This window comes from Apaloderma vittatum, unplaced genomic scaffold (genome assembly GCF_000703405.1).
Source record: "Apaloderma vittatum isolate BGI_N311 unplaced genomic scaffold, ASM70340v1 scaffold3218, whole genome shotgun sequence".
In the NCBI taxonomy this organism is placed as follows: Eukaryota; Metazoa; Chordata; class Aves; order Trogoniformes; family Trogonidae; genus Apaloderma; species Apaloderma vittatum.
The window spans coordinates 1-54515 of record NW_009730054.1 but is presented as its reverse complement, the minus strand read 5'-3'; the positions used below and the strand labels follow the sequence as shown (position 1 = coordinate 54515).

At 41.2% G+C, this 54515-nt stretch overlaps 2 protein-coding genes across 2 annotated transcripts in view; both read left to right on the top strand.

Moving 5' to 3' along the window:
- DYRK4 (dual-specificity tyrosine-(Y)-phosphorylation regulated kinase 4) overlaps window positions 1–10210 on the top strand; it is a 23461-nt gene extending 13251 nt beyond the window's left edge. The window contains exons 9-14 of the mRNA XM_009874629.1: window positions 1538–1619; window positions 3378–3550; window positions 4665–4725; window positions 5282–5411; window positions 9153–9307; window positions 9719–10210. Of these exons, the coding sequence (XP_009872931.1) occupies window positions 1538–1619; window positions 3378–3550; window positions 4665–4725; window positions 5282–5411; window positions 9153–9307; window positions 9719–9954 (837 nt within the window). The 3' untranslated portion in view covers window positions 9955–10210. The remainder of the gene's footprint in view (window positions 1–1537; window positions 1620–3377; window positions 3551–4664; window positions 4726–5281; window positions 5412–9152; window positions 9308–9718) is intronic.
- A 6252-nt stretch (window positions 10211–16462) lies between these two features.
- Window positions 16463–52793, top strand: LOC104277854 (DBH-like monooxygenase protein 2; the record flags this gene model as incomplete). Its single annotated transcript, XM_009874630.1, has 10 exons — window positions 16463–16550; window positions 20294–20469; window positions 27104–27187; window positions 30303–30461; window positions 32414–32505; window positions 33726–33822; window positions 34043–34105; window positions 35137–35267; window positions 35528–35642; window positions 52614–52793. Coding segments are annotated over exons 1-10 (1185 nt in total), but the record flags the coding sequence as incomplete, so codon positions are not given.
- Between the last annotated feature and the right edge of the window lie 1722 nt (window positions 52794–54515).

The following is a 54515-nucleotide window of genomic DNA, read 5'->3' as shown; positions in this document are numbered from 1 at the left end:
ACTGGTCTGACCAATTCCCGCCTGCCATATTTGATAAGCATCATGCTATGTGAGACATTTCCATTCTCTTTAAGCCCTGATCTTAAATCTTTTCAATTTTCTGACATTTCTGAGTTATTTTAATTCTATTTTCATTTCAGATGAACATTTCTCTTGATTTCTTTCTCAAAACAGCAAATGAACCAGCAAATCAATCAATCAATCAATCAGCTCTCATGTAAAAATACTTTCGTTTTGCTGAATGTACCTTGACTCAGAAGTCTGAAGAGTCACATACCCATTGTATTGCCAACACCTTTGCTAGACCAATTTGCAGTGAGAAGTGGGGCTTGCAAGATAACCAAAATGTCTTAATCAGAAACAATTAGCCCAATGGAAGACCTGTTTCCAGGCAGCCACTGATGAGGAATGAGGTTGGCAAGATCAATGAGTGTGATCTGTCTTTAAATAGAGTAATGTATTAGTGAACATTTAGTGACTTAACGGAAAAAGAATTCTGTTCTCATTCTACAATGCACAGTTTCACTAATTTAAGTTATGTTGCCTGAAACTCACATCTGTTATTCTATCTGCCTTCTATGATATTTCTCAACACAAGGTAGAATATGGAGTTTCTTTGGACTTAGTGCTAGCACAATATTTCCTTATGAGTCCAGTAATTACCCAAGAAATTACTTTGCCGTTATTTGGCATCAACGTGGGAACTACTCAGTCCTTCAAAGTGTCTGCTGAGAAGTGGAGAAGACTCTATGATCAGAAAGGAAATCAAAGGAAATCCTTGATTTAGATAGATTTTTAATGAGGATGAAATTCAACTCTGCAGAAGAGAGCTAATAGGCTGTGCTTTACTCATCAGTGCAAATATTCCTGAGCTAGCTGTTTAAGAATTGCTTCTCAAACTGGAATTGTGAGCACACAGCTAATAATCACACAGCTGCACCCAGCTAATAATCTAACAATTCTGTTCATCACTGCCTTGGGGTCTCTGCACCACACTGCTGTGAGGTGGAGGGAGGGCTGCTTGCAGAGAGCCTGGGCAAAGTTGGAAGCTGCAGAGGGAAGAACTGTGACGTAGAACTCATTCGTGGGGCAGGGACTTTCTGTGGTTACAAAAAGACAGTTCTGGTTAATTCAGCACAGTGTGCAATGAGATGCGGTTTGCCTTTTACTACATTAAAAATTATGCCTTTTGGGGAACTCACTCTGCTCACATGACATTCTCACTGGCTGAGGTCCTCAGCAGCACCATGCACTGCGCGGTGCTGTGGCTTGGACTGCATGTGAAGTATTAGTGTCCCTGTCCAGCTAACCTTCAAAATGGGCACCTTTATAAATCTCCCCTCTGCTTTGGTTAATTGCACATAACTGGATGCCTACGTATGTCAGCAAATGCGTTCCCAAGGAAGTTGTAGTTGAAATATTTATTATACAGATAAGCATAAAACCAATGAGTTATGCATTGTTTATTTTCCAAAGTGTTCATTAACCTAATGTGGTCTTAAAACCCTTTTTTCCTTGTGATTTTTTTTCTCTTTAGGAGAACATATTATTATACCACAAAGGCCAAGGTTCAGTTAAAGTTATTGATTTTGGATCAAGCTGCTATGAACACCAAAGAGGTTTGCAGAAAAGTCAAGTTGATGTAATTTTCTTAATAAGTTTTCTTAATTTTGAGTAATGTGGAAGAAATGCTTCTTTGATTGAGCTAATACAGTGACTTATGCCCCTAATTAGAACTATTGAGCCACTAGTTGTGGAACAAATCCAGTTGGAGACAAGTAAGCTGTTACCATGCTTTTTCTTTGTCCCCAGCCTGATCAGCACCTCTGCTCCTGTTAAAATCCGAACTGCATTTGAAAGAGTGATTAGCTGAAATAGGCCTATAAGAATAATCCAAATACTTCACTTAACAAGGATTTTCTCAGGTCCAGAAAATCTTTCTTAGTGGGATGGTTAAATTATAATTTGCACTTTTTGAATCAATACAACTAGGGGAATGGGAACTATGCTTTTAATTTAGAAAGTTTCAGTGTATTTTTTTTCTATGAAAGATTTAAGTAGAATGTGCAGGAAATAAGAAGAAAATTCATAAAAGAGAAATAAATGTATAAAAATTCACCTAATAAATCTTAACATTAATAGACATATTGTAAAGCAAGAATGATATTATCAGGAATGAAAATATCATCTGTTAAAAAAACCAAACACAACAAGAAACAAAACTCAAGAAACAAATTTGAACTGCATTTTATTAACTTAGAAAAACAAAACTGATGTGGAATGGCTCATATTTTTCCTATGAAAGGCTGGTACTTAAGCTGAGCCAAACCTGTCCGTCTGTGATTTGAGATTCAGACCATTAGTTTTACATCACAGTTTTGCAGGAGTGCATAATCATTTTAGGTTTGCCCATGTTTGAGTAGAACGTAGTCTGAGATGCAGCCTGAAATATTTGCAGAGAGTGACAAATTGAAAGAGAAAATTGAAAAGAAGGATGGAGTGTGAGTGAGGAACCCGGTCAGTCGAAATGAAAATTGGTACAACCCTCAGAGTAGTACAGGATTAGAAAGTAGATAACAAAAGTTCAGCTATTTATTTATGGCGAGAATGACAAAAAGTAGACAACAGTTATGCAGTTGGTCAAATGCACCAGGGCCCAGATCACCACCACGGTACTCTAACTGTTCAACCTTGGTGAAATCACATGTTGTGCAGTGCTTACTTTTCAGGGTGCTTTCCTTCCAGAAGAATGTTGAATATGTGGGGATACAAAAAAAGTGCAGAAATATAAACAAAATGAGCATCAGAAAGATAAGCGTAAGAAAATAACAGAGCTTGCATGCCGTAATCGTGTTCAGTTGCCTGAATGACAAGAGGTAAAAGGTTGGATCTCCTCACTGTGAGTCCTAGTCTTGGAATACAGTCTTTTGACATTTGCTGTGGGGCTATAATGTGTTAATATGGAAATCAGAAGGCACTATGAGATGTTCCCTAGGTGTCAGTGAAACCAGTATTTCCTACAGTGCAAGCCTGTGATAATTAAGAACTGTTGATTGATGCAAGGGGAAGACCTCCAAATGGGAAAGTAAGCATGGAGTAAACTGAATCATGGCATCAGCAGGGTAATTTCTTTCAGTGAAACTTGTTGGGAAACAATTTCCAAATAGAGTAGTGGAAAGCATGTCACCCACTGATTTTAGGATGGGATTAAAAACAGTTTTCAGAGCCTACATAAACCATCCCTTAATGTCAGCTAGTGGATAGAGTAGATATATTATGTCTGAACACATTTGTCATGTTTCTGTGAAATCTGGAGCCCACATTCCTGTCTGAATTATGATATTTTCCTTCTTGTCTAATTTTTTGTTTTGATACAGTGTACACCTATGTTCAGAGCCGGTTTTATCGCTCGCCTGAAGTGATTCTTGGTCATCCTTATGCTATGGCTGTTGATATGTGGAGTTTAGGCTGTATCATAGCTGAACTTTACACAGGCTACCCACTGTTCCCAGGGGAAAACGAAGTTGACCAGCTTGCCTGCATCATGGAGGTGACTTTTGGGATTGTCTTTTGAATTGCATACTCATTTGATAAACTACGTTGCCAACAACAAAGAAAAACCTCAAGAGATAATGAAATATAATTGGCTATGGGCTGGCCTTTTAGGGGGAGGTTTGTTACAGCCAAAGGGCCCTTTGAAGGGATGGGTTCTACTCCAAAACTGTTATTTCCATTTCATGTGCCAAACAGAGCTTTGTACGCTCACTGTCCTGCTTCTGAAGGAAACATGTTTTAATTTGATCAGAATTTGTATGGAGAAATTAGAAGGGGAAGGAAAAGGAAAAATAATCCAAATTATAACAGGCTCTTGTTCTCTTAGAAGTCAAATACATGTTTGTTGAGTCAGATATCTTTAGTCCAAACTCCTGCTGAGAGAGAAATTTTTGCTAACATTTGAGTAACAAACTCTACTGTGGCTTTTTGTAGCAAATCTTGAAAACCTCAAAGTCTTGAGTAAAAACCTGCTGGGTGACCTGCTTAAGAGGTGTTCTACTCTCCTGGTGAAAAAGTTTTTCCTAATAGTCACCCAACGTTTCTCAAGCCACAATTTGTGGATGTTGCCACTACCAAGCAGTTTGGCTCTATCATCTCTGCATATGTTTTTCAAAGAGTTTTAGGAATGTGCTGTGACACTTCAGATCACCTACCCAGTGCAAACATTAAAAGAGGTGCAAAACTGATCCATGAAAGCAAGTTACTAAGTTAGTCCATACCAATCACCAAACTGCAACCTGGCATTGAACTTGGCCCCAGGTTGTGATCCTTCTATTACCATATTAGTTTGTACAAGTTTTTTTAAAGACAGCATCTCTCCATGTGGTCTCCTGTAACAGCTGCCATTAACAGATATTCTCAGAGCCTTCTGTGGTAGTGAAGATCCAAGATCTTTCATAAGATCACATTTTCTATCTGCAGACAGCTCTGAGGAATCCCTTCATTCCTTCCACAATAAATTGCACAAGAGGAAATGGTTTGTAGACATTTCACAGTAAATTTTGGTGTTCTTTTCAAATGGAGGGCGAAACACAACATCTTTCCTGATGGTTGTTATGGATGTCTATGAAATGAGGAGTAACTTCATGAATTAATTTTCTGTGTTGAAGGTATTGGGTCTTCCACCAGCTGATTTTATCCAGGCGGCGTCAAGGAAGCGAACATTCTTTGGTAACTACTTCTGATTGTTTGTCCTTGCTGGATTCCTCCCTGTTAGTTAATCACTAGTTAATAGCGCTGGTGGAGAATAGAGTCAGAGAACCTAAGCTTCTTCTTAGCTGACAAAACTTCTTTCAGGAAGAGCTATTGAGGAGAGGCAAAAAGGTAACACGAGGTCTACAAATGAAGCTGGTGCCATACTCTTCATGTCTTATGGATGTTTCATTGCCAAGGCCATAGGGAAGGGTTGTGAAAATCCATTGTGCTGCTACTCCTTAAAAATATTATTGCTAAAAAAGAAACACAGTGGGCTTTAGGACTTAATTTATATTAAGTTTATTCCTGTGTGTATAATTTGGTTTTGGAAATTACACAAAATGAACAAAAAAACACAGTGTAGGACCCAGTCTCTAGGATGTAACCAATATTGTTTGCCACAACGCTAGCAGACTATCGATCCAACAGGGCAACACCAGAGATAGTGGGATGGATATGTGTACTGGTTTTGCAACTCTTAAATATTTAGTGAGGATTTTTAACATAGTTTTTTTTCTTTTTTTTTCTTTAGATTCCAAAGGTTTTCCTAAATCCATAACTAACAGCAAGGGAAAAAAGAGATGTCCAGACTCCAAGGATCTAAGCACAGTGCTGAAAACCCATGATGCTGGCTTCCTGGACTTTCTGAAAGGATGTCTAATGTGAGTTCATAATCTTGACTTATATGCAGCAGGCTAGTTTTGACTTTGGTCTCATTCTCCTGTGCCTTTAACATCTGTTGAGGTATTTTGGTGGTGTGTTTTGTGGTTTTGTTCTTTTTGGTTTTTCCACATGGTGGCATTTCCATAACTATAATTATTCACAGCTTATTGCAGGGAGAAATCATTGCACAGAAAGACTGTGTGAGATTCATCTAAGATACGAAAGAAAGCTGACATCATCATATGTAAAAGCAAATCTTCTGATGCTGGAGACTGAACTTCAAAAGCAGTGGATTTTACCTATTGAGGCCTTTGTGTTAAATCCTGGCCTTTTACTAAATCCCTTCTGTTTTAGCAGATAAAGATTCATTCAGATAACATAGATAATGGTAATGCATTTTCCCACGGCAGTGCATAGAAATCAACGTTTGGTTTTGTACTTAAATCTAACTCACACTTCTATAGCAGGAGTTTATGTCTGAAGCTAACTTAGCTGACTTGAGTGCCTTCACAATATTTTCTGTGCTGAGCCTTAGAAATGGCAATCAGGGTACACACTGTGGTACATATATGAAAACAGTTCTGCTTCTTTGAGTATCTGCTTACAAAGATCTTGCTCTCTGCCTGCATGTTCGCTGGGGTAAGATCAGACTCCTCTTAGTTCCAATACACCTTACACCTTGCCTTTAGCAGAGGATAAAAAGGCAAAGTACCTTCAGCCATGTCTCCACCCCAGAATCAATGGCAACATTTTCTTGATGCTTCTTGACTGTGGTACTTAGTGTGGAGAATTACTTGGCAGAGTTACCAGAGTGTTACCTTGTATTTTGCATGCTAATTTAAGCCTTTTTTCTCCTTATCATAGTTATATTTAATTTTTTGTTGATGGCAGTCAGGTTGCATATTTCAAGAATTATTTGATAGACTGCATTTTTTTTTCTCTTGATTGGAATAGATGTTTATAATTCACTGGAGCTCAGAATGCACAAAGAGTCTAATACATCTCAGATCCTGTTATTTCTAGGATAAACTGTTGACTTTAGTCCAGGAAAGGATTTTGCTCCTGAATACATGGTATGACAAGTGCTCCACAGCCTTTTTCTTAAAGGAAATTGATGATTTGCATGTTTTTATCAACTGCTAAATGCAAATAACATATAATTGTTAACAGTCTTCTCACAAGATAGAAATCCCACCAATTCTTTATGCCAGGAAGTTTTGCCTAGGGGCACAGAATAAGAGAGAGACCTCTAGAAACCATCCAGCCTGCCAGTTTGCAGAGCAAACTGGGAGCAGGTTGCTCAGGACCTTGTCCAGTCAGGTTCTAACTCTGAAGAGGGACATCCACAGCCTCTTGGGGCAACCAGTTCCAACAGCGAACCACACTCAGGGTGAGCGTCAGTGGCAAAGCGTCTCTGTGTTTGTGTGGGGGAAGAGAAATATGATTTAGTGTCACCAGTGCATCATCTGTTATCACAAAGGGAGGAGCAAACTGTTTCATAGCTCAGGCGTGTTCATGTGTCTTTTCCAAGTCAGGTTACTGAGCATTTTACGGGATGGGACTCCATGGACCCTGTTAACATGAGCTGTTAACAGGTCTTTTGGCTTGGGAGGTGGTTACTAATGAGGTTTTACTCATCCATCAAACTAAAAGACTGAGCATGCAGGAAAAAACTTTTGTCTGGTTGCCTTAAAATACTGGCATCTTGCACAGGTGCAATAAGGCTTTCGGGGGTGAGCTTGGATCCTAATTAGTGTAATGACAGCAGAAGCTGGTCCCACACCTTTCCCAGTGTTCCCTGTATGTTATGTAAGGCTAATATTTTGTGTCTTCTTTAGCACTGGCTGTAAGTTTCTTTCTAGCAGTTCACTAGTACTCTCCTAAAGAAATCCATGGTAACTTGTGGCTGTGTGGAAAAAAAAAAATCATCCTTCTCTGTTTCACAAGGAGGTTGCTTTGAATGTTCTCTGCTACATCTGAATGAATCATCGATCCATTTTGTTTTGCTGGGTGAATTAGAATATTTAGAAAATAGTTACAGTGAAGCAAAAAAACCTTGTAAACAAGTCATATCAGGTCAACAGGAAAGAAATATTATATGTTATATACATTATATGTTTTTTATATATAGAACATATAATATGTTAAATCTTCAAAGGAATTAAGTAAAGTTTGAAAAGAAAATTCTTTCCGAGACAAAAAGAATTGAACTATTCTCTCTTTTTCAGTTCCCAATCTCTGTCTATCCAAAGTGGCCTGATATATCAGGCCTGATATAACAAAGAGTTTTGTTCGCCTTGTATATACTTGTTTTGCAGATGAAAACCTCAGACCAGAAAAAAAATAAATTCACTCAGCTTTTGTGATGACAAGAATCTCTTTGTTTTCCTATATTATTTCCATACAGTTCTGGACAGCACTGAGATTAGACACACTGGAACAACATTTTCTGCAACTGTTACAGAGATTAGTAACAGAAGTATTACGACTGATATGAATGCAGTATGCATGGAGGTGTATAGAATCGTAGAATCATAGAATGTTAGGGTTTGGAAGGGACCTCGAAAGATCATCTAGTCCAACTCCCCTGCCAGAGCAGGAGCCCCTAGGGCAGACATGCAGGGACGCGTCCAGACAGGTTTAGAAAGTCTCCAGAAGAGGAGACTCCTCAATCTCTCTGGGCAACCTGTGCCAGTGCTCTGTCACCCTCACAGTATGTGTGATTTGAGCACTGGAAGAAACATCAGAATAGGCTTGAAAGAATGGCGTGTATTGGTAACAAAGAACATTTCTCCCACCTGTAAAACTGGGGAACGTGTTGTCCTGTGTGACAGCTGGGAAGCCTACACTCTGGTGAGACCACAGCAGAGGTGACCAGCAGTGAAAAATCTCTAAGGTCACAGTGACTGCATGGCAACAAGCTGGTGGAATAGCACATAAGCCATTCATTTTCCTGTTAGCCTCAAAGGAAAGCAAACATTTGTTCCAAAATGCAAGGAAACCCAGGCCAGAAGCAGCTACTTTGCCTAACATTTGTGGAGACTGAAGTCTCAGCAAGGTTCTGATCTAAAGGATCATGCCCAAACAGCAGTTAACTCCTAAAGGCCATAAAAGATCTATCTAAAGACTAGTACATCATCACCAATCAAGAACAACTCCAGAGATGTGATGAGGACTCACTAGCTGACAACCCTTGTACTCTGTGACACGCAAGTGGACTTGGTCAAAACACTTGGTACTTGGGAATACATGAGTGTGAGAACTACATGAATAAAACCTGTGAGAGGATAAAGTCAATGTAGAGATTTTGCAAAAGGAAATAAATCAACTCTTGTTTCTGTAGTAAGATCTCACATAAGTTTCACTACACTAAGTCTCTACAGTATTTTCAGGTGCAGTTAAATTAAGGAAGACCTGCCTTTTAATGAATTACACTATGTCTCATTTATGTTCCCTTTCATGGAGCTTTCATTGAAAACCCTGAAATAAATACTCAGTAGATATCCTAATAACACCATGAATTGCATATTAAAAATGGTTTGATGCTGCAGAGTTTGATCAGCAGAGCTCGCACTGCTGAAGTAAATAAGTTTTGAAGGATGAAGAAGATCACGTAATACTTTTCCTTGTTTTCATTTAACTCATGACCTATTTTTCAGAAGACAATAATGAATCTTCTGGCTTAAACTAATGTTCAGATGGAAATAGTTGAATAAGTCTTTGTCTCCTGTGGCTTTAAGGTGGGAACCTGCCCTGCGAATGACTCCTGATGAAGCCATGAAGCATGCATGGATCCAGGAACCAAAACTGTACAGAGCAAAGCAGAAAATACAGACTTCAAGGAAGATGAGTGATGGCACTTTCTCTATACTGGAAGAGAAAAAAGATAATATTCGTAAGCACGTGCTACCTGGAGAACTAAGTGTTATTATATCAGTGTTGGGTTGTTCTTTGTATCTGTCTGAAGTAAGGTGAGGTGAGAGTATGCAGTGTGCATTTAATGGGTGACCAGTGGAGTGGAGAAATGCATTATTCTGCATTTTGTAGCAGCTGTGAGCAAGAATACTGGCAATACTAAAAATTCATATAGAAAGTTCATTTTGCTACGGACAGCAAAATAGTTACGGTATCTGACACCACACCATAGTGCCCTTCTCTTTCAGAGCAAAAGGATGCAGCAATGGTGGTTCTAAGATCCCAAAGAAAGTTTTCAGCTTATTTTCTGTGAATTTGTGGTGATGGTGTGTTTATCTGCTGCTAAGAGTCTCCAGTTTTACCCTATCATTTTATTTATTTATTATTACAGAAAACATCTGGAAAGATACGGCTGACAAAGTGAAAAGTGAACTTGCTGCAAGACTGACTCCTACTGTGCCCTTCACAAGCACAACAGAAAATGATGTGCAGAACACGTGGAAACATGTTTTTCCAGAGAAACATTTGGAAACCCAAATGGAAAAACCTATGAAAAGTGATCAAGCAGAACACAGTGGTGAAACAGCTCTTCCAAAAAATTCCCTTTTCTTCCCTCCAATTAAGTAATACACAGCACAAGCAATGATTGATTCAGTTGCATACCTGGTATATCTTGTAGGTATTACTTGTACTCAGGAATATAAGCTGTATTTGTCTGTACATTGGCTGTGCACATTTTAGGTATATTTAATGTTCATTTTACCCTGAAATAGTCCAGGCAACCAAAACAGAATTTGAAAACCATTCATTTTCCTCATCTACATTCTTGTGATCTGAGATCCTTCACAATCAGCAGCAATAAAATGGAGACTGTAGAAGTGGAGAGCGGCTTATTCTTGATGTTATAATAGAGTTCTGGATTTTAGATTTTCTTGGATCTAAAAGAACAAATGCATTGACTGAAGAATCTGAATCCTTTCACTTCAGCATAAATCACGAATAATTCATGGATAGGATTACAGCATCTTCACACTGTCACACCTTCTTAGCAGATTTAGAAATGTAAATTGTGTTCTTTAGCTCTTTAGCAGCAACAGAGTGGTATTCTGGGCCCACTTCTGCAGGGACTCCACTCAGTATTCATATCAACAAGAAGGATGAATAGAAGCAAGCCGTTTTGACCCAGGAAAAATGTCCACTAAAGGAAGTTTAATATAATACTCTAAACCCCACAGATTTCTATGACCCTTATGATTTACATGCTTAATTAATTTAAATATTTAGCTCTTTTGACAATAGACTGCCTTTTGATTGCACTTGTAAAACACCCACCTCCTTATGACTCTTAGTGGTTTATAGATAGCACCGCAATGTAAAAGGAAAGAATGAGGAAGTTGTTCTACAAAGAGCAGCTGCCACTGTAGCGGTGATACTGCAGTATTCCCAAGAGAAATAGGCACTAGTAGGTGTTAACAGTCACCATAGTAGCAAACTCCTGCAGGCTCTTTGTGCAAAATGAAAACCCAAGGGATATGAAAGTGTTCCTCAGACAATTTTAATGTGAAAATGGGTAAACAAGCCGTCTGACAGGGCACAGAGGTGGCTGCAGGATGTATCGCCTGTAATGGGTGTTCTCTCCTACTGAATGGAAAGTTAATGGTAAGAGTCGCCTCAGAGAAAACGGACCGCATGACGCAGTGTGACCATCCTCTTGGCTTACTGAGTGTAATTGGGCTGTGAATTATAGGGCTATTTTGGCAGACAGATAGCATCCTGCTGTGATGCAGACATTACTGAAGAGCAGGCCAGCTTGAAGTACCAGAATTGTCTGTCTCTCTGATTTCAGAGAGAATCCTTTGCAGCTGAACTCTCCTAAAAATCCTTCCATTCATCACCAGAATGATGTACTGGGAAAGGAGTTCTGTTATGCACCATATTTTGGTGATCACACAGAACACCCAGGGTGGGTGAGCATCTTGCAGAAGGTGGGCAGAACGTTTATTACATTTCCCAGAGAAGTCCCACCCCTGGTGGGAGCTGAATGAAGGAGTCAGGCTCATCTTCACTTTTGGGGAATATTCAGACAGGTTTTTGCAGATATTTGGAAAATACTTCGACTGTTTGCAAGTAACATAGAAAATAAGGAGCAAAGAGTTAATGTTTAAGTGTAAGGGTTCAATGTAGACTAAGGACAGCAAAAGTACCTACCCTGATGCCACATAACATAAAAGGTCAGATTCTTATGCCCTTGGAAGTATAATTTGTACTGTTTTGATTCAGTTGCTGCTCTTTCTCCATCTCTATTTTGCTATATTCACTTGATTTCTTAGGTGGCTCCAAGTTAAAATATCTGTCTTATCACACTTGTGCATTTATATATTTGTCTGCACTACCTCAGAGGCAAAGTTCAGGGTCAATTACACCAAGTTGATCTGGATAGTATTTCTTAGTCCTAATGAAACTGTAAACTTCACTTGATATATGGGCTTGTGTGTTGGACCTGCATTTTCTTCACAATGTATTTCGATAACTTTTTGTAGTAAGCAGCATCATGTTACTTCTCAAGGCATATGCTCGTGGGTTTTTGAAGGCATTTAATATTGAGAGAAAAGTGACAAAGCCACCTGAGACTGCAATGCAGTTTGATAATGTACCTTTTCACAGAAGGCAGATGGAAGGCATTTCACTGTAGCTAGCTGGCTGCCATGTATCTCCTGTCTTCCCTTCCTTGCTGACCTGCTGTTCTTTTTTAATTCCTTCAGCCTCCACAGCGATTTCCATCTTCAGAATCTTTCCTAACACAGGCTCTTTCAGATAACCATTGGATTTTTTTCAGAGATGACAGAAATAAATAGTTATGACTTGCCAGAAATGTATAGCCCTTAGATATGATCACTGCTTTTATGTTCCTCTGCAGAAGCAAGTGGATCCATCAGTAACAGGTAGCATCTTCATCTCTGTGCTGTAAGACGATAAGCTTCAAATTGTTAAGAATTCTCTGACTCCCACTTTGCTTGAGCCACCCACAGATGGTAATGACGCAGACTCATAAAAAAAATAAGTGCTGAGAGATCAATTCATTTAATTCAAAAGCCCAAACCATGCATCACATTTTGTTTCTATATGAAGTAGTGTCATTTTTTAACCACATCTCCCAAGAAAACATGGTGGCTGCTTCCTTGTCCATCTTTGCACATTGGTCTGCCTAACTTCCAGTTGGTGTCCTCTTTCTCCCTTAGCTTTTCAACTTGTTAACAGATTTAGCTGAGGGACAGAGGGACAGCTCAAAAGTATTTGCTTCTGTATGCTACAGTTGACAGAGGAGTGAGACCCTACTAGTGTTTCCCATGAAGGAAAGGCAGGAGAATGTGGCTATGGTGAGTTCTGCTGTCCCACCAAGCAGCCTGATTGCACTGGCTGCCCAGGGAGCACTTGCGTGTTTCTGTGTCACCGTAAGGATATGCTGCTCCTTGACCAGGAGCTCGGCCAAATAAAAGCAATTAGGGGTGATAGGACATAGGAAGAGCTGGAGTTACAGTGGAAACAGGTGATTTGGGGTGTAAAGCTAAAGAAGGCATTGTGGTATAGAGAAGTTCTGGGAAGTTGTGTAAAAGGAAAGCTATGTAAAAGGAAAGTTGCAGAAACCAGCACTGTTGCAACAGTAGGTATTTAGAGGGTGTTGGGCAAAAATCTTTGGGAAGTCAAGATGTGAGAACATGAAGGCTCAGTGAAGAAGCTTTTACACTTCTGTCTTTGAAACCTCATTAAGAAAATGTCTGTAAAAAAAAAAAAAAGATCATGCACACCCCTAGTCATGCAGCTTTTCTGGAATTGAATGCATTTTGCAATAATTGCACTTCACCACCCCTTCTAGGAGGCTGCCTAAGTATAACTGCTATAAGTCAAATGCACAGTTGTTGCCAGAGCCCAGCCCAGACCACAAGGATCTTAATTGTAAGTCTCTAAGTCTTCCTCATGTTGCATCCTGAAGTTAGTTCTTCTATTCAGAGTCAATAAAGATATCATCTGCAACCACCTTGAAACCCCACAATCCCACTTCATGTAACACAGAGGTACACAGAGGTCACAAGGTGTTGTCTAAATACTGGTTTAGGATCCTTTGTTAATGTTTCAATGCCATCTACTGTCATTACAGTTTGCCTGTATTCAATTTTGAATGGATCCCTAAAGGCTTTTCTTTAACGCCCCCACCCCCTTCCAAGAGCAGTAAGTCCACCAAGTACATCTCACAGAACAATGTGCAATAGTAATGAGGTCCCTGTTTATATACAGAACATTGTATCTCTACCTGGGAACAGAGAGCTTCAAGATTGTACCCCAACACAAATAGCTAATAAAAGTACCCTATGTTATGTAAGCGTAGAGCTGAGCCACAAGAGTGCAGCAGTATGTCTGTACCACACTTAAAAAAAAAAATGAGTTTAGCAAGTATTTCATTCAATTAATGCAGCTAAGAAGCTCCCAGAAAAAAAATACAAGAAATTTAAAGCAGAGATTTTGCAGCTTGCTCCCCCTTGCCCTTGGTTGCACTGCTTTTATTTCATGATGGACAACGTACACATAACATGCTGTGACTCCTGTAACATCTGTGTGAATAAGCAAGGAACATCTCCCTGGGGCAAGGTGCTAACCAGGAGTATAAATTATTTGTAATACTGGCTTTTCTCTATTTATCAAAACTTTAATGGTTGTCATAGTGGATGGATTAAAGCCATTTGAATTTTTCAGTCCTCAGAGAGACTTGGCAGAGATTGGTCACATTTCCAGATTGTTATTTTATTTTTTTCTTAAAGCAGTATTGCCACAGTAAAATCATTGGTAGACCCAATGAATTGAAGAATTAAGTAATTTGTGGTAGGGAAAATCTGAGGAGATTTAAGCTCTTAGAATTATTCTTTTCCTAATTGTCAGCTCTGTGACCTTGTGCTCCGAGGGTCTTAACTTGCATGCTATGAGAACCAATCACTTGTTTAACAGGAGTGTTGAATAGACAAAGCACTAAGAATTATTTCCAGCAAAACACCCAGTCTTGTCTTTTACTTGACTGCAGCTTTTTTGTGTCAGCACCAGTATCCACATGCCACTGCACTGTATGGTATGGACATAATGCAGATTATACACAGGGAACTAGATTGCACAATAAAACAAATTAAAAAAAAAAAGGTGTTACAGTCATTCTTGATCATTTAGGCTCACAAGAACTGGTAGTTCTTCACATCCAAAAGGTTGACCATTGACTGAATTGTTGCTTCTGCTAGGAAGAAACAAGCAAATATAATCAAGAGGTTTTTTAGAGGAATCCTGTGTTTGTTTAGGATGTAGATGGGTCCTACCTCCTGGAGCATGGCCAGCTTCCTGGCCAGCTCTGTTACATCCAGAAGCAGAGATCCTCCTGATTATTCCTGGTCTACAGAGAAAGGATTTATCAGCAGGCATAAATTTCTGTGGCTGTAGGTGTTTTTGTGTCCTCCTATTTGTTATGTGAGTGAAAATAAAGTGAAAACAAAGTGAAAACAATCTTCAGCCTGGGAACTGGTCATCTTTGACCTTCTGTCCTTTCCAGTGCTCTTGTCTTTGAAATGACAAGTCTATGAGCAAAATGACTATGTAGAGAGTCATCCTGACTGCAAGGATACTTTAGCCTGGTTAATAGAAGTTCAAGTTACCACTCGGTTTGAGTATCAGTCTGGGTTATCAGTCTTCAGTAATTTTTAAATATGCTGGTTAATTTTACTCCAAAGAGCAAGCAACATATCATACAACGTGTTAACGTTTAACAATATTTAAACTGCAGTAGCTCATAGTGCAATACAATGCAACACAATGCATTTCCCAAATGAAAGTAGTCCCACATTGTCCTAAGGCCTTCTAGAGGGCACAGTCATTGGGAAGGAGAGAGATTGGAAGGACAAGCAGTATTTGTCATACTTAAAAGCTGAACTGTTGAGAAATGGGAAGTGAAGCTAGTGAATGCTCAAATGCAGCCTTGCGTGTCCTGATTTCAGCAGATAAGCTAATACACCACTAATCTACACACTCACACTGTACCAATATGTCTTGTTCAGAGAATAGGATATATCGTAATTATTACAAGCACTGTAACAAGTTTGCAAACCCTATTCGGGGCACGAGGCAAAGAGCCAAGCTGCCTGTACTTATTCTAGCTCGACAACTTTGATTCCCCCACTACCATTCTAGTGCTTCTTGCCAGCGATTACACCTCATTCATTTTCACCTAGGACATTCCCTTTGCCACTCTCCTTTCACTTGTCTTTCATTAATATCCTCCTTTTATGTTCCCTTGTGTAATACAGATAAGAGCGTTCAAAGAAGGATAATGAACTGATGGCAAAATATTCTGTATTGACTTCAGATACAAGATGCAGCTAGCTTCAAGCCTTGTTCCAAACACATGGTCCAGAGGCTGGATATCAATCTACCAAAGGTCCTTGACTATTACCTCATTTGAGCAATTGGTTTTTTTTCTTTCTTTCAGTCCCTAATTCCACTTTGAATTATCCCTGACAAAATGTTGTGAGTGTGGTGTGTCAATGTGAAAAGCTGTGTTTTCATTAAGTCCACATTTTTTAGAGAAATATTTCATTTGAAAAATAAGTGACCAAAATGAATGCTTTTACTGTTGTTCCCTTTACTGTCTAACAGGCAATGGTCTTCATATCATTTTGCTCCAAGCCAAAATACAGTATATTTCCATAATTTCCATACTTCCAAAAAAAACATCAACCACAAAAAAAAGTGAAGAAAACAGTAAACTTTAATTTAAGTCTGAGCAGAGCAGTGGTGCTTAACACCTTGATAAAATGAAAGAATAAGTCAGAAAATGGTGATTTAAACCATTTTAAACAGCAGTATTTAGTTTTGTTCCTATCACCATCACAGCAGAAGTGTCAACATTATTAGAGGTAGATTTCCTTTAACTATCCTTACTCATGAACAGTGCCAGAAATGGCTGGCTTTAAAATGCTGCCTTTCTCCCTCATTAGTCCCTTATTTTGAGAAGATATAATTCTACTGTCTAGCCTTTTTATTATCACTGCAGGCATAAGTCTCTTGTCTTAACACACACACACAAATGGCTATTTTGGATGGCCTAATGACCGAAGATACCCACACAGAGCTGACAGAGATGAGACAGGTACAGAAGGAAATCTGTGCCCTCCTGGAGCAGCAGGTGAGGCCAGGTGAAATACAAGTGGGCATCTCAAGTGGCGCTAAACCCCTCTTTGTGGGAACTGAATTAAGTCTCCTAATTCAGGGCTTCACTGACAGCCTATGAGTAGGGATGCATCTGTATATGCTTAGTCCCCTATATATCCAGGTATGTTACTCTCAAACAAAATCCTTTCCTAAAATCCCATAAAAATCTTCAGCAAGATTTTGAGGTTTTTCAGATAAAGTTTGGGTTTGGGGGGGATTTGAACTGAATGTATTGAAATAAGTGAATTAAAGTGAAATAAGTGAATTTAAAAAATGAGAGGAAATTTAAAGGGTAAAGAAGTGCTACATTTTGGATTCGTTCCAAGACATTTAAGTAATTTACAAAATAGTTGTTTGTTCTAAGTTAGTCTAGGTTCCCTCTGCCACTAATCATGAAGGCAACCTAAACAAATCCTTTTGACTGGATTTTCAATTTTGACAGCTTGCTGTCTTTAAGGTGAAAGTTGCACTTCTTTCCGCATTTCCAAAACAAGACAATGTGACTATTTTTTTAACTATTTTGTTAAAAAAATGGCCTAAAAGTGCAAGTAAAGGTGTTAAAAAACCTCAACAGAAGGTCAAATACTGTGAAATGAAGTACTGACATATTGCTTCAACTGGCTCTAACAGGAATCCTATGCTTCCTACCCTTGCACTGCAACAGGGGCTTGTTGAACTGAGGAGATGTGGGGGTTGGAGTTCGCTCTGTGTTGGGGATGTGTGTGCTGCCAGCAAAGGGTTTTGGCAGTGGAACCTTCAGGGTCATTTCAAAAAAGTACTGAGCACAGCAATTTCATTCTTCTTCATCTCCCGAGTTTGTTCATCATTGTAATCTCCGAATAGAAAACTCATTGAAACATCACTGCTTTCTTCTTCTCTCGATGTGTCTTTGCCACTGCCTGAGGCAGATCGTCAGAGGTGCTGCTGCACCCTCTGGTTCTGACTCTCCTCTTTCTTTTCACATTTGGCTCCTCTAAGAGCACTTAGTCTTTTAAAGGAAGCCGTTTTTATCTTCTTTCCTTTTTCAGGTCATCTATAATTTCATAATCTTCTTTAGCATGTTGCGCACTGCTGATTTGCGTTATCTTCCTGTTCCTGGATATCTCTTCCACACCCCTCAGCAGTGGGATGCAAACACCACATCCTGCTCTATCAAAAAACCACGCAGTTCTAATCTTTGTCACACATCTAAACCATCCCTCCTTGTAATCCTGATATAGTCACATCTTCCAGCAGTGTCTCAATTGCATCCCCTAACCTCATGCTTCCCCCACTGTGAGAAAGGGATTTTCTGCTTAAAAGAGTGGAGAACTAGCAACAGTGAAAATTTCTCACACCAGCAGCTCTGCAAAGCACCCCAATGAACCCAGACAGATTCCCTTCCCTTTTTTCCTTCACACTTTGTCATTAACTCCACCTTTGGTTCTCCCCGCAGAGGGGCTGAAGAGTCCCTCACTTTTGATATCTAAGTGCTGCTTTAGCCTTGAAACGCTCACCTAGCATTACTATATCCCTTAGCACTGCCTAGTTCCCCCAGAACAGTGTCTTAAGCCTTTCTGGAGCAGAAAAAAATTAAACTGTTGGCATTATGTTAGTTACCTAATTCAAAATAGAAACCATGTGCTGTCTACAGCAGGACTGTTGACAACGTAACTTGGGATTCAAGCAATCTATATGCAATGTGATCTGTTTAAGCCCTGTCCTTGAAGATCAGATTAGATATTTCTCCTCTGTTACTCATCTGTTCTGTGAGCACTTGTCTCAACAGATTAATACAAATGGGCTTTTCTAGGCATTCCTAGCAAGTAAATAGGAATGAACTACCATGTTCTTCAAAATCCACAGACCTGGGCTATGTTTTGTGGTGGATTACGCAACTGGACAAATTGGAGACGAGATGCACACGGCACTTCCTAGCAGAACTGGTTGGAAACTCTGGGTTTTATGTTGTTGCACTGAAAGGTCTTAGGCAGGGCAACAGACGATGCCCTTTTCTTCTTCCACTCACTCCCACCAGGGTATAGTGCATGTAACAAAGGCTTTTTCCTTGTTCTACTGTTGCTCTGCAGTCCAGATTGCTACCACAGGAATCATAAAATCATTCAGGGTGGAAAAGACCCTTGGGATCATTGAGTCCAACCATTAACTCTACTCTGCAAAGCTCACCCCTAAACCATATCTCCCAACACCACATCTGTGGATACCCTGCATTTTACAATTAGATGTGCCGGCAGCACTGCCTTGCAAAATTAAAATACTTGTCCTTGAGCTTTTTTCTAAACAAGTATGTATCTCTTGCTTGCTAATAATGAAAACAGACACTGACCAGCCGAGTATAGCTCATGTTAGGAGTTTGTCTGTGAGAATGGACAGATAAGAGGCTTCTCGTACACCAGATGTGCATGGGAGTGAACGGGAGCGTATGATCAAAACAGACCCGGGAAAGTCTGTTCTCCCTGTGTGATAAGAGAGTGACTGAAAAAATACCTGAGCTAATAACAACCTTGGCTACATAGCCTGGTCTCCTGTTTGTAACTCACAAATACTGCTTCTTGCTAATAAGTTAAATATGTGTGCCTGCTCACAATAAAGCGGATTCCATTCTCCACCATCTTGGAGTTCGTCCATGCTTCTCCACACACATCTAAACGACCTTTAAACACATCCAGGGATGGTTACTCAATCACCTCCCTGGGCAGCCTATTCCAATATCTGACTACTCTTTCTGTGAAAAATTTTTTTCCTAATGTCTAGTCTAAACCTACCCTGTTGCAGTTGAAGGCATTCTCTCTTGTTCTATTGCTGATTACCTGTGAGAAGAGACCAGCACGAACCTCTCTACAACGTCCTTCCAGGTAGTTGTAGAGAGCGATGAGGTCTCCCCTTGGCCTCCTCTTTTTCAAACTAAACAGCCCCAGCTCCTTCAATCTCTCTTCATAAGATTTATTCTCCAGGCCCTTCACCAGCTTCATTGCCCCGCTTTGCACTTGCTCCAGCACTTTGATATTTCTCTTGTACTGAGGTGCCCAAAACTGGACACAATAATTAAAGTGTGGCCTCACCACTGCTGAGTACAGGGGCACAATCACCTCCCTAAGGAGTCCTTTTTGTGTGCCACAGCAGCTTCCTCTGATAAGCCATACCATTAAGACTCCCCAGCTCATTACCAGCAAACTTGTCAATAATCATCACACCAGACAATAGGATGGCATAGTCCAGGGTTCACTTCAGCATTTGCAACAGAAAGGTAAGTTACTCAGAAGAGGTCCTTTTCCTTGGTATAAAGAGACAGCATTCACCCACCCCGAGGAGGACTGGGTAGGAGGTAAACACTTTGCAGCTTTTTTCAGTTGCGTAGTACAAAATAGCTATTAAAAATGTTTTAAGATGTACATGAGTTGGCCTATTATGGTTTCACCTAGGCAGGGTGCCAGGGCATATTATGTAAAATGTTGATCTTTCCTACGTGTTAAATTGGATATAGAACAGTCAGTTTCCACTCCTCCTTTCTGGCAACAGGCCCAGTCTCATGCACTTCCATATAAACTGGGCCCATCATAGCAGAATATCTGCCCAAGGTGTCAGCAAGACTCAGAAACTGCAGTGGTCCTGCTGAGGATGGCAGTACTTTTCTCAAGAACCAAGGGTATGTTCTTCCTCTTGTTCCTCCCACACTTTTGTTCAGGACAGCCTGCACCTCCACTGCTGTGTTTCACCATCTTTCTAGATCCTTCACACACAGTCTACCTCCGCTGGGACCACGACAAACAGAAGCTGAAGATGTTTGAGCTGCAGGTCCATACAACTGGCTGGGTGGCATTTGGATTCAGCCCTCATGGAGAGTTGCCTGGATCTGACATTGTGATAGGAGATGTCTTCTCAGATGGGAGCATCTACTTCTCTGTAAGTCAAAAAGACTTCCTCTGCATCCCCCTTTGCCATGGCTTGAAAGCACATGGGTTCAACTGGCTAAAGATAGATGTCTGAGGCCATTTGAGATCATTACCTGGCATGGCCTCTGACTGACAGTCCAGAAGAGGTCAGGTCTTCTACGGGTCCTATGCCATGCCTGCTAGCTGCGTGCAGCTACTTGAGATACCCTATGGTATCCCAGATGACACCAGATGATGTTCTTTTAGCAAATAAACTGATCCCATCAGCCAGTCAAAACCACAGACAGAACCAGTTAGGTAGGACTGAAGCAATTACTGACCAGGATGCTAGAAGAGGCTGCTGGGAGTGTAACTTCTGATTCATCCAAAATAAAGGTCAGTTCAGACAGGAGTCAGATGTGAAGTTTCCGTGTTTTCTCTCACTGAAGCTCTTCAAAGGTTAATTCACTTGGTTTCCTCTGTAGTAAGAGGAGACACGTTCACCTTCATTAAGTGTTTCTTCCTGATGGTCTTAAATGTCTCCCTTAGGAATACGATAGAGTATCATTGGGTCTTGCTGTTTTTTCCATCATCTGTAATGGCAAATACTGAAGATAGATGCCTAACATGAAAACAGCTGGAGTTTAGAGGAACAAATCACCACTGAGATTGCTAAATAAAAAAAAATAGGGTGTTGTTTTGTTTTAACTGTGAAAGAGAAACAAACAGCTTGACATTATTCAGATACAGAAAGAAAAAGAGTTTACACTGATGAAATGTTTTCCAGTCACAGTGGTTTATTTTGTTCAGCTGTTTTCAGTTCCTGTTTCACACAAGAGTAAAATGTGTTTTGCGTGAAATATGTTTTGGTTCCTGTTTAAAATTGATAAACTTTGGAGGGGGTGAAGTAGCTAGCCTTACTTATCATCATTAGTTGGTTGAGAAACCATTCTTATGATAGTTTTGAAATACTTTTGTGACTGTGACACAGACATGGCATTTTAACTTGTGAATGACAACGAGGAAAAGAACTACCATCAATTCAGAAGAAACACTTGTTCTTTTTTTTTTTCAATGATTTGGGGTAAATGCAAAATATTTAATTTCTCATAAAAGAACTTCCTGAAAGGGAAAATTAAAGAGTTTGGTTTCAAAAATACTAAACCTTGAATTATTTTCAAAACAGATTTTCAAAGTTTTTGTGCATCGGTAGCCAAAACTCTTTATATTAGAAAATAATTTTGGTCCCACAGAAGTTTTAGGTTTCTTAAACTCTTTTACATATCAGAAAATATGTCCCAGTTATGTAGGTCTAGAGAAATTCCAGTAAGCAAACATATTAATGACCAAAAAATTACACATTTTCTCAATTGGCTGTAAAGCATATCTACTTAACCTTTGGAAAAGAGAGTTTAAAGAAAAAATATGTTGCTGTAAATGGAGTTTAAGTGGGGTTTTCCATTTGCAGTCTTCCATCTAGCCCTCTCTCTCTTGCATCCTTGATTTTTGTTTTAATTTTGCTCTTTATTACAGCCATAACAAAGTCATTATGAAGAAAAGCTGAAGCACTTGGGGCTTTTTACTCCGCAGAAGAGAGGATGGAGGAGGGATCTTACCAATGCTTATAAATACTTAAAGGGTGGGTGTCAGGAAGATGAGGCCAGTCTCTTTTCAGTGGAAGCCAGTGACAGGACAAGACATAACAAACTTGGACATAGGAAGTTCAGTCTAGACATGAGGAGGAACTTTCCTGGAATAGGCTGCCCAGAGAGATTGTGGAGTCTCCTTCTCTGGAGACTTTCAAAACCTGCCTGGATGTGTTCCTGTGTGACCTGCCCTAGATGACCCTGCTCTGTCAGGGAGGTTGAACTAGATGATCTCCACAGTTCCCTTCCAACCCCTAACTTTCTGTGATTCTATTTATCTAAGTAATATTCAACAGGCAAAAAACTAGCCCAAAAGGCTTGTTTTCACAAAGGTATGGGATTTCCAGTTGATTTTCAGCCTTCCTCTTTCATATGGTATATTTAATTTTAAATGTTTTATTGATTTCCAAGCAGCTCATCTGCATTATCTTTGAATTTAGATCTTTTAATGAAAGAGTGCAACAGGTATTTCAAAACAGTAGGAAAGCAAAAGTTGTATTTTCAAACTATGATGTGTAAATTGAGCATATGGGTTAGAGAAAAATTGCTTAGAGTATTCTGAAAGTCCAAAACCATAGACAAATTCAAGAAGAAGAAAGAATGTTAGAGGAGATACTTGGAGATTTGGCAAAAGCTGTAAGGAAATTTTGAAATAATGACTTAAAGAAACAGAGACAGGAGGAAAAAATACCAGGAAGGACTTTGCATGAAAATATTCTTTCTTGACCAGACTATCGTCTGTTAAAGATTTTGTCTTCTCTTTTATCCCTCTGAAGTTGAGTAGTGAAGTAACATTTTTCAGTGTAGCACTTAACAGCTGTACATGAGGGAGATGTTTGCTTTATTATGTCTCAGTTCATAGTAGTAGATCTCATAGCAGCAGTTACCATGGCCCATTCTGCTCCCAGAGAGATTTCCACGGAAATTGGACAACTAGATGCTTTTCAAACTTTGCCTCATGTTTCTTTGCCCTTAAAGGAGTAACAATTTCATCTGATGACCTCAGTAACACATTATTTGTGCTTTTCACTATGTCTATGCTGCTAAAGCCATTAGTTAGCTTGTAGATTCCAGGAGAGCTTAGCATCTGCAACCGGGCCCAGGTTCCAGGTAGTATGGAAAACCTGAGACTTAAAGCAGAGACCTTGGCACGTCTGAAATATTTTATTTTTGAACTACCTTTGTTTTTCAACAGAACTTATTTTATTTCCTATCCTGTGTGGTTGAGCCAGATGTACTAAAATGCCCCAGTGTGCAGCAGGTCACTAACTCAAGCAGCAGGGAAGATCCTCTAGTTTCCATCCTACGCAGTCCATCCTCTGGGTGATGTGACCCAGAGGCTGCTCTTTCTTTGAGCAGATGGATATTGCAGAGGCTGGATATAAGGTCTTTTCAATTGTTTGGTGGAAATCACCAGTGAAAGCAGAGGAGCTTTTTGTAGAATGAAATGTTCTGATAATTACCCAGATCCCACCAGCCATATTTGGAAACATGACTTCTTGGAGAGTAGGAACCTCTTTTCCCTACTGCTCTGACCGCTGTTCCTTTTTCATTACTGTCATGTGGTAGATGAGGAAGATGAAAGCCAGGACTACCAACTGCTGTCAGTGACAGAGAACGAGACATCCACCACCATGCTGTTCAAATGTCACCTCTGGACATGTGACCCAAATGACCTGGATATCACATTAAGAAAGGGGATTGTTCAAGTAACATCCCAGACAAACCTGTTCTCACATCCCACTGTATTCCCTGATACCCCAGATCAGATTTGAGAAAGACAGTCTTTTCTCACAACAGTACAATAACACGAATATAAAGAAAAATATGGAATCATACAGCCACATTTATAGCGCTCATTTTAAGGGCACTATTTTGATGTCATAGATGTTTTCTTATAATGGTTCTGATCAAAGAGCCATTGGGAGATATCAACATTTTCTTAAGCTTGAGCACAGCTCTTGAAAATCCTGCTTATTTCTCTGTCTCTCTCTCTTGTTTGCCACATACAAAACGTAGCGTGGGAGTTCTGTATTCTATCAATTCTTGTCCAGTTCAATGAAGGTAATAAGGAAATGAAGCTATTGAACTCCCAGAATCATAGACCTAGTAGAAACAGGAGTGGGATAAGGAATGGTAACAGTTTGAGGATCTTTGGAAGGCACCTTCTTAGAAGAAAGACCTTGAGTAAAGACACCAGAGTAACAAGTTGATACCATGCAGTTCTAAGCAACCTGAACATGCAAGAAGCTGCCCTATCTGGAGAAAGAATGGCCAGCCAAAGTAGAGACAACACCTTCTGAGACACAAGCCATCCCGTTGCTCCCACTGTTCGCAACACATGAAGCATAAAGTAACCTGCAGAAGAAAAGGTGTGCCAAATGGTCCTTGCTACCCTTTTATCCCATGAGGATTGTATGTGGTTTGTGGTGTATATTTCAAGATGTTTCTTCCCCTTACAGTCATCACATATGTTTTCCTCGTTTACACGTAATGTGGGAGATAAAATTTTTATTTGCCTAATATAAGGCATTTTTTTTTGTTAGAATTGTGTTTAGCAAATCCAGAATATTTTAATAATCTCAGTCCTTCTCTTTTGGAAGAGCTTCATATTGATATTGACTGATATTAAAATCTTAGCCAACCCAAACTGGTATTTTAAGCCAGAGATTTTTCAAAAGTAGTCTTTGCCAAGGTTCTCAAGTGTAAAAATGCACACAATTTCAGAACTCTGCATATACATACACTTTTTACACCATTTTGCCCTTACTTGGGGGATCTCTGGGTAAATCAGCATTATTCAAGGCTTAGCCCACTCAGAAATATTTGTCGAGAATGAGGTGTACATTCACCATTTCTCTACAGTTCAAATGCCTGGTTAGATGCCTTTGTACTCAGAAATCTCAATGACTTTTACTTACTGAAAGTACTATAATCCCATCTCGAATATGAAGAACCTACAGACTTTCATGGCTGCTGCTGTCCTGACATGATGGGGTGGATCCAGGCAGATCATTGAGTGCATTCATGCTCAGGAGTGGCCACCAATGGGGAATAAGGGGCCTGCAGTTTTATTAGCTTTTTGTGGGGGTCCCTTAGTAATTTCTTCTTAAAATTGCTGGAAATGCATCAACAGTGTATAGAGATAAGTGAACTGCATCTGCTTACTCTAAAGATCTGAAAATCTGATCTTTAGCACCATTGTACAGCTCCCACGGCTATAACAGAATCCAGGCACTCTGTAATTGAACATTTAAACACAACGTGATGTAGGTTCTGAAATATTTATCAAACTCCTCACAGCTTTTCTTCCAGCTTGCTTTCATTTCATATACCATAACTTTAAAACCCATGCATGCTTTAATTATGTGTGTGAAATGACAGTGGGTACAGCTTCCCTTGTGTCTTTTTTAGACAACACCATCTCTTTGGTGAAAAAGCCATTATGTCTCTGTCTGGACAAGACAAATCTTATGTGTTAAACTGCTGACTTTCTGTCATGTGCTTAGACACATTGTCTGAGTGTCTGGGTATGTATCAAATACACATAGGTGCATTATTTTAAGTAACTTCTAATTGCATATGGTTAGTATGTGAACTGTGTTTTAACAGGTGTGCAGTGGTATAAGGTATGTGATGTAGCATGAATAAATGTGTGTGGTTGATGGAAAGGAATGAAAGAGATTTGATTTTCCAGTTACAGGTGAACACAAGCCAAAGGCCAAAGATTTTCCAAATCTCTTTTCTTGATGAGATAGAGCCCCATCTGACTCAACTGATCCCAAAATATTCTTCACCTATGACCTGAGGTTGGACAACGTAAGTATTGAACAAGAACTGCACTTGGCATGTTAAAATCTTCCCCTCCTTCTGCCTTTGCAAAGTTGATCATGCCCATGTTGGAGGTTTGGATTGCACAGGTCAATAGATGGACATGGCTGATCTTAGAAACATGCAAACAGAATTAGCAAGAGTAGGAATGAAGTGGGAGTGGAAGACTTGCTGTGTGGGTGGTAAAGGGTTTATTTGTTAGGAAAATGCTGTAAGGTGTTGCCTGCTCCCCTGACTAGAGTTTAGGGAGCCAAACACAAACTGTGGTGCTACTGAACTGCAATTATTAACTCAGGCATATATGTATACAGGTCTATTGTCCCATCCACATAGACCCATATAAAAATTCCAATAATACACTGAGGATATTTACTGCTTCACATCTTAGTTTCATGGGAACTACACAATATCACAGAGAAGAGAAATAATGGACATACATTTAAATGCTCTGGGACAAGTTTGGCTAAGAGCTCAGGAAATGCAGTGCACACAACTGTTTGTGCTTCCTCCAGCATTAACTTAGGCAGCACCTCCATGTCAGATGTAAGGATTTGCCAGGAGAGCTGGAGCCCCCATTAGCAACACCTTGTGGTATATACACCACCCTTGTCAAACTGGAGTCCAAAAGTACCAGCTCAACGTGGCGTTGCATTAACACTTTCCTTCTTTCATCAGCCCACACAGTCAGCACTCGCTCAAGACACATCAGAATCTGCTGATCAGCGTGGGCAACATTCCATAGTAAAGAGGAGCACTATTTTTATGTGAAGACTTGTGGGATTAGTGCCATCATGCATTGTGCTTTTAACTCCAGAAAACCAGCAATTAAAAAATGTTGCTCAAGCTGGATGGACATTTCCTATGCTCAGTTCATATTCCAACAGGCAAATTAATAACGTTATTCCCTTTTGGGAAAAAAAAAAAAATCTGAAAGAAGAGGAACTTAAGACCTGGTGGAGCTGACAAATGTATTCACCCTTCACTAGAATACAGTTTCATCTTATTGAGCCTTTAATCCCCTCATTCACTGCAATCAAAAACCAAGCTAAATGCATCATCCTTCTGCCCCCATCTTGTTCTGGGTCCCATTCTTCTTGCGCTACCTTCCTTTGGCTTCTGCAACTCCCCGTGAACATTACTGAGTTCCCAAGGAAACCTTCAGCTGAGTAATATGTGTTTGTTTTCGAGTTTGCTGTTCCAGCTGAAGAAACCAAGTATGCCTGTACCTTTATCTCACTGCCCACTGTCACGCAGAAACACCACAACTACAAGGTAAGCTGTCAGGCTGCCTTACTGGGGAAAACCAGGATTGGACAGACTCAGTCATTTACAGCATTTTGGTGTAAATTTGGGAGCATTCCATATGTTCTTCACTGAGGATGAGCCAGCTAATTTGTTTGGCTTGTGTGGAGATAAGCTCTGTCTTGTTTCTAGCTTTGGAAGTATCTTTGTCTTTATGTACATCACACCAGAAGAAACCTTACTACAGGTTTGATGTCTCAGTGTAGTAAGCTCAGGTCATGTTCCCTTTCAGTATCTTAGAGAGCAAAGAGAACCTCCAGAATTTTTGATATTGAAAGGACTTTTTTTTGTCCTTGGAGATTGCTAAGAATATTTGTATAAAAAGCAAAACTAACATTTTTGCCTTCCTGTTTTCAAGACCGAATATGCAAAAGTGAAAAGCAAAGAAAAGAAACAGGAATTTTCCACAGCAAACTTAGCTTACTTCTCAAACTAAGATAACTCTGCTTCAGAGTCAAACAACCCTTCTTAGTTTTGTGGGTTTTGAGGGCTTAAAAGTAGATGTTCCCCTGCAATGGCCTGAGGCAAAATTTCATCAGGAAGACTTAGAATAGACTGCAAAGAAAATTTTAACAGGTAATCCTACAGAACAATATCAGCAGTTTTAGTCAGTTCTTGTGGTAATATTAGGATTTGGAGGCCTGATCTCATCAGTGCTGGTAAAATGTTCAGTGATTAATTAACTTTTTTAAACCATTTGCAGGGTTTATTTCAAATTATTTTGATTATAGTACTTTTGGTGCCACTGAGGGACCAGTGAATTACAGTGAACCTGAGGTCAGCGTCCCTTATCTTGCTTTGCCTCCAAGAAAATGGTTTATGAGGTAAACTATTTCCAACCTATTTATAAACTATTTTTAAACACACTTCCCAGTGTAATAGGTCAAATAGACACCACTGTGATTCTGATTAAGGGGAGGTGCTTTAAAGGAAGATGCAAATCCTTTCTGGAAAAGCGGACTCTGCCGGACACATCTTGAAATAAGTAAATAAACCATCATCCAGTTTACCATTCATTTTGTGAATCGGATATCCGTTTGCCTAAAATATGGCTAACTGCTCTTTCTGGTTGACTGGGAAAGAAATATTTTAGGGTTGTCAATAACTTTCTCTGACTCTTTCTCTTGGTTTCAGTTCGAACCTGTACTAACACCCCACAACATCACCTTGGTTCATCACATTCTTGTTTATGCCTGCGGCAGCTCTGGCGTGTTGCCCAGTGGCACAGATGATTGCTATGGAGCCAACTCAGATTTTACCCTCAGATTAGTGCTCTCAGGTTCTTGTGGGCTGGGCTGTTGGGAGAGAGGTGAATCTGTGGGGCCCATTCCTTTCTCCATTTATCAGTATGAACAGTAGTACCCTTGTTTTCAGCTTGCCTGGTAAGACCCTGCAGTTTTGCAGGGGCAATCAAATTGGAGAATTTTCCTGATACTGTCCCCCTCTGACTCCCCTAACACTCTGTGATTCTGTGATCCTGTGATTCTGTGATTCTGTGTGACTCTGCTTCTGCTGCTGGTGATTTCTATGTATTTGTCGATACTCTTGCCTATGTGCGTATGTTATTATCATATCTGCATTAAACAGTACTAAAGCTTTCATTCTGACTTTTGACAATGTTGTCATTAATTTAATAAAATTCTTCTTGTGCTAGTCTTGCATAACAGAAAGAAAGGTACTTTCTGCATTTTTTCCTACTGGCTTTGCCTCTTTTGCATAAGAGTAAAATTAAAATCTCAGTGAACTTGGTGATTCTGACTCACTGGCCTAGTTACAAGTCAGTGCTGCACAAATTTTAGCATCTATATTGTGCCTTTCAGAGCAAAACGCATTTTGTATTTTTATAGTATGCATATACATGGAGAAGGAGAGAGAAAAGAGACAAGTTTTAGACAAACCCTTATGAATTTTATTCACATTTTATATTATGCAGTGCCAATGCTGATATGAAATTCGCTGCAAGAGTGTACATATACTATGATAATTTCCTAATAATTATAACATACAGATAAAAATAAAACCAATCAAAAGGATAAATGAAAAATAAATTTTGAAAATTTTTCCTTGTTCCAATGTGGAAGGAAAATAAATGGAACTTCTGGGATTTCCCACAACATTTTGACTTCTAACAATGTCCGAATAAATATTCAGAGATTCAAGAAAGTAAAAATTTTGCAAATTTCCAATCAAGAAACAAGAGAGATAAAAACTAAGTACTTCATATATTCCTCCTCTTCCTTTTTCCAGAAGTCATGAATTTCCAGATGAAGCTGCAGTTTCCATAGGGACATCTTGAGACCTTCAGTACATCTGACTAGAAATCCTTTACAGCAATTTTGACTTGGTACCAGGTGAGAAATGCTGGGCAGTTGTCTGACAAAGAACAACCTCAGGATGGAAGCCTCAAACCCCACCTACAAACCTATTTGAAACCAGTTTCTGTATGAAACACTTCCATATATTGCTTGGTACAACCCTCACGACAGCAAGAAAAAACTGGACTGGGCTCCTATTCAGGAAGAACTTGAACTTTAGAATGATAGATAGTTATTTATCTGTTTAGATTAGACATGTCTTACCATCAAAAATCTAGGAACATCTTCCTGCTATGGTACTAGTGGGAGAATTAGGGAAAACATTGGGGAAAATGTGGACACCATGCGAAAAAGGAGCAGAGTGGGAAGGGACAGAGTGGTTGTGAGAGAAACAGGTGTACCAAGGGTGGGGATTAAGTCCTGAGAGCCTAATAATACCACCTCAGGCTTCTACCATGACCTCCGTCACTCAGTCCCTATGGCAGGTGATAAAGAATGCCACTACATTATTTGGTATCACTTTAAAGAAGAGGAAATGAAAGTGTGGAGTGATTTTAGGGGAATCATCTGGAGAGTATGAACCAGACTGGATCCAGATGCACTATGAATTAAGATCTGTGCAAGTGTGCACCTTGCAGGTCTTTAAGGCTGTACGTTACGATGGACCCAACCTGTGACGGGGAAAGGGACATGATACGTGTCATTGCTTCAGGTATCAGTTCTGACATTTGTGGAATCCTTGCTGAAGGAATGGTCATTTTTCCTTTTAGAGGCTTGATCAACAGTTCAGGTACCATACTCCAGAGCTATGGAAATATGATGTGAGGGTTCTGCAAACAGGCTTCTTCACCTTCCTTGTGCATTTTGTTCCTCCTAGAGCAGAATCCTACAGATCTTATGGCCTTTGCAATTCCAGCCAGTTTGTTGAAGTGAGTGTGGGGAAAATCACACTAAGTTGTTCTTGATCCTTCTCACTTCAGGCTTTCATCTTGCTTTAGACATGTGCAAAAGCCATTTCATGCAGGTTGCTATCTTAGCCTCTGTTTCCACATGTTGCAAAATGAGTATCTGTTCTAATAACACCACTCAGCAGATGCTCAAGAGCATTAGCAGAGTTGTGTAAGCATGTCAGAAACATGGCTCGAATCACCATTCAATGCATCTAAGTGAAAGGCAAACAAACCCCAAAGGATGCAGTGACTTCCCAAGACCCCCAAGGGACTCTGTTCCACCACATGCAAGAGGCCTTTCACCTGCCATAGGTGTGAGTGGTACTGGTGCACGAAGGCAGGTGCTGGGCTGGGAGGATGTGGTGCTCTCTCTCTTAGGTTAGTACAGTAGCTTTACAGGCACCACACAGACATGAACAACATCTACAAAAGCATGGAAAGCAGAATGACCCCGTCCTCTTTCTCCTCTCTGGCTAATCAGGCTTAAACTCCACTAGAGCAACATAACCATACACTCGCTCACTCAGCTCCCATATGTAATCACACTTTTGGGTGTCTCTGATTTCTGGTCCAGACCATAAGTCCTTTCAGCATCTGTGCCCAGATCCAGAGCCCTTTTACGCAGTCTCTGGCCTGGACCCTGTGTCTTTCCAGCCTGAAGTTCCCTAGTGGATTGTCTCACCCCAAAACCACAGGCACACACATATACGCAGTATACAAAGCACACTCACACAGAACATAGTTCAGAAAAGAGTTTAATAAGATAGTCTAGATTGCAGTGATCAGGTGCCAGGTTTGGTCAGACAAACATACTGACTTGTCTGCTTACACACAACTAGACTCTCCTTCTCTTTGTTTTCCCAAGTTTGTTTCTCTCTTTCTCTAATTATGATCTCTCTCTTAAGTGTCCAATAATAAATTTTGTAAATTCCTATAATCCACTTAGAATATTCCATAAATTTTACGCAGTCCTACAATTCCCCTTGAGCAACCTACAGGTTTGCTCCCTCTTATGAGACCTGCAGTAGCCTTGGTTTTCTTCTTTGCATAAATTTTTGAAGATTTTCTTTGAACCTTTTAAGGTTTACATTTTGATAGCTCTTTTAATTGCCCCTTTTACTCCTTCTATTATCTGGTCTTTCTTAGAGTACATAGAATCATAGAATGTATTGAGTTGGAGGGGATCTTTAGAGGTCACCTATTCCAACCCCCTTGCATTGAGCAGAGGCATCTTTAACTAGATCAGGTTGCTCAGAGCCCCAACAAGCCTGACCTTGAATGCTTTCAGGGATGGAGTGTCTGTCACCTCTCTGGGCAACCTGTTCCAGTGTTTCACCACCCTCAGTGCAAAAAGTTTCCTCCTTATTATTTCTTCCAGTCTAAATCTACTCTCTTGTTGCTTAAAACCATTATCTCTTGTTCTGTCACAGCAGGCCTTACTGAAAAGATCTCCCCCATCTTTCTTACAGGTTCCCTTTAAGTACTGAAAAGCCTCTATAAGGTCTCCCCAGAGCCTTCTCTTCTCCAGGCTGAACCTCAACTCCCTCAGCCTGTTTTCATAGCAGAGGTGTTCCAGCCTTTAACTAATTCATATATCCGCATTTTTAACTTATTACCTCTCCTGTGTCTTGTCTTTGTTTTTCACATAGCTGATACCAACATATGCTTACAGCACCCAGCATGAGCTACCAGACTCATATAACTGTGCCAGAATACCTAAAGCCAGAAAGATGTATTTTCAGAAAAACACTAGAGCAACCTGTCAATCAGTAATGACCCACATAAGGAAATGGCCTTAAACATCTTTTAAAAAAATATGTTAAGGTGACATTTACATGAATTTCATCAAGCTTTTGACTTGATGGGCAGACCTAAAACATAGTGCTGCGCTCTGACTGACAGGCTCTGACCTACTTAATTTTGAATTGCAGATGAACGGGATGCTGGTTCCAGATCTACATGTCTTTGCCTACTTGCTTCACACCCACCTGTCTGGCAGAGGAGTGAAAGCTGCTCAGTATCGGTAAGAGAAGGAAACTTGCAGTATTGCTGCCCATGCCACAAGATCAGTCCCTGCCTCTTGGGCTAAAGTGCATGAGAAGGATGCTCCCAGGTCAGTCTGTCTGTCTGTCTGTCAGTGCAGGAGGCTCGTCAGTGTCTGAATTGTAGGACAGTGAACTAGCTCCTAAGAAGGATCAGCTCAACAGAGAGTAAGAAGCTGGGGTTGCACCTCCTGTGAAGTAAAATACCTCCAGGCAGTGAGCTCAAGAACCAGACTACTGCTCTTCCACACTAGTCAGCTACTAGATGGTGTCCTTGCAAACCTTGGTCCAGCTAATGAGACTCATCCTGAGGCTACACAGGCACATTCTGGGGATTGAGTGTACGGTGGGCTGCATAGGAAAATGACACTGGGTTTGGTTTCCTCCACCATCCTGTGCTGCACTCTGTGATCACATTCTCACTTGCGAAGCATGAATTCTCAGTTTCAAGCAATGAATATAGCCAGTTGTGGTCTGCAGCAAAGCATCGGAACACTACTCCAGCTGCTTAGAATTTGAAAATAGAACAAAACAAACCCCAGAATTAAGAATTAATTGTGCTTTAGGCCTAAGAGGTATCACAGAGGTCTAAGTGCTTGGTAGTATAGTAATATAATGCCTATCTCTCCCCTAGGTTTTTAATTTCACAATAACCCAATATGAGCCAAGCATCGCACTGCAGACAGTTACAGGGAGGCAGACACTTAGTCTGTGCCAGGGAGACAGAGAACAATCTCAAGGTCAAACAGAGTGAAGACCACCTAAGAAGGAGTCTTACAAAGCACTGTAGAAATATCAAAGAAGAATACACAGGTGATACTTTATCATCTGAAAGGGAGGTCCTAAACAGCCTTTGACCTCTGCTCTGCTAGGGTCAAAGATCCTTTTTATTTAGGATGGTGTTTTCCAAGTGTTAGAGTTCTTGCTTCTGGGATCTGAAAGGTGAAAGTTTCAAGGCACAACAATTACTGACTTGTAAAAAGTCCGTATTTGGACTCTAGACCAAAAATGACTGCATAAGAAATGTCAAGTGTGTCTTTGGGGCTGACTGTCGCTGAAAATATGTTCTGTGAGTTACAGTACAGAAGTGATCAGGCATGATTTCTGGAGGGGAATTTTCTCAGCTCTATTTCATCCAGGAATCAGTTATTCCACACCCCTCCCTGGAAACGTTTTAACTTTCTCCCCTTGTCTACCCCAGGAACAGTGAGCAGCTGAGGACCATCTGTGAGGACAGTAAGTATGACTTCAGACTGCAGGAGATTTGGGACATGAAGGAAATCATCATAATCAAACCAGTACGATCCTCCCCCGGGGATGTAGTAGCCATGGACAGGCAGAATAGGGAGGTGGAGAGCACCGGACGTGTTAAAATGTGTCAATATGTTCTGTCCTTCCTTCCACCTCATGCTGTAGCCCATTGTTTTCACGCAGTTTGCTGGTTCTCTGTGTTGTGAGTGGTTGTTTTGCGTGCTTTGCCTGTTTCGCTCTGACTGTATGACCTACTGGGTTCCCCAGGGGGGGGATGAGATCGCGGTCGAATACAACTTTCAGACACTGGATCAGTCAGGGATTACTTCTGTAAGTTTGTTCTTCTACCTACAAATTTTCCATTGCTTTTAGAATTAGTTTATCACCATTAAAATCTTTTGGGCAGACATACTTCTATTTCCCAAGAAAACACAGCCCTTATGAAAGCTGCTTGTGTCAGACACAATATCATTGACCTACCGAGGCATGCCTTGCACAGCTGCTCCATGGCTGGAGAGTAGCTCTCCAGCAAGATCCTCCTACTATTGGCTTAGGAAATCCCAAAGCTGTCTTGCACCTAATATCATACAAGCTAACTCGTGTCCAAAACATCAAGCACAAGTGGTGAAACTTGCAGCTGAGTTAGTTTGCAATCATCGAACACTTGGGATTTAGCTGACAGGTTGAAGTAATATACAGAAACTGATGTGATCTGGCAGCTGGATCTGATTTGGATGTCTCAGAATATGAAGACATTCGTCTAAGTCCTTCTTATTCAGATCAGATGTCAGTTTTGCAGAAACAGGCACATAAACAATTACTGGCATACTGAAGCTTCATAACTTACTTCAGAGCATATGCCATGCAGAGGAGTTAATGACGTTATTGCACCTAGAATTGTGCACAAGAAACTGAGAATCAACCTAAAGAGGATTACAGAGTTTATATTCACAGAGAGCAACGCTGTTTAATTTGGTTGGGCCCATTCCAAAAGTAGGGATCAAGGGATAAATTCTGATATGGATGTCACACTCGGTTAATTCCCTGAATGTTTTAGTTGAACTTTCCAAAGCATCAGATCTTTAGATCTTGTGGATTGAAAAAAACACATAGCTTTCCTGAAGGAGAAAATAAGTAGATTTAAGTTATAAAATCACAGAGCACCCTTTTTATTGGACTCTTGTTAGAATGCTGTAATTATCCATTTTTAACTCTCAGGCAAACAAAATTAATTCTTTTTTCTTTTTTTTTGTTTTCACAAGACAGGATCTGCATGAGCTGTGAACAGCAATGCTTTCCTGAGGAGAAACAGTCTCTTCATTGTCTCAGCAGACCTCTGAGTCATCCTTGTGTCTTTGCAGGGTGGGCTAAACACCATGAATGAGATGTGTCTGACATTCCTCTTCTACTACCCTCGTAAAAACATGTCAAGTTGTATGGGCTACCCTGACGTTTCGTATGCTGGACACATATTCAAGCAAGAGGCCTCGGAGTGAGTCCTGAGTCAACATGTTTCTGGAAGTAGTAGAGCAAAGTGTAGCTATGAAAAATGGCAAATGGAAAAGGTAATGAAAATGAAATGTTGCTGATTGTAAAGAGACATGACTGGATCTGTCAAGTTGAACTCCCTTGTTGCAGGAATCTATTAACTGTGACACTTTAACTCTTCTCCTTTACTTTTTTTTTCCCCCTCCTTACTTATTTTCTTATTGTTTTTCTTCACCTCACCGTTGCCACTTATTCTTTCCCCAGTGCAGTGGAAGGAATAATGGCCATGAATTTCGTTGACTGGGACAATGACGCTGTCAAAATTGCAGAGAAAGCAGCCAAGGAGGCAGATCAAGTAGTCATAATTAAAATCATTAATGTAAGTCCCTCTTCTGAGAAATTTGTGGGTGGGGAAATGGACTTGGCTTTGACGTTCTGAGTCTTAGACTCATCTGAAAGGGGAAGACAACACACATCATCTTGGGTAATACCAGCTGTTCAAAGCTTAAGTGAAAGGGTTTACCTGAATCATGAAAACCTGTTCCGTAGCCTGCAGTTGCAAGTCTGCATGCCATCATGTAACTTTGAACTAAAAAAGCTAAAAATTCTTCTCTAAAGAGAAAAAATCACTCTTGTGTTTTGGCAATAAAACGGGGCCTAGAGGGTAATGCCACGGCAGGGCATTTTTGACAGAAACAGCAACAAGGTAGTGCTAAAGGTCCCTCAGACAATGTGCATACAAAGTGAGTTAGGATGATCCAGAAAATCCACAGAAGCGGAACATAATTTCTTGGCTCTTATTTGCTTGACTACAGTTCAGTGCATCAGTCTGGTACCTACTAATCTTAGAGGTACCTTAGGGAAAAAATATATTAAATTTAGAAATTCCAGAGCTTCTCTGCTGTCAGAGTGGAGACAGATGTCATCACTTTCTCTGAGATGGCTAGTTACACATCCAGACTGCAGGAAAACTGACTAAAACACGTCCAAACCTTGCAGTGCTATGCCAGAGTCTTACGGCTCCCAACTTAGAAACCGTTCATGTTTTTCCCTCTTTCCTTCCATCCCTAGGAACTCCAGAGAAATGAGAGTGGTCTGATCAGAAACATTACTATTCCAGAGTGGGCTGCCTGTCTCAATATTTCTGTACACCTCTCACCATCAGGTCTGAGGGCCACTGCAAACCTTCGTTTGACCGCAGTATGGTCTTCTGAGTCACCAACCAGCAAAGGAACTGCTTCACTTCCTCTTCTTTTTTGTCACACAGCTGGTGTTTACTTAAGTTGTCTTGGCCTCCGAGCATGGGAAATGAGGGGCAGAACACCAGAACAAACCACTGGCCCACTGAAGAAGTCTCTGTAATTGTCACCTGGTAATAGGGTGTTCCAGATCTGATGGCCCTGGACATGGAAGGACACCTAGATAACAGAAAAATTTGGAAGAAATAGGTTCAATGGGAATTTATTTTGTTTTTCATTAAAAAATGTATTCTACTATAGTTTGTTCTAAATCAGAAAAGAACTGTACTATACAACAGTAAAGACAGGGACACAGTCATCTCTTCAATGCTTAATTATTAAATCTAGACTACTATATATTTGCTCACTGGCATTTCAGTAATCATTATCTAGTCTCAAGCTATCTACGTACTCCCTGTACTTAGATCAGTGTAGGAAACTACATTAATAACTGTAATAGTATAACAAGTAGCTATAACAATAACTATAATTATTAAATAATAGGATTGATTCTAAAACTTGTACTGCCATATCCAGCAATGGCCGCATATCAGAGAATTTACCTGCTGATGATCGTGTAAAAATGAGGCAATGAATTGGTGTTTACTGAAAAATAGACCTTATACACCGTCATATAACAAGCCTATGATTTCCAGTTTTAGAAAAGCTAAACCATTTGCTGTTCTCTTCCTTTTTTCCCCCAATGTACATATGAGAATTAGAAGAGTAAATCTGATGATAGTTATGTTCTTTGTTGCCGTCCTGACTCTTCCAAACTACAAATTTCCTGCTGGTACTTTTCAACAAATTCCCTCCCCACATTCCCCAAGGCAGAGTCTCTCCTTATGTTCACAGCAATTAGTACCCAGGTAAAAACACAATCAGACTTTAACAGCAAACATCACGAACCAGAGGCATCAGGCAGGTAACTTCCTACACCGAGTGGATGCCTTCCTCACTGGGCTAAGGAAGTTGCCTCCTGGTCACCAAGGCGAGCACCTCTGGTGCTGGCAGGACACCCAGCAGATCCCTTCACTGTGGTGCATGGCTGGGCAGGGTCCCAGACAAGGGTAACCTCAAGGAGATCTGAGAGAGCTGCTAGGAGCCCCACAGCTCCACCAGAGTAGTGGGTGGGAGTTTGTCAGGGTCAGGAGCAATGGCGCCCAAGCTCCTCTAACCATGATTTGCAGCACAACATCCACGTAGCTGCCCCCCCTCCTGCTCTGTGAAAGTATGAGTCGTGAGGCAATCAAAAATCTGGAAAGCCTAGGGCTTGTTTTGTTCAGACTAACCTATCCTAGCTGCTGCCTTTGCATATTCAACACCCTTCCTGGAACACGCTGGACAAGTTCCACTTTATGAACCCCCATTTGCCACCAACAGAAGTACAGAGCAACTTCTGAGTTGCACAAAAACCAGGTTCCTCAGGACACAGCAAGTCAGCTTAGATCTGGTTTAGAAGAGCTGCAGACATGTGATAGAGACCCAAAGTGTGGCAGGGTCATCCCTGTGTCAGCACTGTCGAGTACATTTCCCTGTGGATCACAGGCAAATCTGTCTCACGCTTCCAGGTGTTGGTTTTTGAGAGCATTGCCTTCTGGATCATGTGGGGATGCTGCCCAAGATGTGCTGTAGGTCCATCCTGAGAGCTTCACTCTGCTTCCTAGGGCTCACTTCCAAGTCTCTCATTTTCACTTCAGGCAATAAAACTTGTCTTTTCACAATACAAAAGGGAGGAGGGGAAGCAGAGTGTCAAGATTTGGAAAATCAGTGCTAATGCCACAACCACTTCCCAACAAAGGTGACAATGTCAAGGCTCGGATCTTCCATTTAACCCACTACTATAAAAAGATCAATTAGAAGTAAGCTTTAATTCTCATGATGAGTTCTGCATGACAGAAAAAAGAACTTCCTCCTGAAAGTTAGAGAGGGGAGGGAGCTATGAGTCACTCTCAGTCCAGAGTATCATTTTAGAAACAGCAGTGAGACGAAAAAGGGAGAAAGGGGAGCAAAAATGTCAGAAAATATCATTTATGCTGATTTGAACTTGGCTCAGGCAACCAGTCCCAGACAACAAAAGGTCACTGAGGTCCAAGGTAGGTCAACTGATCTGCGCTGAGCTTTTTTTGTATTCTTCAGCCTCTCTAACACACATCTTGAAAGACTGCCATGGAGCACCAAAGCCCCAAAGGGGACAAAGGAAATGTGAGGGGTAGTGCTGTGAAAAATGTGCAGGTGGGGTGTCTGTGTAGTTTTTCAATCAAAAAAATGGGATTGTTAGAAGCTCTGTATTTTGAGAGTTTCTGGTTTGAGATCAAGAGTAGTTTCTAGCAGTGTAAGAGATGATTCCACAGCTGAAGGCCAATTGGCCCTGAACTAGGCATGTTCTCAGGCAGCAGAGTCTGATTCCTGCAGCGAAGTGATCAGGAGATTGAGTGCCTGATGTTCCGGTGTTCGGAGCAGTTTCATCCGTAGCCTGTTTCTTCTTCCTGAGTGTGGTAGGCATTGCTTCTGTTTTAATTCCTCCTGCCTTTGTCTGTACAAGCTACTTTTTAATAAATCAAGCACTAAATATTTCATGGACAGATTTGTTTTGTTGTAGTATAAATGTCTTTGCACAATTCTAAGCTAAAATTTTTCTTTCTTGAAGGCTCTAAGAGTTATTGCAGAAGTATTAACTTTTGCGCTGGTTTTGCTACATTGGCACAAAAGTGCTTCCTAAAACAGAAAGCTTCATGCATTTTGTTCCACTTTTTTTCTGTCCTTTCTTTTTTAACTTTGTTATCTCATGGACAGAAGTGATAGTCTGTATTTCTTGCCATCCTGTGCTTGTCTTTTGCATCAAATGTGATCCCTTCCCATTTGTGTTCAGATGGCTGGAGTTTCTAATGCTCCAGGAAAGAGCATTTCTATTATCTCTTTCAACACATTCCTTCACAGCTAAATTGACAGGCACTCGCAATAGATGCCACCTGAATAAATGTTCCATTATCCTCATAACCTCATCCATATACTCCTACCTATAGTTTTTATACACTTTCAATAGCATTTTTATGTTTCTCTACTTGTGCCTCTCAACTCTTTTCTTCCAGGCATTCACTTAATTTATGCACAGTATTTCCCAGTGATTGCACAGATCTTGTAAAGAAGATCTCAAACACAGGCTTCTGTCTCCATGACTTTTTCTTGCAGTTTGTTATTTTCTCTTTGATCATGAATTCCCTGGATCTAATGCCACGTTCACAAAGGAAGAAAATTAACTGTTTTAAGTAATTTAATTACATAAACCATAAGAAGGCACTTAAACTCACAGAAGACATTAACACTGTGTGATGATAGAAAGAAAGGGGCTCAGTGCTCTGTATCAGGATGGTTTTGAAGGTTTTATAAAATTGCAACTTTGTATTTCTTACTTCTACATCCTTCTAATGTGTCCTTGTCCTTCCTTCCTTTCTCACCCACATGCTTTCTTCTGTACTCTTGTATTTCTTATCTGCAGACCTTAGAATAGTTTGCACTTTTCTCACCGTCTTGTCATTAACTAGTGATCTCTAAAAATTTAGCCTGATATGCAGTTTTCAATTTTGCTTCACTGATGTAGCCATTCTCACCACTAATGCTGATGTGATTTCACTAAGACGATGAGGCAGCCTTAGCCATTTTTCTCCATTTTCTGTTTAGATTTAAAATACATGGGCACATGCCCATGTCTCCTGTTATTGTCTGCACTGAGAATAAGGCAGGTCTGCTTCTGCCTATAGCAAATCCTCTAAGGTATGAACGCAAAGGACAAAAATATTATTTGGGCACAATTAAACACAGTCACATAAATCAGTTGCTGTCATGCCTTTAGCATTTCTCATAATTTCAGTCATTTTTGTTCAATTTATGATATTGCTCAGCTCTCTCTGTTGGTTTTGTCCTGTTTTAGGTTGTACATATGCAGAAGTGAAAATGCATCCCATAGACACAAATGCTGCAGCTAGCTACACATCATCAGGTGAGTTTTGAGTTGTCTGCTAAATTTATATAAATTTAAACATTGAGAAGAGAGGAGGCCATTCTTTGTTTTCCAAAAATGCAGTGTTATAAAACTGTACAGAAGACAGGAAGACACAGTTGTTTCTTTTACATCGCTAGAAAAGAGGCAGCTGACGTGTTGCGTTCTGTGCAGCTGAACACTTGTTGGCTTCTTTGGTATAGAAATACAAGGATATTTGGGGACAGACAAAGAAAGCCGCTAGTCCCAAACCCTGTATCCGACACTGGGCATAAGTGAACAAATAGAGATAAGAAGTATACAGGCATACACAGAATCATAGAATCATGGAAAGTGTTAGGTAGGAAGGGAACTTGAAAGGTCATCTAGTCCAACCAATCTTCTTCTAATACTTTCAACATGCATGCATCTACACAGGGGTGTACTGAGACACATGTGTTTCTATTTACATACTCTCAGTCGATACGTCTTCTTCCTACTTGCCGAATCTCCCATTGGTTCTATAGACAGCCCTGATTTCTACAATGTCCTTTGATGAGGGGATCTGTAGTTCTTTTTAACATCTCATGAAGAACCAGCTGCTTTTTTTTTCTCTGAACTGGCCTTCTATTAGTTCCTTCTATTAGTTCTCCCTGACAGAGACAGTAAACAGCCAAAGCCTATCTAAGGTCTCCATGGGTCTCAGGATAGTATATAAACTCCCTGAACTGAGATATCTACCCAGGTCTTCCTCAGTCAACCCTAATACCAAGGATTAATTTAGCTTCACTACGATGACTTTATCTTCTGAGTGCTTCCTGGATAGCCTACCGTCCACTGGCCTACAAAACCATGTGTTTCAAATCTTTTCCTTCTCAAGCTCTATTCTCTCTATTTGTTTCCTCTTATTTATAATCTTTGATGTCCTAGGGTTTCTGATTCATTTAATGTCTACAGCCACAGAAAGTTAACAACTTGCTGTGTCAACTTCCTTTCGCTTGTTCCCTGGTATTCTTAGGAGGTGTCTTGTATTTGCTGTGTGTTGACAGGATGCTGTCCTTCAATAAGATCTGGTCAGCATGTATGGATTTCATTCTCTCTTAGCAGTCTTTTTCAGCTTCTCTTTAATAAGCATTATCTCTTTCCTGTAGTTCCCCTCTTTTACTCACGAGCACTCTATTTTCTGTAGGTAGACTACTACTATGATGACTGTCATCCGTTTAACCACTTCCTCATATACACAGCATATTGGGATGTTGTTCAGTGACCTAACCACAGCTGTCTGGGGCCATCTGGGATGCATCAGGACATTTGATCTGGCATCAGTATGCAAATCTGGGAGGCCATAGATTCTTGGAAGCCTCATGTTTAGCACAGAAACATTATAGTATCGTAGAATAGTTTGAGTTGGAAGGAACCTTAAAGATCATATAGTTCCAACTCCCTTGGCATGGGCAGGGACACCTCAAAGTCCCATCCAACCTGGCCTTGAGCATTTCCAGGGAGGGGGTATCCACAACTTCGCTGGGAAACCTGTTCCCTCATAGAGAAGAATTTCTTCCTTAGATCTAACCTAAATCTACTCTCTTTCAGTTTGAAATTCTACCACTACACTCCTTGATAAAGAGTTTGTCATCATATTCCAGTAAGACTCCTTCAGGTACTAGAAGGCCACTATAAGCCTTCTCTTTGATAAGCTGAACATCACCAACTCTCTTAGGACATCTTCCAGATCTGTGCAGTTTTCTGATGTCTGATGGTATCTCAGATGGTAGAAGCCACCTATTTTCAGGTACCCAACACATGAGCATTTTAGTTTAGAGTGGGATATTCCAGGCCTTCACATCTGATTTTTCAGACTGTTAACATATATGTAGAATCATAGAATCATAGAATGGCCTAGGCTGGAAGGGACCTTACAGATCATTTAATCCAACCTCCCTGTTATGGGCAGGGACACCTCTCAACTAGATCAGGCAACACATGGCGACCGAACAGGGAAGCAGGTGTGACATTGTTGTTGTTTCCTTAACACTTTATTTAAGTGACAATTAGGATTGCATGTTCTGCTTAATTTTTTCTTCTTTTTTTAATAAAGGCTAATTAAACAATTAATGTTCTAATACAAACAAATCGGAACTGATTTCTAATTTTTTTTCAGTTTCTTATCCTCCACAGCTATTATTTGATAGCTTTTGTGGGAAAATTGTGCCAGTCCAGTCTAAAACAGCCACCTCAGTACAGGCATGCAAAGATATTTTAAAAATCTACACTTGACCTTTCATTTTCCAGCGGACACAGTGGTTTTGAAGTCACGTGAAATGTTAATATCACCCCAAACTGAATTTTAGCCTCTGTCAGCTTCCTGTTCCACATTTTAAGAGCTACTTACAGCCTTCCGCCCCTGCCAGCTTGCTACTATTAATTTTAAAGGTCCTTTAAAATCTTTTAGATGTTACATCCAGCAGCTTGACTCCCTTGCAGTTAAGATGAAATCTATTCATCAAGAGTGTTTGCAGACCTTGCATTAGATGCATCCCAAATCCCTGAAGAATCACAAATCTGTTTCCTTACCCCATCTTCTTAGACAGGTCGTAAAGTGCTGCCTTTTCATTTCTCCCTCCAGTGCTGCATAGCATACTGGCACCATTTCTGCAATTGCCACCTCAGGACTCCTGGACACTAACTTCCTTCCACAACCTGTCATGCTGCCACTAAAACATCTTTCCCATCTTCCCCGTCTTGTTGGTATCAACATGGACCAGTGTATCAGTTGACAGTTTGCACCCATCAGATAGGTTTGCTGAAGAGTGCAATTCACACGTTTCCAGGGTGCAACCGTTTCCTGATCAAACTTCCTCAGGCAGAAAACTTGACAGCACACAGTTCTTCTTGAGTGCCATCTTCTTTCAAAGACTGCTTCAAAACCAGTCTAGTTTAATACTACACTAATCACAGCCACTTCTTAGCATTTTAGTGATTCAGATACAAACACACGGGTGGGTGTGAAAATGAGGTTACCAGACAGACCAGACCAGATATCGACTGCAGTTAGAAGGAAGATTCAGGGTGGCTTTCTCATTTATCTTAAACTATTTACTTTACAGAACATGGATAAAAGAAGCAAAAACCTCAGTCAGGTTTTCAGGTCTCAGTTGTCCCACAGACATCATAAACTTCAAATATAGCAGAAAAGGTAGAGAAGTACTCTGGCAGATATGTGAGGCAGGAGGAGATGGAAAAGCTCTCCTTTAGCTTTTAATCCAGTGTCTGATGAGTCCACTAAAGCACTGAACACACTATTTGTCCCCTCTGTCACAGAGCTACCCACAAACAGACAGGGCATCTACTAAAAATCAATATATATTCCAACTGGAAAACGACCACACACTTAGACAATGTATATTGAAGATTCAGATGCTAGTTGGGAATATGTTGCTGCACAACTTAGTACAGGAATTCACAACTATTCCTTTTTAGAAATATGATCAAAAATGCAACACACTCACTCAAAAAGGGGAAGAACCCCCTGCTCACTGCTACCCAGGAAGGGAATTACTCATCCACAGGGTGCAAGGGGTCATTCAAGGGTATATCCAGCTGTATCACTCGTTGGGTGGGTGAGGGCTCTCAGTCTCGGGAAGTTTCTTTGGGCAACGTCCCAATCCAAGGGAAAGTCGCCAAGTGCAGACCTACTGCTCTGAGGAGAATGGACTGAAAAGGGAGAGCAGTCTCAGTGAGTTTTAGTGTTTATTGTGGATCGTTATTTCTTGGTTATTCTACTCAATATGCGAGCAGGTTCTCAAGGGGGAGTACTCTTCACCATTAACCCAGATTTCAATACCGTGGTTCATACAGCTTAATAAAAATTACAGTAATTGTAACCACAATTACCATTCAAGAAAATCCAAATATACAAAAAACTTTCTCCAAACAGTTAATTGTCAGTATAGCAACAATTGTTTCAGAGTCCTTTACCACTTTCTTCATTTTGGTGGTCTGATTCTGAAATGGTATTAATGTGTTCAGGATATGAATGCTTCTGTTCCAATCCACAGTCTGTGACATTTTCATTAGTGGGTAGAAAACTATAAGATCATCATTCAGGCAAATCCTACTGCCATTTTCACCACAACATGGTCAAGGTGTTGGTTGTCACCACTGCCAGCAGGAGCACCAAGCTAGTCCGCTTCTCCATTGTCCTCTAAGAAAACAGAGAGCTGGTCTCAGTCTAGAAACCCAGCGCAGACATCAGGGATTATACACCAAGCGCTAATATGGTGAGTTTTTCTGCTCCCATCCAGGGCTTCCTAGGCATATAAGCCTCTGAATTTTGACAGGGTCATGGGCACAATCCCAGTAGAGGGTAGTTTAACCACTACAGGTTGGTCCCTGTGTGGCTGCAGTGGGACCTGATCCCTTCTGTCATCTGATATGGGGTCAATGCTTGTTAACAGTCCCATCGGAAAAAAAAACAACTTGAATTTTGTGGTTTCCGTAGCTTCCCCAGTGGTTGTTAACAATCAAGACAGCCTGTGGTAATCGTGTGTGCCAGTTGTAGTGGGAGACATCGGCATGTCTTTTAACTAGATCATTGGTTCATTTGACTGTACTGTTAGTCTGAGGATTATAGGGTGTATGGAATACCCATACGATATCTTCCTCTTGAGTTCCATCTTGCACCACTGTGGCTGTAAAATGAGATCCATTATCACTTTGAATGAACTCAGGAGTGGGTAAAATACTAAACCACTTTCTCAGTGCTTGAACCATCTGATCTCCAGTGGCTATGCTAGCAGTTGTAGCCACAGTCAGTCCTACCACCACCTCTAACCCAACCAAAATATATCTCTTCCCATGGGATGGTTTCAAAGGGCTGATACAATAAGGTGTATTGTGTCCCTCCCAGGTGAAGGTAATTTGTGATTTGTCCTTCTCCCTTAGGGGAAGCATAGAAACCATGTCTTTGATATCTACAGTGGCCATCCATGAGATGGGCCTGCATTGCTGCTACTATTCAGGTTATATTTGGAACGGCAGCTGATAGTGGCAGAGTACTGCTACTCAGTTTTCTATAATCAATTGTTAAACACCACCACCCATCAGGTTTATGAACTGGCCAGACTGGAGAATTATAGGAGGAATGGGTGCAGCTTGTTATCTGTTTCTTCTCCAGGTCATCAGTCACTTCTGTAAAGCCCTGTTTAGCTGTGGCTGGCACTGGGTGTTGTGCAACCCTGGTCACTGTTGATTGCAGTAGCGCAGGAAGGAGCTGCAGAGTGCTAATGCGAGTGACCTCCACCCTGTGACCGCCAAAACTCTGTACATGGCTACTTGGCAAATACCAGCACCTGCCTGCTAATACATCAAACCTCAGTATATCCCCCTTATAAGGTCTTCAAGTCTCCACCTCAGAATGTCATCTGCTTCTTCCTATGCAGACAAAAGTCTGGGACAATTTTCTGTTGCACCTGCCTCCCTTATTATGTTTAGAGTTTTCCTTGAGGGCCTAATTCCTAGCCCCTTGTCTTGTAGATTAAATAGAACATTAATTTGGGCCCCTGTTTCAATTAAGAACTCTAAACTTATTCACTTTGGACCCACAGGGTTATGTATGTAAGGTTCCTTGTTAGGGGAACATTGGCGAAAATTCACCACGTAGCGTATGTGGCCCAAACCCCACACCGGAGTTTCTGGTTTTTCAACCTCTGTATTCTTCTCACAAGGGTGCAGAAGGGTTAATCACACTCTCCTGCAGAGGAGGAGCAGTTGCCTTCATTTCTCTGGGGCATTAGTTTTCTCCTCCAGCAAATATGGTCAGTGGGCAGTCCATGCAGCACTGCCCGGGGTACCCCAATGTTAATGCTTTTTCCCATAGGTTCTTCCCTCCTGTATTGTGGATTCAATCTGGTTTTCTCTGGAATGATGAGAAGGTGCACAGTTGAGCCTCCATAATAATTCCTCTATCACCCTCCTGCCAACTACACTAATAATGTAGCGGCGACACCCACAAAACTGACAGCAGACTGAAATTGGTTCTCTGGCAGGGCCCCATTTATACCCAAGTTGAGTCATCAGATCTTATGGCTGTCCTTGGCAGGTCTCTAGGGCAGAACTCTTCCCAGGTCTTTGGGAAGGCCTGTTCCCAGGATGGAGGCAACTGCCAAACCGTCTTGGACCTACTTGTGCTCTATAGCACCCAGTCAGTACCCAATGAGTTGACAGACTAATGAACATCACAATGATTTCCTGAAAGTCAACAAATAATTATAAAAACAGAAAGAGAACACAGATCAACTCCTCTGAAAAGTTTGCTTTGCTGAGGAGTGTAACCTCAGGTTATTTATTTGGTAGGTTGACTGGGCTTTGCTTTTGTACTGTTTGAGAGAAGAGATAAGGATTGTGATGAGTACTTAGTTCTACTATAAAGTGCAAAAGAATTTAGCAAAAAATTCTACGCGATGGCAGAAGAGTTCAGGATAAATGTCTGTGATGGAAAAAAATGCATTCACACTGTATCTACCACAAGAAGAGCAAATACCTGGTGGGACAGCACTGAAGGGCTGTGCCCAACATGAAAGACTTGTCTCAGTGTGAGCTTGAAAAGGGCATCTTTGAATGAAGACAAAGAGTTCATTTTCAGATATTCTCCTAATCTTTATTTTTTGCTGTCTATCTGTAGGTAGAAGATGTTGCTCCAGAAGACATGCCACTGTATTTATTGCTGTGATAATCCTCCTATTGGTCTTAGCTGTGTGTCTGATATTCCTGTGTAAGTCCTGCCAGTAATGTAATAACTGCAATGAATTTGTGACTTTCACCTACTGAATGACATCAAAGACATGCAATCTAAAACCAGTAGCAACAGACTAGTGTGAAGAAAGAAGACAGTAGTTTTGAGCCAACTGTGGCTAAAATGTACAAACAATAAATAATTTATTACACAAATATTTTCAAGAAAAAAGTCAAGATTAGATAATGCCTGTATTGTGATTGCTATGCAAGAGAATATTTCAAGACGATGATCTTATATCTCATCACCAAGATGTCCATAACACCAAAAATCTTGGCATGAATATGAATAAACCTCATTTGAAAGGGGTAGCTAAGCCAGAATTTGCTTATATATTTACTATTACAATTCACAATCCAGCAATTTATAAAAGAGTAGTTTGATAACTGCTTTGCACCAGGAGATGCCAGTCAATTATGATCCCAGTTTTATTTCAATCGAGATGCAAAGAGGTGAGGAGGAGGCATTCTGTGTGGGGTGTTGGTGGGAGTCAAAGAGATCCAGAAGAGCTCTGACAGTGTACGGCAAAATGGTCAGCCATTCAAAGCACAAATTGTATTCTTATTTCCAGATCACCCAACTACAAGCAACACTTCCGACTCAAAACTCTCTTCCAGCTCTTCTGAAGAGGCAGGAGGTAGGTAACTTTCTTGTCGTTCAAAAGACAGTTTCCACAAAGCCTTTTAGATCGCCTTTTAAGGGGTAGGGGAGGGTATTTTTTTATTTTTTCCTTAAGAAAAGCAATCCAAAAAAATCTGTCATCTCAGCAATAAACCGCCTTATTCTGTACACTCGTCGGGATGAGTTCTCAAGTCCAGAGAGGTTTCTCATTTTCATCTTCTTTAAAAGTAGTGCTTGTGCAGCATGCATTACTGTTTCAGAGGGAAGAACAGATTACTCCCTCATGCTCGTGCAGAGGAACCTGTGAGGCGAGGTGAATGGACATGAGGATAAGAACCCCTTGGGCATCACAGCATTGCAGTGAGCAGGATGGATCAAAATCATCCTGCTTTTCAAACACCCCTTCATTCTCAGCATGTGAATGAAGTACAATTCCCTTCTGCTGTTCAGGAGGTGCTATATAACCAGCAATACTATATTACAGACTGACTATCTTCTCAAATCGTATCACCCTTTCCAGGTCCCATTCTCTGTTCCTCCCAGTACTCTGCCTGGCAGTAGAGAGAAATGTTCTTTCTTTCAGTAACATCTCTATTGCCGTATTTTGCAGCAGCCAAGTAAGACACTTGAAAAGAGAAAGCTGGTTTTTGTCCTAATCATTCCACTTTATCTCCTGAGGAAAGATTTAAAAGGTTGGTTTACATTATGTGTGATTCTCCTTCTCTCACCCATGCCTAGTGACTCTCAGACCAATATTAGCTACAGAGACCTCCAGGGATTCCAGGTGGCCTGGAGAAAATGATAAGCCAGACAACATATGTACTTTTCTAGTTGTAACTTACTCTCTTACAATTCATTTGAAATGGGATCCTTTTGTGCGTGTGAACTTGGATTTTTCATCTTTGTTCTTCCTTCCTGCAGGCTGCCCCCAAGGCTGGGAAAAAAATGGGGGAAATTGTTACTTCTTTTCTGACAAAGCAGAAATAAAAGACTGGAATGCCTCCCGTAAAGAATGTACTGACATGAATTCAGACCTGGTGATCATTGACAGCAAAGAAGAACTGGTGAGATCTCATTTCATGGGGCTGCCTCTAGGCTTGCTTGACCTGTATCCCAAAGGGCTGATGGGTTACACTTCTGTCTTCTCCTGTGAGATGTCTTTGGGGGTCTATAAACTACTAGCTCTATACACCAAGCATTCATACTGTATGGCAGCAAACACCCTAATAGTAAGATGCCTCTTGGTGGTTAAAGTCCTGCATCTGGAAGCTTCTCTCTCCAGGTGTGCTCCCATGGGAAGGAGCAAACTCTCTGCCTTGCTGGGTTGTGCTTTAAAGACACTTAGAACACAAACACAGACCAAGCAAGTCAAACAGACACATGGTTGTAAGAGCCATTGTTTTCACAAAACCTGAAGAGGCTTTCCCATCACAATCTGAATAGAAAAGCACATCCAGGTATCAAGTAACACCTGGCTAACTACAATGTATAACTCTAAAGGTATCACAGGTATCTTACTCTACTTATTTTATTCCTAAGAACCCCCAGGAAGAGACATGAGCATAAAGGAAAACAGAAAAAGTCAGTCTCTGAAGCTGTGGAAAGACACGGTGTGATGGGATGTACGCTTTCTTCCTGCGTTGGCTATTTAGCAGCAAGATTTCTATGTACGACTGGCGAAGAAAATTAAATTCTAATGGATTATCAGTGTTTGTGTCTTTTCTAGTTATACCTTTGTCTACGGTCAAGAGGTGGTTACTACTTACTTGGTCTCACATACTATGCAAACGAGAGCAAGTGGAAGTGGAATAACAACATGGAACACAGCACAGACATGTAAGCATATTCCATCAAGTCACTGGGCTACAATGTCTGGAAACAGTAAAAAAATCCCATCCCAGAGGTAACAATAGGGAGTACAAGCAAGATCAGGGACTGCAATTTGTAGCAACCTGATTCCTTGAGACTCGGATGTTCCAGCCTATCCCTGAGACAAGTGTGACATCAGCACTATTGAATGGAGGCTGCCGGAGCAGAGGAAGGTCTCTGGAGGGGAAAGTGTAGCCCACATACTGCTGTTGAGGTCTGGGGAAGAAACTGAAGGAGTGGGAGGGAGACTCCAGGAGGGCAGCTTCTGATCCCACTGCCGATAAGACAGCTCAGCAGTGAGTCCATGTGCCACTGTCTTTCATGGGAGGGATACTGACTGCATTGCATCCAGCTGTGGTCGGGAATGAAACTAAATCTGACTTTCTCTCCCTGTTCAGGTTTCGTATAGGCGAACGCGTCCATGACTATTTCTGCTCTGTCATTGGACATTGCAAAGTAGAAAGTGCACCTTGCAGTGGAGCCTCAACAACAAAAACTATGTGTGAAAAAGCTGCAAGTATTTCAGATAGGGCAGAAGAAGACCTGAAAACAAGAGAACCAGGCAGGAATGTCAACTCTAGCTTCCTCTAGGAATGGCAGAAGGATTAGTCTCATTTACCTTTAGGTATCTAAATATCCAGTCAAAGGGACACTTATAGGCTCCCTCTAGATGCTTAGCACGTTCTTTCCCAAGACGGGTGCCTGACACTGCGTGAATTACCCTCTAGAGAAGCCTAAATTTTCAAGCATTAGGAGTCTAGGTGACTTGCTCATACTAGATCTCTGACTTTCAGGCAGTCACTCTTTGGGTATATAATTTCAACCTCAGTGATAGGTGTGATCACAAACAGATCCCATCTCCCAGAGACACATGCATATATGCCCACACATTCACAGCCCTGCTTGTGCACAAGGAGGCATTTCAAAGTCACCAAACACTGGTCTTCCCTGCAGCCACAAGGGAAGGTTAACACATTTTTATTTTCTGGACCTGGTAGGAAGCTGTAACTGCATTCATTGCTATGTGTCACAGACATGGTTGACATGACAATTCAAATGTTCAAATAAACCTTGCTGTGTAAAAGACTGTCTCTGTAAAAAAAACAAATGCACTGGATACCAGGCCCTGTGAGGATAAAATGGGATTCACCCAAAGGGAAATGATCCTACACCACAGCTCTGTGCATAAAATCACCTCTAGTCCTCACTAAGTCAAGGAAAATAAATCAGATTTAGACATAGCCCTGCTGGGGAAGTGCACACGATGAAGAGCAAAGGATACCACCAAAGCCTGCAAAACAGAGTTACAATAATAGCTCATCTGCACAGAAAATAGTCAGATCAAAACCACAGTTACCTGTAAAGAAACTGGTGAGAAGCAAGAGAGTCACCTAAGGAGAATGACAACAGAGCAGACTGTCCTGTTTTTCTTGGATAACGCTCAAAGGAGAAAATCCTGCAGGAAGGTTTTTTCTGCACAGAAAAGCTAGAGCCAACACCAGAAGCAGGTGGCACCAGCAGAGCAGAGATATGATCAGCAAACTGTCAATATTACCAAAGCTCTTCCAACGTGCTCCAGCAGCTATTGGAACCCTTGGCCTTTTGTGACTCTGAGGATTATCATTTTTACCTTGTTTTTTTGTGGCAGAATCACTCCTACTTAAAACAGCACTATTCATGGCTCTCTCCTTCATCCACAGGATGGAGAAAGTTCTGGGAATTCCTTGACGAAGTGACAGCAATGTCATGCTTTCTCACTGGAAAAAAATAAGAAAAATCTTTTTCTTAATTAAAGAGTTTATATTCAGGACATTGTGGCCAAGGGTGGTGAAAATAGAATTGTACAAGAAAAACTCTCTCATTCTGACTTGAAAGCATAGCTTGATGTTCCTTGATGTCCCCTCAAGCAATACTCCTCACTGCTCTCATTAATCAAGACACTTTTGAAACATACTTGTAGTTCTTTCAATGACTTTTAATCACCAAAGAACAAAATATGAATGTATAGGTGTATCATAGAATCACGATCCACACAACTACAGAATGTTAGGTGTTGGAAGGGACCTCTGGAGATTCTGTTTGTGACTATTGCCCCTTGTCTAGTCGCTCGACACCACTAAGAAGACTCTGGTCCCATCCACTTGACACCTGCCCTTTAGATATTTAGAAGCATCGATGAGATCCATCCTCCTCTGCTCCAAAATAAACAGACACAGCTCTCTCAGCCTTTCCTCATATGGGAGATGCTCCAGTCCCCTCATCATCTTAGTAGTCCTGCTCTGGACTCTTTCCAGTAGTTCCTTGTCCTTCTTGAACTGGGGAGCCCAGAACTGGACACAGTTCTCTAGGTGAGGCCTCACCGGGACATAGTACAGGGAGAGGATAAATCCCCTTGGCCTGCTGGCCACACTCTTCTTAATACACCCGAGGATGCTACTGGCCTCCTTGGCTGCGAGTGCACATTGCTGGCTCATGATTAGCCTGTTGTACACCAGGACTCCCAGGTCCTTCTCCCCAGAGCTGCTCTCCAACAGGTCAGTCCCCAACCTGTACTGATACATGGGGTTGTTCTTCCCCAGATGCAGCACTCTACACTTGCCCTTATTGAATTAGGTTTCTCCCTGCCCAGCTCTCCAGCCTGTCCAGGTTGCACGGGATGGCAGCACAGCCTTCTGGCGTGTTGGCCACTCCTCCCAGTTTTGTATCATCAGTGAACTTGCTGAGGGTACACTCTGTCCCCAGATTGAATAGGACTGGACCCAGAGTTGACCCCTGGGGGACACCACTAGTCACAGGCCTCCAACTAGACTCTGACCCACCGACCACAACTCTCTGAACTCTCTCCTTCAGCCAGTTCCCAACCCACCTCACTGTACGATCATCCAGCCCACACTGCCTAAACTTGCCTGTGAGGATGCCGTGGGAGACTGTGTCAAAAGCTTCGCTGAAGTCGAGGTAGACCACATCCACTGCCCTTCCCTCATCTATATGGCCGGTTATGTCATCATAAAAGACTACCAAATTGATCAAGTATGACTTTCCCTTGGGGAGTCTATGCTGACTGCTCCTGATAACCCTCTTTTCTTCTACATTCTTTGAGATGGCTACAAGAACAAGCTGGTCCATCACCTTTCCAGGGATGGAGGTGAGGCTGACCAGCTGTAGTTACCCGGGTCCTCCTTCTTGCCCGTTTTGAAGATTGGAGTGACGCTGGCTTTCTTCCAGTTCTCAGGCACCCCTCCTGTTCTCCAGGACTTTTCAAAGCTGATGGAGAGTGGCCTAGCAATGACTTCTACTGGATCCCTCAGCACTCGCTGCTGCACCCCATCAGGGCCCGTGCACCTGTGGACATCCAGTTTACTTAATTGATCTCTAACCCAGCCCTCTTCAACCCAGGTACATTCCTCCTTTCTCCTGATGCCCTCTGTGGTCTTCAAGGTCTGGGACTCCTGAGGGCCCTCCTTAGCAGTCAAGACTGAGGCAGAGAAGGCATTCAGTATCTCTTCCCTTGGAGCCACTGGTCCTAGCTTCCCCTAGGAGTCTTCAGCAAGTAGCAGCTCCAAGCAGCTCTGCCTCAGGGGTGACAGAGAGGGGGAAGCTGCTCTACAGCCACTGTGGAACTACCTGAAATCCATCAAACCTAGAAAACCACAGAAAGTCACAGGACTCAGGAGCAGAACAATGCTTACAAGGAAATCCATAGGAAGGGAGGACTGAAAGTGGTTTATTTACTCTGTTTCTGCGTTTTTGTTTTCCACAAAGTTATCCTTTTCTGATTTTGTTCTAGGAGTTTTTAAATATATCTTAAGCTTACAGCTGGGGATTCTCTGATTATCTTTTGGCATGCCCACTGCAAGGAAAGGGTGAAACCTTTCACACTAACTTGAACTTGCTCGGGGTCTCATCCCAATGCCAAGGACAGGGAATCCCAAACCAATCCAAACCTAACCTCTCAGAGCTCCTTTAGGTGGTGCTGGCAGAGAATTACCAGGCTGGTTTTAATTCTTTATGCAGTCGGGCTTTAGGCTCACACTCCCCTGGCTAGGTCAGGCTGACAGACTCAGCCTCTCAGGGCCCATCCCAGACATAGGGCAGGCTCTATTAGTGACCATGATACAGAAGAACTTGGGACTAAGGGATACCTCAAAGAGGTGTTCCTCAGAGCTCATCCTATTTTCATAGACCAATAGTCCAGTGTATTTCAAGCCAAATGCGGTCTTTGGTGGATTAACTGGATTATTCTGCTCAGTTACCGGGGCAATGTTCCTCCAGCTTCACTTCTCGAGGTGGTAACAGTTGTCTCCTCCACTTTTATCTGTGATGCCACTGACATAAAAACAGGGTTTCCATGCAGTTCTCCCCCTGTACAGTTTGATTTAACTATAATCATAGAATCATAGAACAATTCAGGTTGGAAAAGACCCTTGGGATCATCAAGTCCAACCATTAACCCTACACTACAAGTTCACCCTTAAACCATACCACCCAACACCGCATCTAAACGACACTTAAACGCATCCAGGGATGGCGACTCCACCACCTCCCTAGGCAGTCTATTCCAGTGTCTGACCACTCTTTCTGTGAAGAATTTCTTCCTAATGTCCAGCCTAAACTTGCCCTGTTGCAACTTGAAACCATTCCCCCTAGTTCTGTCCCTAATTACCTGTGAGAAGAGACCAGCACCAATCTCTCTACAATGTCGTTTCAAGTGACTGTAGAGAATTATGAGATCCCCCCTCAGCCTCCTCTTCG